This window comes from Corvus cornix, chromosome 4 (assembly GCF_000738735.6).
Source record: "Corvus cornix cornix isolate S_Up_H32 chromosome 4, ASM73873v5, whole genome shotgun sequence".
Taxonomy (NCBI): domain Eukaryota; kingdom Metazoa; phylum Chordata; class Aves; order Passeriformes; family Corvidae; genus Corvus; species Corvus cornix.
The window spans coordinates 64,337,213-64,398,160 of record NC_046334.1 but is presented as its reverse complement, the minus strand read 5'-3'; the positions used below and the strand labels follow the sequence as shown (position 1 = coordinate 64,398,160).

The 60,948-nt window shown below is 42.2% G+C and overlaps 1 protein-coding gene and 1 long non-coding RNA gene across 2 annotated transcripts; one reads left to right on the top strand and one right to left on the bottom strand.

Moving 5' to 3' along the window:
- Nucleotides 1-810: 810 nt before the first annotated feature.
- On the top strand, nt 811-24,463 carry LOC109144867. Its single transcript, XR_002045874.3, has 5 exons — nt 811-3,288; nt 5,387-5,541; nt 8,792-8,891; nt 17,678-18,698; nt 21,904-24,463. It is a non-coding gene; the product is annotated as an uncharacterized LOC109144867 (long non-coding RNA).
- Nucleotides 19,669-27,591, bottom strand: TNIP2 (TNFAIP3 interacting protein 2). The gene is given in 9 exon segments (XM_039551496.1): nt 19,669-20,784; nt 21,271-21,390; nt 21,763-22,044; nt 22,589-22,672; nt 24,459-24,764; nt 26,937-27,049; nt 27,052-27,159; nt 27,162-27,182; nt 27,185-27,591. Coding segments are annotated over 9 exon segments (1,515 nt in total). The 5' UTR covers nt 27,384-27,591; the 3' UTR covers nt 19,669-20,502.
- Nucleotides 27,592-60,948: the final 33,357 nt, after the last annotated feature.

The following is a 60,948-nucleotide window of genomic DNA, read 5'->3' as shown; positions in this document are numbered from 1 at the left end:
GAAACGATGTGAAAGTATGAGAATCCTGAGGCAGGAGAAAGAAGAGATTTGTGTGGAAGAAGGGCAGTTTGATGTAGTGAATGTAGCAGCCATGGTCTGTCATTTGTTCATGCTTCAGCACTGCCCTGCATCTCTAAAGCCTTCACACCTCTGCCTCTGAGGCTCAGAAAGATGGTCTGAATATGATCTCAGAGAGATGATCTGAAGCTCATTCATGGTTTGTACTTCTGCTGCATGTGGTCCTGCATTTTTCAATAAACATTCCCTGGTCACAGAGAGTGGACAAGCAGCACCAGAAATCTGTTCATGAGAGGTGACACAACCCACATGGCCGTGTGATGGGGAAGACCAGCCACATGACTGCAAGGCGATCTCTGGCACATGGCAGCTCTGACCGCAGGTACATAATTCAGTTTCTGGATGGGGAGACTGGGGGGAAAACCCAGAAGAATTTTAAAAGCTGCTTTTAAAAGGACAAAAAAACCTCTTGGCCCTCTGGCTGCACACTGAACCAGAAAGCTGTACATGTAAGAGTTCAAGTAGCAAGCCATAAAATGGGCCACTCTGTGAGATGAAAGATTTTTTTCTCTTTCTGATGTGAAGTACTAGTGATGAAAACTGCCAAAGGATGTCGTAGTCAATGACTTAAGGATGGAATTTCCGCATTGCTTGTGAGTCCCCGGGGTTATACAGGGTGACGCCAGTCCTTTGGGGTTACGTGAATGTTGATGGTTTTGTAACAGCCTTTAACATGCAGGGATTTTATTTTGTACATTAGCTATCCTACCTTGGGAACAAATTTGAGTGACATTCCGCATCCCTTTGCAGGAAATGTGGGAAATCCTCTCCTGTTCCTATATAATCAGAGGAGGGTGGTGAGAGGAGGAGGCTTGGTTAGCTCTCTGAATGAATGAAACTGCCCCTGCTGTGTTGTGTTGCCTTGGTGTGTTTAGCAGTGCTCTTTGGACCACTTCCAGATGTGCACTTTATCTTCCAGGGATGAAGAGCTGTATATGGCCCCTGTGTTCCCTTCAGTAATGCTGCTGAGATTTTGTTCCTGATTTCTCTGAGCAGACATGAGCAGAGCTACTCAGCAGTAGGTAGCAGGGTAGTAACAAGCAGATGGTATTTCTGCATGAGGTTCCTGTGGATCGTAGTTTGCTTTTTAAAGGTGAACACCTCAAGACTTCCTCCTGCTCTTCTGATTTGCTGTGCAGATGTGTTTCAAGTTTTTTAAATGGGACAACACCCCCCAACCCCCCAAGCAACAAAAAACCAACCAAACAAAAAAACCCCACCCCAACCCTTAGGTTTCCTCAGCCCTTGTTTCAGTATTTCAGTTCCTGATGTTATTGGTGCTTTCTCCAGGTCAGTACTGAAATACATCAATTGAAGCAATTCCTCTAATCTCTGGAAGGATTTTTTAACCTGTTTACTACAGATGTAATACGTGTCAGTTTAAGTAACATGGAGGCATTATGGTATTGAAGTGACTGATGGGATTCTAGTGCTGCACTTTCATTCCTGGGATTGTTTGAAAACCCATGGTCAAATAAAAGTTAAGCTGGATGGGGTGAGAGCTCCCTATTTCAGCAAGTTTTTGTGATGTGGAAAGTTTAAAAACACAATGTTCTAGGAAAAGGTTGTAGCTGTGGCAGTAAACACTTCTTCTATCTGTCCCCTCCAGGTTTCATAATAAATATGTGTGTTCTATGTGCACGCACGTGCATGGCTGCTTGCAAATCTTGTTTGAATAAATTAAAGTGTTTCTTGTTATTTCCCAGGCAGCTGGTTGTCCTCAGGCTGTCGTTAACAAGGGAGCTTCTTGGCTTCCTGTGCCATGTCCTGGCTGTCACAGCGGGCTGCGCATGATGAAATCAGGGAATTTCAGTGAGCCGAAGAAGGAAGTGAACGTTCTGTGCGCCTGCATGTCACGGTCAAAAGTACTTGGGCAAAACTGGTGGGGTAAAGTGAGGGCATGTTTAGAGAACTGCAAAAAGCAGCTCCTTTTTAAAAAAAATAGATGCAAAATGCCTGGATTTTCAACAGTAAAAATCTCCAGTAGTGGAGTTGTGTGAACCCAACAGCTGTGCTGTCTGTGTGCCTTTTGGTTAAGCTTCACTGTGAAGCAAATGCCATGTTATACAGCTAGCAGGTGGTTAACCAAGGGGAATTTCACTTTGCTGCAGAGGTGGAAAACCACAATACATGTGTCTTCCTCCAGGTTATTCAGTGGGCATTCACAGAAAAAATCCTGAGGGTGAAGGATGTGGAAACATACTAAAAATTTTAGGTTTAGATTCCTTTAGTCCATTCAGCGACTCTGTAACAGCTCTGTTAAATGGGTGGAGAGGGATGTGTTGTGCCACGGATATCTTTGAGCTCTTCTGTCTTTTTTTAGAGATATCAAGATATGTAATTGGCCAGAGAAGTGGTGGGTGCCCCCTCCCTGAGAGTGTTCAAGGCTGGATGAGGCTTTGAGCAAGCTGGTCTAGTGGAAGGTATCCCTGCCTGTGGCAGGGGTTTTGGAACTGTGTAGTCTTTAAGATCTCTTGCAACCTAAACCACTCTATGATAACCAGACTGTAGTCAAAGTATACTTGTTGTAAAGGGTACTACTTCCAAGCACCAAAAGATGTGTTTAGAGTAAAGCTATTACAGTTAATTCCTCAAAAAGGTCCCTTTAAAAAGCAGTGGTACAAAACTGGAGGTTTTGGACTCCTTGCTTTGTGCTGATAGTGCCAGGAACCACTCTGCTGAATGGCAAACACTATCCAAAATGTTTCTTCTGCTGAACAAGCTAGCTGAAGGTGGTCTGCAATAAAGAAAATCTAACTGGTAATTTTTCAGGTCTTGGGTTGTTTCTAATAAATATCAGAATTCTTTGAGGGATTTTAAAGGAAGGAGGAAAAGTAGATGAATGGCCAGAAACCAACAACTTCTTGCTTTGTACCATAGGGATGTCCATTCTTTTAGTTGGCGTGGACCTTTTGGTGTGTTTTACAGAAATAAGTTGGGTAGAGAGACCTCTGGATCCAGAAGAGCATTACACTATTTTGGACACATAATTTCAGTGTGTCCTTCAGGTAGCTGGGCTGTAGTGGTATTACATGAGTACCAGCAGATAATTTACAGTCATCAAAATGAATTGTGTTATCTACTAATCTGATCTCTTACCTCTCATATATCAGTTTCCCAGATAGAGCTAGAGTGAACAGGACTAAAATCAACTATACAAACCCTGAGGCCAAGATGGAATTTCTGAGGAATCTTCCAGAACAAGAAGAGGTACAGAGCTTTGTTCCCTTTCTGTGTGTGTGCCAGAATATGAAAACTGATAAAGAATCTGGGAGCAGCCTCTGACAGAGGGCAGTAATGAACAGTATACTGATGAGTGTATTTGTTCTTTTTCTAATTTTATTTCCCTGAGGATTCCCTGTTGGCTTTTGTCACTTAGTGATTTAAGGACTTCCTGAGCCAGATGTTGTCATCCACATTTGTGCTTAAAAGCAAATAGACCTTTCTTCCTTCAATTCATCTGATCATTTTTGAACCCATTTTTCCTTTTGCCATCCAAAATATCCTATGGCAGTGAGTTCCCAAGTCTGATTATACCTTTTGATATGAAATGACCTTTTGGTTTGGGTTTGTTTGGGGATTTCTTTTCACTTGACACTGAATCCCTGCATTATGAAAAGCAGCACATACTAATCATCCATTCACCACATTGCTCACTCCTGGTTTGATAAACTTCACCCATCAGTCCTTTTTCTTCCTTCTACTTAAGTTTCTTAACTTCTTCCTGCTTCCTTCTACTTAGATTTGAGCTTATTTAATCTTTCTTTAGGTGAAAGCCTTTCTGTATCTCTCTACTTGGTTCCCTTCCTATGTATTTTGTATGTTGTCTTTATGTAATTTATTGGAAGGCAGCCCAAGCTGTACAGTGGTGATGAGATATGGATTTATAAGATAGCACAGAGTCTTTGGTTTCTCTCTCTAATTCCCAGCTTCTTTTTGTCTTTGTCGTGGCACCTGATCCCTGCCCTGGTTTGTTCAGGGAGCTTAAAACTAACCTGGATACAGACAAGGACTTAAGGTTCCCCAATGACTCACAAGACATCCTCTGCCTAAAAGCACCAACTCAGACTGTGTTTGGAGTGGTGTGCCAATCCATATCAGTTAAGGACCTGTGATTTTTAGAGAAGCTGACTAGCTGGAGAGGGAGAGGACGGGTTTATATTGTTGTAAGTTACAGTTACTGGTCCTCTCCAAGTTCCATGCCTGTTTTTCTTCCTTCTCTCTCTCCCCTCCCAAATGAGACAACTCTAAGAAACGGAAAGGAAAATCTTCTCAAAAATTGTTTTTTGTTCTGATTCCAAAGGAAAACAACCTGAGCTCTCCTTCAGAGTATCAGTAATTCCCAGTATTACAAAAGCAAATCACTTTCTTCTTCTGATTATAAGAAGAGGAGCTGAAACAAAACAGGCAACTGATCCTGGCAGTCCAATCTGTGTTGCATGCATCGAATTCGATTTCAAAAGCCTTCCCAAAATTACACTTAAGGAATGGAAAGAGCTGGGAGTTTTGCAGCAACTGAGGAGTTTCACCATTGGCTTTACTAGTTTGAACTACTTTTTGGGGTTTGGGGAATGCAGAAGCAAAAAGAAACTTTAAAGGTCAATGATAAGTGCTGATATAATTGATCCTGTGAAAACTTTAGATGCCAGGTTTCTTTTCAGGTCTACTGGAAAGTCCACATGTATGCTAAGGAAGGTAGCTGTTCAGGAAGGCTCTGGAAGGTGATATAAGAAAATAACTTCAGTACTATTGTTGAAGCTTTTAATGAGTTTTTTAAAGTAAACTTAAGATGTTTTGAAGCACTAGTCTTACTCCGAACAGTTGTTCTTTTTCTTTTTGGAAAAAATGGAAGGAAAATTTAAGTAATTTTTCAGCCTTGCCACAAGTAAAGCAAATTCTGCTGTCCCAGAAAGATGGCACAGGCTGCATTTATTATGTGGAAAATAATAAAATACTATTTCAGACCAAGCTGAAGTGGAGGGATAGCTGTTTTCACAGAATCACAGTCAAGTAGGTTGGAAAAGACCTCTTAGATAAGAGTCCAACCTATGACCAAGCACCACCATGTCAACCAGACCATGGCACTGAGTGCCACGTCCAGTCTTAACTTAAACACCTCCAGGGATGGAGACTCCGCCACCTCCCTGGGCTGCCCATTCCAATGTCTAGTCACCCTTTCTGTGAAGAAATTCCTCCTAATGCCTAACCTAAACCTCCCCTGGTGTGGCTTAAGGCTGTGTCCTCTTGTCCTGTCACTGTTTATCTGGGAGAACAGGCTGACCTGCACGTGGCTACAATCTCCTTTCAGGCAGTTGTAAGAGAGTGATAAGGCCCCCATGAGCCTCCTTTTCTCCAGGCTGAACACACCCAGCTCCCTCAGCTGCTCCTCATCAGATTTGTGCTCCAGACCCTTCACCAGCTCCACTGCCCTTCTATGGACTCAAGTCTGGACTTCTATCCAAGGTATTAGTTCGTCTAGTGAAAGATAGCATTTACTATAACCCTTGTCCTGAAATAATATCAAAGATAACATCAGACTTTAGTCTGGTGTTTAACTTCCATTTCTGCTGGACTCTATTCCCCTCCAGCCCCTCTGCTGTATCTCTGTGTGGAATTGCATTGTATTTGGGCTGTGATGCAAAGCCAGTGTTAAGTATTCATCATGTTTTCTTCTGTTACACTTGATTTTTATTCTTTTCCTAGGAAATTTTGCCTGGCATTCCTCTCATTGTTATCAGACAAAATCCCCTTGGTTTTCTGCCTTTTATGTTGACCCCCAGCCCTTTTTATTTACTTTTCTCAGCCCTTGCAAGTGTTCTCTTTTCTATCAGAAGAGACAGCCCTGTGGCAAATGTCTTCTGGTTTCGGGTACGTGATACCTCTGCCTTTGAAGCCAGAGCACCCGGCTGCAGCCAGAGGCACCTCCCCTTAGCTGGGAAGTGGCTGTAGCAGTGTGTCTGCAGCACCCTGGCTGTTCCCTGCTCTCACAGCCGCCTCCACCTTGCAGGGACACATTGCAGGGAAGCAGGAGGTGAAGCCAGATGTGCAGTTCTCACCAGCGCTGCCAAAGACAGTATTGCTTTCTCGGCCTTTCTTCCACATCAACCCTTCCACTCATCTTTTTGCTTATAAATTCAGTACCTTTCTATGCTGTCTTTTTTTGCAGCAATGCTTGGCACTCTTAGCAACACCAAATTGGACGAGCTGGTTACTGGGAAGCTCCAAAGCTGGCCCATATTCTGCTGCTGTAGGCTTGCCTGCATCCTGCTGCACGCTGACCCATTCCACCCACACTGTGGGCAGTGAAACCCCATCACTGCTCTGCTGGAGCTGCCGAGCAGTCCCTGGCAGTGGAGATTTCTTGGATGTTACTTGAGTCTCAGCTGTGTTTTAATGCAGCAGAAGGAGCTTTAAGCACTATGAGACTCTTATTAAAGCCTGCTGCTGTGAGGCTGACATCTAGAAAAAGGAGCCTGAGAAATTGGATCCAGGCATTAAAAATCCAAGAACTTTGTTCACTGGGATCAGAGATTTTTTTATTACACATAGAGGGGTGGCACAGGGAGTGTACTTTTTTTTTTTTTTTCCCTTTCTAGTTTCCAATTGTTTTGCATTACTCACTGGTGCTGATTAAAGCCCAGCCCAGATTAAATACATTGAGGTGACTCCATTACCACTGTGTCAAGGAGCAGGAAAGTGTAAACTGATCAAATGACACAATCACTGAGTCCAACAATGGGAGACCGTATTTCAGTCATCCCTAAGGTGGTGGTGCTTAGTGGAAAGGCTTGTGCAGGAGCCAAGAAAAAAGGAACAAAAGGTTAAGCCTGGAAGGGTAGAGAAGGGAGAAGGTGGGCACAAAGAGGAACTGAAGAGCTGGCAAAGGGGTTTCAGCTTCTTCTAAACATGCAGTTTCATGAGAGCACAACTTGGATCTGTGTAGCTGAAGGCTTTAGGAAGCTGGAAGAATCATGGCTTTTATAATTTCTCTGGTCCTGACTAGTGTAATGGGGATGCAGAATTTTTTGTCTGTCTTTTGTGTCCTTGGCTTAGAGGATGCGTGCAAGTGATGCAGCTCCCAGACATGCACTTCACAGGACCAAGTAATTTCCATGGAACCAAGTAATTTCCAAATAAAGATATTTGAGGAATCAATGAAAGCAGGATGAGATGTTTGAAAGAATTGAAAATTCCTGGCCTGGAGATAGCTGGGAGTTTTGAAAGGCTGGTGTTTTTGGAGCAAGCTAACTTAGCAGAACCAACAAGCTTTTATTGAAATTCAACCTCAGTTGAACTTCTGATTCTACCAGGGGAGATAAAACAGAGAAAGAAAGAGCCTGTGTGAACCAGAAGGTTAAGCTTAAGAGTGGGCCCATCTGGAGGTCAGGTGAGTGAGTTTCAGGTCTCCTTCCAGACAGTCAGCTGAGCCCGTGTCAGGATTTCTCTATGTAGTGGAAAAACTTCACCAGGACAGAATGGAAGAGGTATCCCTGAACAGCCTGTCTCTTAGAGCATTGCCCTGCAGCAGGAAGGGTTCCTGTCCTACCACCAGATGTACATGCACACATGCTCATATGTACACTCTCCTGCTGCATATACATACATGGATTTTGGAGATTCTTTGCAGGCAATGTAGTGAGCAGCTGTGGCAGGGGGGGCACGGCGCTGTTTCTCTTTGGTTTGTTGCAAAGGTACTGCATGATGCACCTTGTGTCTGAGGAGGGTAGGTTGGCAGGAGGCAGCTGCTAGTGCCTATGTTCCTGAGTGCATGGAGATGCTCCCACAGAGCAGGGCAGGGCTGCCAGCTGACAGAGAGCTGCAGCAGGCTCCACAGGCTGCAAAGGCTCCTTGTGGGAGGGCAGTACACAGCACAGTGACAGGAAAACAGGGTAACGTTTTTTTTAGGGACCAACTGGACACTGCATGGAGTTTTCTAATCAGGGTAGTCAGGGAAACAAATGAAATTTGCTGTACTGAAAAGACTGGAGGCAGGCTGCATGGTTTCCTTGCCTCCTGCAATGATGTAGCCAGTGATGTTCCCTCAATCTTCTGCTCTGCTGTCATATTTTATACTGTTTTGTTGAAGTCCTGTGGCTCTTAGTCCCATTTTGTTATTATTATTATTTTTCCCCATGTTTTTCTTGATGTATAATTTTCAAAGCACAGTGCACTATTTCAGCTGCGCTTCGTTAACCCCAAGCAGAGCAGAGGGATTTCTTCACATCCAACTGACAGCTCTTCTCTATCCTCTGCACTTCCATGTCTGGCTTATTCACAGAAGCCTGTGGCTCTGATCCTTTTTGAGGAACTAGCCCATTAGTGATTCCTTGTCACATATTTGTGCATTTTGTTGTCCTCAAACAATGTAAATTTGCATCTGTACGTGCTGAATTGCCAGCTTTTTTTCAAACCATCTATTTGCTAAACTATTTTGATTCCTTTTACCTATGCATTGGCACCTTATTTACATTTGGGATCTGCCTGTGTATTTAATACATCTTCTCTGTCCCATCCCCAAGCAGTAGTGCAAATATCTCATTGTTATATCCAGGACCAATATTTAAGGAGCCTTGCTGGTATATTCTCCCACATCAGTTTTTGCATCCCTGAAGATAATGTTTTTCAGAGTTTATTTTCTGAAATGTCATGTGAAAAAGGCATTGAAACTCCCATTATCTTTCACAATATCTACTGTTTTTCTTCTGTTCACCAGGGCTGTTGTTATGCTGAAAAAGGAGGAAACAGTTAGCAGTTTAACCATGAGTAGCAGCCACCATGAATTTGTCAAGAATAAATCATCTCTTTATTGTCAGGTAGGCACTTAAAAATCATCTGCTTGTTCCTTTGAGGGGAGATTGAAGTTAGTTTGTTTTCTTTTTTAAGATGAAATTGAGTTCTTTCTGGGCTCTTGGAGTTTTATCCATTACTTCCCAAACAAGATTGAGTCTCTTTGGGAATTTAAAAAATTCAACCAGTTTTTTTATTATAAACTTTTTGATCATTAGCAGCAGCCTAGTTACTTTGAAAAACCTAGTGTATCCGATGAATCCCTAGTTTAAATTCATGGTCCCTTGCTATCACTTGTGCTTGTTGTGTTTTCTGCTCTGTTACAGCTGGCTTTGGTAAGAACAGCAGGAATTCTGCACTTGTATCAGATTTCAGTCCTTTTCTCTCAGTCAGAGTCCAAGTCCTTCCTTTTCTTTTCCTCTTTCAGTTTAATATCAGGGTCCTAAATGCCATAGGGACCCATGCGAGTTTCAGAAGGACATGCTGAAGTTTGATGTCATTATATGCAGATTCACTGTCATATTGAGATCAGAAATGCAGTCATGTCAGCAGTGAATCAATGCCCTTTTCTTCACTTCAAGTACTAGCAATTCAGGTCCTGGCTTAGAAACTTAGAAATTTAGTGTTTTATGCTTGGTCATACTCTAGTTCTTCAGTAGACATAGATCAGCATCTCAGGACAGCCCTCGTGCAGGTCACTTTTGTGATGCACTCACAAGCTCATGGGAGAGTTTCCAAAACGGTTGCTTGGTTTTAGTCAGTGCCACTGTTGCCTCACCTTTGTGAACATTGGAGCAGCATCAGTGCTGTAAGACAGAGGAGGGAATGCTCCGAGCACTGACAATGAGTGTGGGGGATTTCCGTGGTATCGCGCCATAGTTTTGTGCATGGTCTGATGAGATTCACAGTCTTCACAAAACGGGAGAGCAGCTACAAAGAAAGAGGTTTAGAAATCTCATCCAGTTGAGCCATTAGGAAATCAGATGTGATAAAAGAATAGAAACAATTGCTGTACCCCAGGCTTACCATAAAACCTGCACAAGCTGCAAAAAAAACTACAGATGTCATGGACCATGAAGTCAGGAAAGAAGGGATAGCTCTGATCAACATTCAGCCAGGCAAGAGAGACAGTCTAATGTATGTATAGTGAAACTGTTCTATCAGGATTTTAACTTGCTGTGATTTAGGGAACCGTAGCTGTAAAATGGGTTCCTGCATTAGACCTCCCAGGTTTTCAAGTTTCTCTCTCTTTCTACCAGTCTGTTAGCTGATTTTTCAAAACAAGCCTGTGCATTTGAATTGAGGAATTTCTATAGTCTGCCAAAATTAAGTGGAAGATTTCTTTCCTTCCTCTTCACCCTCCATCCCTGCCAACAATGGACTGTGTCATCTTTCTTACAAACACTTGCAGAAGTGCTTGTTCTAAAAGCCGTGCTAAATGTGCCATTTTTCTGATTATTCAGCACTGATTCTGAGATAAGGGTCTTTGTCTGGTGTTTTAGCTGAGGTTTTAGGTGTCTCCCCTGTACCTTCATGGGGTATTTATTTACTTGTAGATCTTGAATACTTTGAATGTGATAGTTAATAAATAAAGTACATCAAATCCCTTTCAGGATTTGGGTCAGAGAGGAGGGGCAGGACAAAAAACAGACTCCTTTCTCCTTTCCTTGACCAGTGCCAAATAGCTCAAGCTCAAGTTAACCCAGGGGTCTTGGCAGGCAAGTTGAACATGAGCCAGTGGTGTGTGCCATGTACTAAAGGTGGCAGCTGTTGGGCAGAGCACTGCCACCAGGTCAAGGGAGGGGATCCTTCCCCTCTGCTCAGCTTCAGTGACGCACATCTGGACCAGTCTGGTTCTGGACTCCCCAGTATGATGAGACAGACATGGAGAGAGTCCAGCGAAGGACCACCAGGATGGTTCAGGCCTTGGAGCATCCATCAAACAAGGAGAGGTGAGAGCTGGGACTGCCCAACCTGTAGAAGAGAAGACTCAGGGGGATCTTCCAAATGCGTATAAATACCTGATGTGGGGGTAGTATAGAAGATGGATCCAGACTTTTCTCAGTGGTATCCAATGACAAAACAAGAGAGCAAGGGGGCACAAGTTGAAATACAAAATTCCATTTAAATGTAAGGAAAACCTTTTCTACTGTGAGGGTGATGGAACCAGGAGTAGGTTGCATAGAGAGGTTGTGGACCCTTCATCCTTGAGATGGTCAGAACCAAACTGGTCACAGCCCCAGGCAGCCTGCTCTAGCTGACCCTGCTTTGAGTAGGGGATGTTGGACTACATGATCTTCAAACCTTCCTCTTCCCAAGTTCAGTTATTCTGTGGATTTGAAAACTTTCCATTGACTGTGGCAGTCATAAATTTGGCTTAGGCAAATAATTCATGCCTAGACCTGTTGTCTTCGTTCAGAAGTTCCAGTAAGTTTCTTTGTGTTTCCTTTAGTACTGGCTCCATGCCCTTGTCCTTTTCTCTGAAGTACTCTTGCATGCATGCAGAATTTTCCATTATTGATTTAATGGATGATTAAAAGCTATTCTACTTTTATTTATTTCCTAAAAGTCCCTTCCTTTATGGTCAGTCTTGGCTTCCAAATCCATAAGCTGTTATAGCCTTTTGCTGTGTTTATATTATGCTTTTCCCTCTTTGACCTCTCACTTGCAAAGAGCTGGAGTGGAAATCCCAAACTTCAGGACACACAAAGTGGTATTTTCCAAACCTGTAGTCCACAAATGTTACTTGGAAGAGATTCGGCTTTCCAAATGTGAAGGATCTGCTTACCCTGGGGTCTGAATTTGTTACCTGCCTTGACTGTCAGCCCCTTGTGTAGATCAGACTCATCTTGACTCATGAGCCATTGCATCAGGAATTGGAGTAATTGCACCAATATGAACAACTGTGTAGCTACAGGTTGTACTGGTTTGGTGCATTGAAGCCCTCAAGATCTTGTTGGTGACTTGCAGGTTGTGTTGCCACTACAAGTGCTCCCAAAACTCTTTGGAGCTGAACTTTCACTGTTCAAACCATGCCTACTTGGAAATAGGTGTTAATGATGTGTTGATATATATTGAGTAAGGCATATTTTGAACCACATCCTGTTAGTGGACAAGTAATGGGATGGGGCTGGGTGTACTGGAGACTTGCTCTGTATTCTATAGCTGGGATTTTTTAGTCAATAAAGCTTTCAAAGGTGGTGGGGATTTGTGTTTTATTTATATAGTGCACTTAAAAAGTTGCATGGTCATTGTAATTATTTGTTATCTCTGAATGTGGGCACAGCCTTAAACTACAGCAGTGCATCAAGCCCCAGAGTAGCCTCTTCAGCCTGGGAACATCAAATCTGTGGCTGCCAAAAAATGCCAGTGGAGGTAATTTGCTGGTCCCGGCAAAAACTGGCTAAGAGAACTTGGGTACACAACCAGGGGAGGATAACAGTTCAATAATATGGAAAACTATGGAAAGGAGAGCCTCAATGGAGTCTGTAGCCTGTGACAATACAAAGTTTGTACAGGTGATCTGAGGCAAGATTTTTAGTGTATCCAGCTCAGGGCTTTTTCCATAACATCACAGGGTTGTCTCATTGGAATGACATCAAAACAGTTGCACTCTTTGCACAAAGCTTGTTCTGGTTTGTGTTAGCACCATCTCTAGAAACACTTCAGGGTTGCCCCTGTGTTGTCACTTAGCAAGTGACAAGGAGAGCTTAAACGAGTCAGCAGCCCTCTGCCTTCCTTAAGTAGAAAGCTGCATAGAGGAGACTGGAACTTTGAAAGTCAGTCAAACATGAGCCATTTTGTTACTAAGCCTTATAACAATACGAACCCCTGCTTGTTGAAGGCTGCTCAAAGATTCAGAACTGCTGAAGAGTTACACAAACCCAGCTTCTTATTATAGGCATTGGGGTCCTTTTCTGTGGGTGCTGGGAACGTTATGTGTCCCTCTGGTTACAGAAGCAACCTAAGAGATCAGTTTTGTGAACACCTGTTGCAAGTTATTGTCTGTTCTTGCTATTTGTTTTTGCATTATTGCAGCAAAACAGAAATACTTGCAAGTACATATAGTGCAGGCATCCTTTTGGGGCTTGGCTCAAAATCTCTCAATTGCCCAGGCTATGAAAGAGGTCCAGGTATAGATTTTGGTGACTGCCTGATAGAGGTTGTTTGCAGCTGCTGGGGACACAAAGGCATAAGCTGACTGCAGGGAAGAGTAAAAGGTATCACTTGCCCGCCTTTTCAGGCTGTCAGAGTGGCTTTTACTGCTCAAGTGTTTCCCAACCTTGTTACTGCCCAGTGTGTGTAACAAGTGACATTAGTGCACGCAGGAGAGTACGGCAGAGGCAGGAGGGGAGAGTGTCCTCACACCCTTTTGCAACAACTCCACATTTCAAGTTCTTCAGCAGTGCTAAGAGGAAGTGGTTATTCAGTCTTGCTGCCATTTCAGGAAGATTAAAGCTCCAGTAAACTTTCCCTGAGAGAGTCACCTGGAAACCACAGAGGTAAAAATTAATATTTGCCCACTGTCTATCAAAGGAGATACCACCAGCAAGAAACTTAGGACAAGGTGGGTGCAACCTGAGTTGAGGAGAAAGGCCAGACCAGTGCAGTCCCCACTGCACAGGAGTTACCCTGGCCAGCACACACTATTTTCCCCCTCAGTGGTTATTGTTAGGAGTTGAAGACTGACATTTTGAAGGAGGGGGCGTGGTGCCATGCAACCGGTGTGTGTAGGTGCAACAAAACAAAACCTCAAAACAGTTCACAAAATAAGTTGTCGCCCATTCTTTGGGTGATGAGGTGGTTCTGCTCATCAGTTTTTTCCACTGTCCCCAGGACCTGTCACCATGCTGAGAGTTTAGGGGATTCCGTACCTGGTTATCAAAGGATGGATCTTGTGTGGGAGGGGAAGGCCTGCCTGCACCCCACACTGGTTCCTAGTCTCAGCCACAGACTTGATTCTCTCGAACACCCTGGTCTAGTCCATAAATTTGCCTTGGTGTTTCTTTAAAACAAATTCTACCTTATTCCCCTTTCCAGATCCTCTCTGCTCAGTGGCAAGTGCTCCAGAGCCATCCTCTCCATTCCTGGCTTGCACATGGCATAAACCTCCTGGGCTGTCAGAGACCCGTCCCCCTTGTGCTAAGCAGACCACCAGGCACCACCTGTGACCTGTTTATTTTGGAGTGTCTCTCTTGCAAGAAGACTGGCCCTGAAAAAGTGTAAAACCTCCCAGGTGCCACAGGGGAAAGTGATGATGTTATTGCTGGAGCTGAAATGCCTTTCAATGACCAGTCTTTAATAGAAGAGATTCTTGAAGAAGCAAGAAGGGCAGTTGCATGGTGCTTTTGGGGCCAAGCTTGGTGATTAGAGGCACTCAGCTGGTCTGGCCTGTGTCACAGGCTCTGAGTGACATTGAACTGATGGTTCAAGAACCATTTTTGTGTTTGACTGTGATTGGAATAGGGGAAAAGTGGGCTCTGATAATCGGTAAATGGACTGCTCAGGAGAGAGAGACTGGAGGATAGAGACGCCCCTTATGACAGCAGCCAGGATCAAAGGAAGATCCCTTTTCCTCCAGAGATGCCTGCTTCCCATCTGCCTGCTGCCATTGGGAGTGATACAAGCCCTGTCCTTCCACCTGGGGAGGTAAGAACAAGCCTTGCAGAAGGTGGAGCAGGTGCTCAATGCTGAGGTCAGAAGAGGAGCTGAGAATCACTGAATTAGATCTGCGCCACTGAGGGCAAGCTCAGGTGGTGGGAAAGAGGAGTAGGATGCTCTGTTAGAGTGTGCTCAGCTGTGTGTGCATGAGTCACTTCACATCCCACCGGGTCCCACTTTCTCTTGGTAGGTGATATTTTTTCCTTGACTGTCTGTGGACCTTTGCATGCCTCTCTGGAGGTCTGAATTTCCCTGAGATGTAGTGATAGAGGGCTGATTGTTCTGTGGGTGTCTGAGCTCCTTTCTTTGCTTGTTTTCCCTGTTGTATGAGCTGGGATCAACTGGTCCAAGATTTGAGCATCTCTCACCTCCCCACTTGTGAGTCCTAAGAGAGATGGAGACCCTACCCTGTTGCAGCATGGTCTGAGACCTCCTTCCTGCTTTGCACTGGGCAGGAAAGAAACAGGGCTTTGTGAGTGGGACCAGTGACCCCAGTCACAGTGGGGCTGCTCCCAGAGCTGGTCTGGGTGCCTGTGGCTCTCTTCCCAGCCCGGGGCCCAGATGGTGGGTGCAGGTGGTTGGCTCCTTTAAATTGCAGCTGGCACAACCCAGGGAGGGCTGTGGGGGCACAGCTGGAGGGAGATGACATCACCTTGCCCTCACTGCCATCAAGGCACTGTTCCCATGGTGTAGCATCTTGTCTCGGCAGAGAAGGTAACTGGGTATTGCCCAAGTCCAGACTACTGTGGAGCTGAGAAAGTGACAACTGTTCTGTTCAGGTGTGCCATTTTGGGCTGTGCAGGGGAATTTGGGGATGGGGCTGAAGGAAGTCTGGCTGCAGCAGGAACCAAGAAGCTAAGCAGGCATGGGGTTGTGCCAGTGCTGGCCAAAGAGCTGATGGGGCACACACCAGGCTGCCTGGTGCCCCTCCTGTATAAATGACCTGTGATATTTGTGTGTAACTAAGGTGTCTACCTGTGATTTTAAAAAAAATGCAATTGAAATGCTTTCTATATGAAGATAGATTTGACAAAGATTTGATGAGTGCAGGATGGTGGAGTAGGGTCCCACTGCTCTTTCCTCCCTCCCACTCCTTCAGAAATGAGAGGGTGAAAGCCTCAAGCAAGGTGAGCTCCTGTGACCCTGAGGAGGTGGGGGTCAGCATGAGCAGCCAGCTGCCCTGCTTGGCCCAGCTATCAGCAGAAGATGTGTTGGAATGTTGGTCTGGGGAAGGGTGGTGAGGCAATGAGTGTGGTTAAGTACATGCTTCTAGAAGGCACCAAAAACGCCCATTTGAAATCAGCTGTCTTTTAACCCCATCTGATTTGGTGCTCTCCACACCAGAGCCCCATGTGACATGGAAATACCTCAAGGTCCTGAGGGAGGCTGTTGGCCTGTATCGACACCTTACATCCTTCACATAGTGTGAAGTGTTCCTGCACCAGCAGCTTCTCACCAGCAAGTGTAAAAAGAGAGGTAAAAAGTGGACTAATGAGAAAGGGTGAATAATGCACTGAGCAGCAGTGGGAGTGGAGACACAAGTGCTGTGCCCCTTGGGGTGGTTAGTGCTTCCAGGAGCTCCTGTTTAAGCAGTTCCTGCAGCACCCTGTAAATCCCCACCTGACCTTGCTGGAGCCCTGACCCCCAGGACAGGCTGCTTCAGGGAATGCTTCAGTGAGGGTGCTGGGCTGTGCTCTGCCCTCAGAGAGGAATTTGAGGCATCAGGTTAGAAGGCAGGAGTGCTTAACCTTATATCCCGTTGCTCTGCTGAGATCCTGCTGAACTGACCTAGTGCTTCATAAGCATTTCTTACGCTTTAGGTTTTGAGCTGAAACACCCTCTGTGCCCCAGTTTATAGGTACTGGAGCATGGTACTATGAAATATTACTACAGCATACTTTGAATTCACATAGATTTTGTAGAAAAAGCATTTGAGACTTCCCTTTTTTTAGAATGAGAAGCACTGCTGTTCTGAGTATAATGGTGTGGCATCTTGTTTGGAATTTCCCTTGCTTTCTATATATACACATGCAGCAAAGCCACAGGAAATGGAAGTTTTAAAAAAAAAGCAAAGAGCATAGGTATCTGCTTCTTGAACGAATTTTATTCTTGTAGTTGGTTTTATTATTAGTGAGCACCTAATCTTGAGGCATCATTTAAGGCTTATTTTAAAAGATATGATATCCTAAATCATCGAAGGGGGAAGCAGACCTTGTCTTAGAAGTTGCATGTTATTTGATAGACCTTTTAGGCTCTGTACTGCCCATGCTAAAGGAAAGAGCATTATTGTTCATCTTTTCTCCCTTGGGGCTTTAAGGGTAGGGACTGACTTCTGAGGCTTCTTGCATTTGTATTTTCTAAGATGCAGTGAGTCAGTGTTGCCTACAGCTGCTGTTGTGATTGTGTGCTAAGGGCCCACTTCTGCATGGCAACCAACATGGTTGTTAGTAAACAGCCTTTACTTTAAAATCCCGAACAAGGTACATTATAATTAGGTCCAGGAGAAATGAGAGCCAGCTGGAGATTATACAGTCTGAAAATCTCATTGCTGGTGAGGTGAGACTGCTCCTCAGGAGCTGAGTTGCCGTGGGCCTGGACTCAGGTTGGTTTGGAGAGCAAAACTGGGGGACAGTTATTTGGTGAAGGAGAAATTTTAGGAGAAGGGACTAATCATGAAGGTAATTGGACAAATCCATCTTGGCAGCTGTTAATATGTTAAGACACATTCCTGCAAGTCCCAGAAGAGGCAGTTATCCTGCTCTCAGCCTCTGTGGAACTGCAGTGATACCTCTGTCTGCCTTCTATCTGGTATTGGCATGCCACGGCAGTACAGGCAGTGTTCACCTGAATGAGAGATCTACAGAAGCCTAAACAGGCATTAACTTTGCCTGAAAACAGGGTTCATTTCTCTTGGATGCCTTTTGTTAACAATACAGCAAATAAGGAACCAAGCCACATACACAGTTTTTCTGTATGATTTCAAGAATCTCTTGTGTGAGGATGTGTTTCTGCAGTGTTACAGATGACGTGTTTCAGTGAACGAGTGTAGTACAAATGGATAATGAAAGTTCACAAAGTTTATGCTATTGAAGTTCCTTTCACTGTATGCAGTTACTTTCTTACTCATTATGCCTTTATTGCTTTGTTTTAGGAAAGGAGCTGGGTTGATGTTAACATTTAACCAAGTAAGATACTCCATTTGGACAACCATCCAACAAGAAGAGAGTACCAGTGTGAGACCAGAAGGAGCTTTCCTTAATTTAGAGGGTTCAGAATTGCTGGAAACTCACAACCCCTTTCACTTCAGTGTTGGATAGTGGAGCTGACAGGTTTTATGCATTCTGGTCTATAAGTTGAAGAATGTGACTTGTGCAGGTAGGGGGTGGTGGCAGTTGTTGGGGATGCCTTGGTGTGTATGCTTTGCCTGGTGAGGAGAGGGCAGGTAAAGGTTTTGTAGTGTTTTATCAAGAGATCTACCAGTGAATTTGGTGTAAAAGTCAAAGCACTGCATAACAGACAGCTTTTCTTAGGAGCAATAGTTTATGGCCCATCATCTGAAATAAACATTTGCCTGTAAGACACTGGTAGTTCTTCATAGTGTAATGTTTCTTGATTAAGCCAGAACAAGAAAGAGTTATACTTTTTACCAGCTGGGGAAAAAAACCCAAAAATCTCAGTAAAGTCAAAGAGCTCTGAAGAGAGGTATTTTTGTACAGAGAACCAGCAGATTTGTCCTAGATTTATGCCACAGATAGTCAAATGCCAGTCCTCAATTATTGCTCTTACTGCATTATGTGGTAGCTTTAATCTGTGCTTGATCGGTAACTTCACCTGTTTGTTGGTCCAGTGTTGTCCTTGCTGTAGGTATATCCAGTTTCCCAGCACTGAAGTGCTCTCCTTCCTCAGGATTAGTGTGAAACTAACCACTGCTTTGACTGGGGACTAATTCACAGAACTTAAATCCACAAGGATAAGCACTATTAATTTTTGTGTACTGCAGATTCACCTATCTAATTCCTGCATCTATTTCTTATTAGAAATTATTATTTCTTATTGTAGGTCAGTCTATCCAACTCTATACCCACAGGGATTAGCATCAGTGGAAACCTGCAGCGGACTTCAGCTTCTGATATATATTAAAGCAGTCATCATCTCAATGCAATTAAAAAAAGGTACTGCCAAGATCTAACTTACTTTACTGTTGTGTTTTCTTAAGTGTCTTCTAGTGTGAGTCAATACAAAAGTCAAGTCCCTATTTTGCTGTATCAATCATTGGCACTACAGTTTACATCTTGATGTACATTGAAGCTGTAAACCAGGCTTGTCTAATGAGAACAGTCAAAAAAAGTAAGATTAGCTTATGCCACAGGAAGTTTAATCATGTTTCTCAGCTTATATTCTCTGGGCTGCCTCTGATCTCTAAGACCTTAAAAGGCAATGTAAAAAATGGTCACTAAAAAAAAGAGAAAGAAATAAAACTTTCTGCATGTTTTTGCATGTTGTGTTGGGAAGAACAAGCTAGTAGTGAATCACAGGACTGCAATCAGTTGTAGATTAGGTTAATAGCAACCATTGCTGCATGCAAAGGCCTAGGCATTGCTTTTGGTAATATCCCACAACAGTGGCATAAACCATCATCTTCTTTTGGGGCTGCAACAGGATCCTGAAAAGGAAATATCCAGAAAAATATCCACATTCCTCCTGAAGTGTAGAATAGGGAATGAAGCAAAGCAGAGGACAGGAGTGTTGTTACACTAAGCAAGTTTTCTTTAATTATGAAGTGTGATGGTTGCACTAGACCTTTACTTTCTATCCCCTCCTTAACCCCTGCTCTGACACAGTGAGAAACACGTGGAGCCAAGGCTGCAAAAACCTCTTATATTTGTACACTTTAATTGCTGATACTCTTCTCAAAGCAGTCCCCTGCTAGATGTTAAGGTTCTCTCCAGTGCAGACAAGAAGAAATTCAAGGTAGCACTGGCATAGTCACATGTGTGTGGCAGGGTAGGGGGTTAAATGTCTTCCTGTGCCTCTGAAAGGTCAATCTTCTGCTCAGAGATGAGGAATGATTTTTTTTTTTCAACATATTTGAAAATAGTCTGAGAAGCTGGTTATCACTAAAGTAATGAAATAACTCATATCTGAAACCATGACATTTAATTAGCCCTTAGTGTAGTTACTGGGACTATTTCACATTTAAATACTTACACCAAAAGAGATGTTTTGACCCCTTTACTAACGTAGTAAAGCAAATGCACAATCATTTTTATTATAAAAATAATCCTTACGTCAAATAGGAATACAATCAATAATTACACAAATATACATTTACAAATCTGGCACAGAAAATATAAATATCCCTGTACCTTGTTTCTGTGCAAAAAATGCAGACTGGTTTTAAGTCAATAACCAGCCCTTTTATGTTTTCTTCACTTCTTCTGATTTCAATTAAACAGAAGGATTTTCAGATTAGATGTCTGAAAGTTCAGCCTCAAGAGTCAAGAAAATACTTTCACTTTTAATCCAGATACAGCACAGTAAGCTTTTTCTTATCTTCTGCCAAAATGTTCTTCAGCCTACATTTTTTGGAAGAGGAGGAAAATTTCAAGTTCAGTAATTTTTTTCACAAGCCATCAGACTGCGGTAGAGAATTAGATCCAAATAAAGTCAAGCTGTGCTCTGAAGCCGAACTACCACCGTAGGTTTCAGTTTAGTTTGTAGTAGAATCTGCATTACACTTGCCTTCCTTGTAGCTGTCAAAAATAATTCTTCAGAAAAATACTTTGCTTTCTCTTGAAGCCTTTCACACAGTCCAAGAGAAGGCAAAATCAAGCAAGAGGTAGGTATTGTTCATCCTCCTAATTTCCCAGAGCTCTCCATTTGAATTATTCTCTTTTAGGACTGTAGGAGATATGTATAGAGCAAGTTTTATGTCTATAAAAGTAGTGATTAACTTACACCCCTCACATCCTGTGGTCACTGACAACATTCAGCAACATGTTTGAGGAATTCATCACTGAGTTCATCACTGAAAAACCTCATGCAATGAGGGCATCTGAGTTCACCCTGTGCCCTGCCTTCAGATCCCAAGTTTCCATTATCCCCAGGAGGAGAAGCTTGTTCAGACTGTGAGTTTGTTCTTCTCGTGCCTGTCTGGCCCGGGCTGTTGCCTCGTAGATGTTCGACATTCGTCTGGACGTACAAATTATTTTGGTTACCAGCGTGAACTCTGAAATGACTACTTGTGTCTCTTGAGTCCTAGAAAGAGAAAGGAGAGCTCTTGAAAAAGATGCAGTAAAAATATATTCTTTAACAGGTGATATTTTATCACCTTTATCTGAAACACCACTCAAATATTTATCAGAGGACTTGTAAATAAATTATTGACCAGTTTTTTCAGTGTTAATATAGTTGTAAAGAAGGTTTGTAGAAAACACAGAATACAGCCAATGTGCTACTTTAAAGATGCCAAGAGTTACGGCTGTCCTCTGCCTTCTAAGAATTCACCCTTACTATGTTGATCCAAAAGTAGAAGGAAAATGGACTAGAAAGGGGTATTACATCTGAACTGGGAAGCATCTCCACCAGAACTGACTATGAAATAATCTAAGTTTTTGATAGCTGCACTGAGCTGAAACTCTTTTAGAAATACTAAGATATTTTTAAAATATATTTAAAAGTATATTTTAGTCCTCAGTCCTGTTGACATGCTTAAATTAAAAAAGGAGCATGCTGCTTTCTTACCTGTCTTCTTGCTAGCTGGTGTTGCAGACATGCAACTTCTGCCTGAAGTTCTTGTATTTTACTCTGTGCTCGTTCTCTGTCTGATCTCTCAGATGTGAAATCATCTTTATAAACCAGGACCTGAAATTGAATTATTACGTTAATATTTTATAAATTAGAGCATTGGCAGGTTAGATTGAAAAGCTGAGGCTATGATTCCTTGGTTACCTATTCCCAGAATCTCAGTATTATCTTCTCTATCCTATCTGTACTTCAATGCTGTTTGTATTTCTTTTACAGATCTTTCATATTCTGTATTAAGGCCAGCAGAACTGCATGGGGTTTTTTAAGTAGTAAGATTTCCTTTAAATCTGTGTTGTTAAGTATCTGTATGGCCAAATGTCCAAAAACAGGCAAATGTCAAAAAAAAAAAATCCATTTCTCCCCCTTGGACTTCAGTGGTCTGGGAAGACACTAAGAATTCCCATCTCTAGGAAAAAGAAACTTAATGACCTGTTGCTCCAGCATTTGTATGCGCTCATGATCTCCTTCACTAGCCTTCTTCATGTCTTCTAGTTCTTTCTTGGTTTTTATGCACTCGTTCATTTTTTCTTCCAGTAGCTTGTTTAACCGGAATATCTCCTTGTGCATCAGGTCAGAATTCCTTTGTGCTGAAGTTCCACCATGGTGCTGCTCCAGCTGTGACTTCATCTCCTTCAGCTGCAAGTGGAGCCGCTTCACATACTCATCCCTACTCGCATCGTACTTCTGCCATTTTGCATTTAAATCTTCCACCTGAAAGTTTATCCAGGAGAGGCATGAAGAACAGGAGGACACAAATTTCCAAGGTTTTATAGGCTGTCTATTTGTGCAGGACCAAAATTCTCTAGGGGATAATGCAACATGCTGACTCGACCCCTGAGGGTGGGTAAGTCACTGTACAGGAGAGCAGGAGATGGTTGTGCAGACTCTTCATGGGCAGCCTTCCCATCTCCCAGTCCAAAGGGACAGTATTAAATAATATGGAAAGGGAGGGGTTGGTGGTCACTCTGGGCCTAGTGCTGTTCTTCTGGGTTGGAATACTGATCCATGGAAGGAACATGAAAATTTTCTTCTGCACTGTGCTTTTAACAACAAAAACCCACTATGTTAAAAACTATGTAGCAAATTGTTCTTAGCTAAGGGAACAAAAACTATGTGCCATGTTGAAATGACTAAGAAAAACTGTCTTGCATTAAACTGCCATTTAATTAGATTAACCAGACCTTATCTATTCCAAATTTACTCTAATTTAAAATACTTAACAAATATTAATCTGTAACAAAATGAAAGTACTCACGTGAGCTACTTTTTGTTTTAACATCCTGTTTTCCTCTTGTAGGTTGCAGATAAGAGCTCGAAGTGAAGTTTCATTGTCTAAAAGCTGTAATTTTCAGATAAAGTTAGATGTTACTTTAACTTAAAAATCTCAGATGCTGTTTGGCTATACTGTGAAACTGGAAGTAATGGGGTTTTTTTAAGTTATGTGTAATGACATACATCTAGGTCTATTTATTCCTATACGGTTTATTTCTAAATATTAATAGTATACCCTACAACTTTTATTATTAAGAAAAGCAAAAATGTACTCTGTTTCTTGTGACCTTGGTACTGCTTTTAAATAGACCTGATGACAACAGAGTTTAACAGTTTAGACAAACTCCTTGGAAAACTACTACTTGTCTGGAGTGGGAGAATGTATGACAAAGGCACAGATATGCCTTCATCTTGCTTTGTTATTACTGTCAATTTTGGCCAGTACTAGGAAGAAATTACTGAGGGGAAAAAACCCTGCTTGCTATATAATTGACTAAAATGATACCTCTTTTTTACAGTTGTGACATCTGCTTAAAAAAACCCCAGTGTACATGAGTAATATAGAACACTTTTGTGTAAAATTCCCTAGAATCAGCTAGTAATGGCATCTGAAATTTCTCCTCTTCAACAGGGAAGTCCCCACTGTACAAGGTTAGCTTCTTATTACATATATCAAAGTCAATCAAGTTTCCTGTCTATCAATTACATGTTAAATATGATAATGCCAAATGCTTCAAGTCCCTTAAAAAGTCCTTTTCTCATCTATCTGCTCAACCCCTATTTCTAACAAGTAACTTTAATGTGAATAAATTTTCTTTGGAAACACTGCTGGAATGTTTGACAAAGCAGACATGAGCATGTGTAGAGTTCATCACAACAGCACAGATGAGTGGTCATGTGAAAAACAGCATTACCGCCATGTAGCAGTAAGAGAATAAGTCAGAATTACTCTTTTTCGTGAGAACTGTCTGTAGCACCCTACTCAATACTCTGATCTGTTACTAGAGGCAGCACTGCTAATGTTGTTTCCTTATGGTATTTTAATGAATTACCTAATGACTCTCAGCCATCAGGACTTCAGGAACAACAGAACAATGATCTACCTCTGCCCTATGCTGAGAACTTCAACTGAAGCCTCAACAGCCATTAGCAAAGTACACCAAAAGCCAGGTGTTTCTTTGTGCCCTGCAGTAGCATTTCTGGCACTGTCCTATTATAAAGCATTTTTTTTAAACATCCCTCCCGAAGAGAAACATTGCCCTGCACTCAGAGGCTGGGGGAATCCCAGAGCCAAAAAAAAAAAAGGTAAGACACCTAGAGTCATATTCCCCAAACCAGCTTTCTGTAGGTCTGTACTACGTGTGCAAAGCCAAATCCTGATCTGAGAAGACCACATGTTACAGAGTTCTTAATATAAATACTACTTTGAAATATCTCTACTTTGTTTTGTGATTTTGATGCTTAAAGAAGTAATCAGGAGAGATCGGCTTCAAAATCACAGCACCACCTAGTGCTGCACAGAAGCAGGGGTACTACAAGGTAGGTACTGTCCCTGTGTATAGAGGAAAGAACTGTAATTGTGGCATTGCTGAGGTTGGATGGAACCTCTCTAGCTCTCCTCTCCAAAAAAAGCCTCTGATGATGAGACGGCCAGAGTTGAAGTGGTAGACAAGTGGTTCCATCCCAAATTTCAGATGCGCTGAACTGTTTACCATTGCCATGGCTGTCTTAACACCCTACATGACATTATTTAAAGGCTGTTTCTCACCATTCCCCAGTTACAGCTATCATATTATAATTAACACCTCAGAAGCTAATAAGACTTTAAAGACACATAGTAGCTGTAAGAATACCTGATTAGATCTTTCTGTAGGTATCTGGTCATCTGAATTCCCCTTCTCTTTTCTTTGCTTCTCTTCTAGACATTTTGCCAGATGTTGACACATTTCTGCTGTGGATGCTAATTTGCGTTGAAGTTGGTGAGTTTCATCAGTGAGTGAACGGCACAAAACATCACTGGTGGCCTGAGCCTTTTCCCTCTCTGCCAAGGTCTTCTGCAGTCGTAAGATTTCTCTCTCCTTTTCATATGGAGGCTGATTTATCATCTGCTGTATCTCTCCATTTTTCTCCTCTAGCTGCTGATTCAACTTCTGCACTTCCTAAACAGAGGGGGAAGGGAAGTTATTTAAAAGCAAGAGCCAAAATATGTCTGACTTCCATATTGCAGTAATTCCTTATTGCTCCTGTACTCATTGCAAAGTACTGAAAAAGTAGAATAAATCCATTTCATTTCTGTATGATCACAAGACCTTGAAACTGATGGATCAATCAATCAAAACTGCTCAGGCAGCCATGGAAACACTTTCTAATCAGTAGAATGGAGGAACAAGCAGCAAAAATTCAGGAAGATTTTATGACTATACAGCAGCAACAAAAACAAGCAACAGAGTAGTTTAAAATTAATAACTGTGGAGACTGAAAAATATTTATTGGTCCCGCACACTAAATTATCAGATAATAGAGATTTTTGTCAAAAAAAAAAGAACTGAAAAGTCATCAAATCCAGTGAATCCAGTGAAGTGTATTCACTGCCTGGCACTGTCACAAGGACAAAGCAGAGGTAGTACACAGAGCAACTTTCCCACCTAGGAAAGGATGGGAATGGTAAGGTAAGGACAAACAAGCAGAAAATAAAATCCATGTGGCAGCAGAGGCTTTAGTTTGGCCACAACTGACTCCCAGGTACATGAGGGGGTCTGATACACCCCGAGGAAGCAACTTGTTTCTACATCTCCTTGTCCTGTTGGAAGCTCTGTGGGATCATCCACACTGCATTAACATCTCTGTAGGTGTTTTGAGAAGGAAGAGGTTTGCTTGGTGACTGGAGCAAACCGCCTGTGGTTCCAATGCACCTGAAAGGCACTGGTCCTGACTTTGTGAAAAACAAGCTGTACTCCACACCCTCAAGAAGGAGAAGATGCTGGTACTAGATACCTCTGCAGCACTGCTCCTCCAGAATCCGGGATCTCCGGATGCCAGTGGCAGACCATGAGACAGCTACAATCTCAGCTCTACCATTCCAGTTCTCAGGAGTGCTAATAGAGCTGTAAACCACTGGGATCACCCATCTTTGCCAGCACACTAGTCTCTGACTTAACAAAAATGTCTTTTTTATTTGGTTGTTATTTAGTGCCAATTCTTTTGGTGTTCTGATTGGGCATAACATTTTATTCTTTCAATAAATAAATATTAATGTTTAATATAGATAAACAGCACTTGTTCTTATTACTGACATTTAAATTCTTTAGCATCATGCTAAATGCTAAACTTCCCCTTTAAAGATATTCAGCATCAGCCTTTCAAATATGTTCAGATACCACAGGTTTGTCATCTGTCTGCAAAGTGTCAGTGAGATCATCTCTTATAATAAATTTTCAAACATTAACTTTTTAAAATGTATTTTAGGTGAGTGTCATATATTGAAAATGTTTTGTATAAGCATTAGGTCAAGAAATTACTTATGACAAAAACACTTGTTTCAGTTTTAAGTACTGCTGCTCGGTTTGGAAATTACTTTATACAGCTTCATCTAGAAATAAATGCTTTAAAAATCTTTGAGTATTTCAGACTGAACCTGGGAAAGTCTTAATGACAGTAACCAAAGCAGCACTTGTGCTGGATGGGGAGGGATACCGTTTTGAGACTTCTTCTGTCAAGAAAGATACTGATTTCCCTAATCTCTCTCCTCACAATCCAGTCTTGTCAGTTACTTCTTCAAATATGAATGTGCTACCTTAGTGTCAATACAAAAATCCATTTCTAAGAGCACTTTAAACAAACCACTTCTATAGAAAAATTGGTGGCATCAGCTGATTATCTTTGAGAATGAAGTTGTTGCATCTGCTAAATTCAGGGAGTTTTTTACTATTTTTCTTTCTCCTTATGAAAATGGTTGCATGAAGATCTATAGTGTCATGCTAAGCTTTTGGTTTAGGATTTTATAGTTTGCCTTTTTGATCTTAACGCAGGGGGAGCTACCATTGGATACAGACGGGCGAGTTGCTTTGGGCACCTGGGGATGGAGCAAGTCTTGTCAAAGGCAGCGGCATCGCTCGGCGGGGCTCAAACCCTCGCTCAGCCCCCGCTGTCAGCGCTGGTTCCTGCGCGCCCCCAGCTCTTCCCAGCACCCAGCGAGCGCTCTGGGGCAGAACGCCCGCACCCTCCGTTCCGCACCACCACTGGCCCTACTGCGCTCAAGTCCCTCGCTTCTAGGGAGCAGCGCGGAAAGGCGCGGTGATGCTGCGCCGCTCCCTGCGCACCCTCGGCTTTACCTGGCTCAGCGCCTCCACTCTCCGCGCCGAGAGCCGCTCGCTGTCCCTCAGCTGCTCGCGGGGCCTGCCCCAGCTGCTCCACAGGCTCTCCACCAGCGAGCGGGCCGGCTCGCGCCCGCCGCCCCATCCCCGCCCGGCGCCGGGGCAAGCCGCTGCTGGGCCAGGCTGCCCCGCAGCTCCCGGATCGTCGCCTCCTTGGCCGCCAGCTGCAGCTGGAGGTGCTCAGCTGCTGCGCGGACTCGTGTACAAGGTGCAGAGCGCGTTGTACCGAGGCACTTTATTCTTCAAGCTCCTGTTTTCCCGGTGCAGCTTCTCCAGCGTCTCCTCCACCTGCCTGAACCGGGTCACCAAGGGGTCTGTGCTGCCGGCCTCGCTTACCGAGCACATGGCCGGGGCAGGTTCCTTCTCTTCCTTCTCCAGGGCGAGCAGGAGCCCGGACAAGTGCATAAAACCCCGGAGCCGAGCAGGGCCGAAGCAGAAGTTTCACTCTTCCGCCTTCACCGCGCGCGGAGGAGGCGGGCCGCTCCCTTTAAGGGCTCGCAGGACCCGCCTGTGCGGCGGCTTTTTTCTACAGCTGGGGCCGGGCCGCGCCGAGCTCCGCCCCCGGGGAGAGCCCCGGACGAGCAGGGAGCGCTTTCCCCCGCGGCCAGCGCGGGATGCGACCCCGGGGAACCCCGGCAGGGGCGAGCGGGAGGACCGCGCTTGGGGGCGGGGAGGAGAAACCTGGGGGCGAGGAGAGGCGTGGGCCGAGCGGGAGGCTCCGAGGGCACGGGGAAGTCCCGGCTGAACGGGGGGAATGCGGCAGGCGGCTGAAGCGGGGGCTCTGAGGGGGAGAAGGGGGTCCCGGCGGAGCGAGGGTCCCTCGGGGGGCTGGCGGGCGGCGCTGGCCCCGCATTGCGAAAGCCCCGGAGCGCGGCATCCTTCCTCCGGCGCCGCTGCGGGAATTCCCGCTCGGAGCGGGACTTTCCCCGCTGGCGGCGACCCCGGGGCTCTCCCGCTCTACCCGCGCCGCGCCTGCCCGAGCGGCCCCGGGGCGGCCCGGGATGGAGCTCTCGCCTCTCCGACCGATCCCGGCCCCGATGCTCGGGGCAGCAGCAGGAGAAGAAACACCCAGGAATCATCTGTTGGTGTGTCTGCATCGGTTGTGAGGGAATGGCTCCAGACACAGGCAGAGAAGAACATCCCTCTTCACAAGCCGGGTACCTGTGCAGGTATAGAGGAGGAACTTCCTTAGCAAGGACCTCGAAGAGAACAAAATCTTCGGTCGTCGAAATCAGTATCACCAGCCAGTGTTTATACTCTCAGGATGAATCGATGAGGGCAAAACTAAGTGGCTGACACTGAACAAACTAGTGCCTGCTGGGCGCCCTTGCAGTGGAGAACTTTTTTATTGGCGACGTAGAGACAGAACTTGTTAATCAAGAATATCCCTGTCAGAGAGTAATGCTGCTGTAGTATTTCTCATAGGAAGAGGAGAGTATGATAAGCTGGACTGAGAGAAAGCATGGTTTGGATTGGTTTCGTTATGTCCATGCTACCATTCTGGTGGAACCAGCTGAGAGGAAAAAGCCTTAAACCAGTACAAAATTAAGACCCAGGTTGCATTTGTTACTATTTGCAATAGTGTTTATTGTGTGTACGTGTATGCATGTGCATCATAACATGTGCAACGTGGAGCTCCATATGTGCACACAGCCTTAGTACACAAGGTTCAGCACAATCACAGGAGATGTTTCTGGGCCAAGTACCCAAAATACAGCAAGTGAAAATCACCGCATGCTACTGGTGGAGGCAGCAAAAAGAGAAGACTTTAGATAATGTGATAGAAAGCAGCCTCCCGTGTTAGCAGGTCTCAGGGTAAAAAGACAGCAATGAATAATTTGTGTGGAAGAATTTACAGGAACAGGAACATGATGAAAGGAAAAGATAGTGAATTTCAAAGCTGAGACTGTCAGTTGCACTGGTGATGGATCAGAAGCCTCATGATGCATATGAAACACAAGATAGAATATTTCAGCCTTTCATGAAGACAATGGGTGCAAATTCAAGCAACCTAAGTTGCAATCAAGTACAGGGAAAACTATTTTTCTGTAAGGATAATCAAACATAGGGTGCTGGAGTAAGGGCTAAAGACCTCCTGAGATTCCTCCCAACATGAATTATCCTGTGATTCAATTAAGCTTTTTCGAGGTGGAAAGTCATTATTTTGTCACCTTAATTATGCTAGAAAGAATTATCCCAAGTATTAGGAATAATAAATTCAAACCAGCTCGTTAGCTGATTCTAAAAATATAACTGAATTTTATAGAATTTTATTGCATAGAAGACCTGTGTGACAGAAAATGGTAAAGTACTTGTTTATGGTACAGGTCTCTGGCATATTTGCTATTGCATCTAATACTGTAAATATCAAATGATTAAGGACAATGAAAAATCTGTGTGGAAGTTGAGGGAATACAAATTTTGACTTTTTACTTGTACAGAGTTATATTCTAGAACCTTAAGATGCTAATTTTGCTGTGAAGAAAGCTCCTGCTTTGAAATACTTGTACCTTATCACTTTCATATACATTAGAAAAGCAAAAAAACCAGATAGACTTCATGTTGTATTTTCATTATTGTGTTACAATCAGAGCTAAATGACAAATTTGGAGTGAGATTGCTTTTGCTGACTGTCAAAATATTTTGTAGAAACATATGATGAAGCCCTGGTAATGGAGAAATGTTTCGTTTCCTGCCAATTTAAGTAGCAAACTACAAGGAAACTCAGCGATCCCATGTTTGCAGATGGGGCAGTGATATCCTTAGATCAACCACCAGGGAATTTAGTTAGCTACCAAATAGAATCCTTTATAATACAGTTGTATTTGTAGTATGTATTAGTATATTAAAATGAAGCATTACCGAAAACTTGGTATTAGTAGTGCCTTGGATGAAGCCAGCATTCCCCCAGGAAAACACCACTGACTTAAGGGAAATTTGACCTGCGTAAGTGCTGAGTAAGAAACTGGTCCCATGTGTTCTTGGGAATGTCCTTAGATGACTGTTTCCTTTTGTCAGTTCTGAAATGCAGAGGAATTCCTGGGAATTCAGTCAAAGAAACTGTGCCAAAGAATGAGTCACATCTTAAGCCGTGTTTCGTAGTACCTGGCTTTTCCTGGATTGCCTCTTGTATGCTGTTTTCCTGTTTGTTGATAAAGCTGCTGGTTTGTGCTGTGGCACACTTGTCCTTTTTTGGCTTTGCACAATCATGAGGGCTTATGAAGTACTGTATGAACAGCAAATATGCTCTGCACGACTCAATATAAAGAAAAACTTCATTTTCCATACTGTACTGGTTTCAACATTAAACACAAGGTGAAATTCACTTTAACTCTTTCTCAGTATAGGGTGTAACAGGATATTAAACCCATGTGGGAAAAATTTAACCTCGGATTTTGTTAAACAGCTCTTTACAAATTGGTTTTGAATAAGTAATTCTGTGCACATGAGAACTTACTATAATGTGTGAGATGCACCATACAGTGCATGAACAGAAGTGATCAGATACTGCCTAGAAACAAAAAGGAAGTGAAGCTGCTCCTAGGAAAGCAGGAAGAAAGAAAGGTGAATGATATGGTTAGATTAATTAAGGGTTCATAGATGTAGATATATTTAAAATTTCATTTTTAAGCATAAGTTTTTTGTAGAGGTGGTAAGAATAATTCCTCTGAATGTAGTAGTTCTAGTTCTGTAATATTAGTGAAAATCTTATGAGTTTTTGTATTTAAAAGAGTAATTCTTTGTGGACATGACTATACAACATATGGGGGGGTTCTGTCATTTTCTAAATAGTGGCATCTGCTCAATTTGTAAGAAATTGTATTTTTCATTGTGAACTCCAGATGTCGTTCAGCCAATCAAGCTGTGGTTTACCCCATGGTCTTAAGTCACCACTAATTGTCCTGGAGGGTAAGTTCTGATACAATGACACTTATATAAAGTGTTAGAATTGCCTTGAGCTGATTTACCTAAACAGAACTGATTAGAAATTAGTAAGTGATCCTCTGGCTGCTGTAGGCTGAAAAAAAAAAGGGTAAATTTGCGTTTCCTTTGCTGTAGATTTTGCAGTGCAAAAGGGGAAAAATAACCTGTAAAGAAATAATCTGATATACTCCTTGCTACATAAGATGCCTGCCTGAGAGCTCTATGTGGGTCCAAAAATCTGATTGTCATGCTGAGCAACTGAAGTGTTGATGCTTTTGTGACTCATAGATTAACAATGATTATGAACTGCAGGCATGTTTACACTTCTTCCATGGGCAGGACTAAACATCCTTTATATACATCACTCTGTGGGATGTTCTGATGATGTAATGTTCGACATATTTTACGGCTGGAACGACAAACTTATTGAAAGGTTGGCCCAAGGGCTTCCAGGATTCCCGAAACTGGATGAACTCATTGCTATGAAGTATGTATGTGGCCATCTCTCTGCATCAAGGCTCTGACTTGGAGCACAACATTCCTTTTTCAATCTTGTTTTCTGTTTACACACATGAAAATATTTAGTTTAGCTAGGGGAAATAGAATAAGGTTTATTTAATTCTAATGTAAGATTTTCCCTGCATTTTTTGCACGGTTTGCACTTAGGAGGATGTAAAAACCAAAAGTGTTTTGATGCAGAGGGCAGAGTCCCAGGGCTCATGTTCTTAAATCACAGTAAGGCTGAAATAACCAGGATGAACCATAAAAAGCCATGACATTGGTCAGATCCATAGCAGTCACATCTCTGTTCCCTAAGAAGTGTTTCTTTCACATTTACATGGACTAGGGTGGTTCAGTCTCATGGGTGTTAGTAGATGAGCTGCATAAGTACGTGTATGGGTCTCTCACTAGGCCCTTGATCTGTGTGTGTCCATATCCAGGCAACAGGTTTCTGTTACGCCTTGTTATTGTTACATGAGTATATCAGATTATTGTTATTGTTATTCCTCAGTGCTTTGGATCTTGCTGCAGTTCACCTTCCTGTGCTTACTGGTACTGTCTATATCCCCCCAGAAGTCCAGCTATTTCAGCCCTGCTTTAGTTTCCCCTGGATATTCTCACTTTTAGCAGTTTCTCTTTTGTCTGCCCATGGCGCAATAGTACCACTTGGCTGAGTCTGACCTTGCAGACTGGAATTTATTGTAGTGCTGATGCTGTCTCTGGATCCGAGAAGGTCAGTTTGCTTGGTTCTTTAGAAAACCCTATCATGATGTCACTGATTCTATTTACAGGAATGTAAAAATCTCTCTGGTGAATGTAAGTTATCAACAAGTGGAGGCTGTTTCCTTACTCACAGGCTTAGATCACTTCAGCTACTGCTCCTACTTAGAGGCAAGTTACTTTTTTGAGCTTGAACCGGATAAAACCTTGGGATTTGCGCACATCCCTTTATTCCTGCTGAGCAGTGCAGGATATGTTGGCTTGTAGTTGTCATAGGACATTTTTTCCGAATCTGATAATTTGAAATACTGCAGACAAACTTTTTTTGTGTTGCAGGAAACACTCTCCTAACTTGTAATATGAAATCCATATTACAGACTCTTGGGGGATTTTATATATACTAATTGGATTTTCTGCTTTGGTTAATATAGAATGCTGTGAGTTTTCTGGTTTCTGTTATTCACCTTTCCTCAAAGGCCAGACAGTTGTAAAGCTAACTTGAGGGGGAAAAAATAAAATTATTAAGTATCACTAAGTACTTGGCATTCACTTGCAAGACTGGAAACCAAAGGTTCGCTGGTGAAAACCTAATTGTTTGCAGATTTATTTGATATATTAATGTTGTGTAATGAAACTTCTTAAAGCAGTGTACATGATGTCTCTGATCCAGACCACTCATTCTAACTAGAACAAAAACCTGTTCAAATATTTTTAATATTTAGCTTTTCTGACCTAGAGAGCAAACAGACCTCTAGAGTTTGGTTAGATAATTTTCTGATTTAAATATCTTATTTTAAACGTGTGTTTTAGAGGATGGTGGGGAAAGTCTAAGTCTATCGGGAACCTCAAAAGAAGTAATAGTTGAGTAGAAATTCAATTCTACTAGAATTCTAAATCAGGAAAAGAAATATTGGATGCTTCTTAGGATGTCCTTGGTACTAGATGGTGAAATAGTTTTCAGAACTATAATATTGAAGAAGTGTCTGGAGGAATTAAGTAACTAGAACAAGAAAGTGGAAGTGTCCTTACCACACCATTCACTCTTTTTCCACAGAAGTAGCAACATTTCCCAAAATTCAGACTAGTGTCCAGTTCAGAGGCAAGAAACAGCACAGTACAGTAATGTTCCTCTGGAGCTCCATCTCTAAAGCAGAAAATCCATCAATTGTCCTGGCAGGAAAGGGAAAAGCAGTTCTCAGCAGAGTTTTAAATTCAAGTCATTAATGTAGTCCTTTGCAGGCTGAAGTGAAGGACTAATGCCATGTAGATACCAGCTGCTGAAAACTTCAGCTCTTGTTCAAGTGTATTTTTATTATAAGCCAGAGTAAGCATGTTCTCAGTCATAGGTCATGCTTGAAGCAGACAAGCATTTTGACACTTTCTGCTCTCAAACAGAATTAATGGAACAAGGAAAAATAGTATTTCTGAGGAGCCTTCATGCCAGTACCTGCTCAGGCTTAGCACAATAAATGAGTCTAATGTGGGCATGCAGGTAGGTATGGGTTGTAGAAGATTAAATCAGACCATAAGAAAAAATAATGTATTTCTTGGAAGTGATAATCCCTGAAAAAAAGCCACTGCAGCTTTTTCATGGCTGAATGTGTCTGAGCCACCCAGTGGCCCAGGAACTTACACTTGTGGTACAGTGAAATATGCCTCTGTCTACAGGAATAAATATTTTCAGCTCTAAATTAAATGCTTTTTCCAATTAATTACATTAAATTTATGCAATATGTTATGATGACTGCTGGGTTAATGTACATTTTAGGGTAGGTGGCTGTTTGGCAAAGTCTTTACTACCTTAGTGCCCTAAGCTGTAGAGGGAATACTGCAGAGAATTCTAGATGTAAGGTTTTCATTGAAGTTTCTGATGAGAGCTACTAATATATTTAACTGAACAAATAGAGAGGCCACCACCTAATGGAGTGAGTTTAAGAATTGATTGACACTGATCTCTGCTCTCTCTTCCCTTGAATTTGCTGCTAGATTTTGAGTAAGTTTTGTAACAGCTTAGTTTGCTTTGCCATTTGAATTTTCCACTACTGACAACAGTGACATTGCTGTAGATGGCGTAAAGGCAAAAAAACTGCAGAATATTAAGTGTTTGGTCCGTGGAATGAAGATCATATCAGTCTGTGCTTATCCTTACCTAATTTTTAGACAAAATATCAAAGTTTTGACTTCAAACTGGTTTAACGGAATGACCCATTATGACCATTTAATTGACACACTTACCTGGTTTTGACTGAAATGCTTAGAAGTCAGCTGTGAGAAAGTTAACTGTGTTAGGCCTTGCATAAACAAAATAAAAAAGGTTCTCTACACTGGAATACTCTACATACTGGCTCATTTGGGGGCTAGTAAGTCAGATTTAGTATAATTGTGATGTTCCAGTTTCAGGGCATGCAGATATATAGACATCTTTAAAAGGACTGGTTTCAGAAACGGTGGGTTTGAACTTCGAGGATTTCCACCAGTCACAATTTTCTTGTAACCCACTTTGGAAATACTCCCTTTTCTCTGAGAGCAGATTATAATATTGCCTTTATCTTGTGTTTACTGAAATTACACCTTTAAAAAAACCTTAGAGATATTGTTACAAGAGTGGATTTGGAGGGAGAGTGTTTTTGTTGGACCCTCTGCTGTATCTGGAAAAAGAGCAAAGACGTTTTGAAATCATCTCTACTTCCTCAGATTACTTGGTTTCTCTCTCCCTACAAACTTTGCTTCTATTATATCTGTATATCACATTTGCATGATCACTACTGTGACTTAGAGATAAAACAACTCCTTGTAATATTTTTTTAAATCAGATTTTTGACATGATGGTGGCCATTAGCTCACCCAACAGCTTTAAAAAAAATTAAACAGAATTGCCCCCATCTCTTATTTCCTGTGAGCTATGCAGGAAGTGTCTCAGAATGAAAGAAAAGCTATGAATTTGCCAGATAATGAATCTGAATCTTGGTTCTTTCCTGTAGGCAAAATTATAGGTTTCTTGTAAACTTAAAGGAAGTGGAGTGAAGGAGTTCACTTGTGTGATAATGAGAGTAGCCAAATGATTGATTAGCTGTTGAGAAGAAAGCTCTGCTTCAGGCATTATTTATTTCCAGAGGTACTAGAGGAGTGTGATGGGTGGTTCCCAGCTGGCAGGTAAAATCCCCCAGCCACTCAGTCCCCTCCCCAGCAGGATGGGGGAGAGAATCAGAGGGGCAAATGCAAGAAAAACTTGTGGGCTGAGGTAAGGACAGTTTAATAACAGAGAAAAGAAAAGGAAACCAAACAACTGATGCAAAGGCATCACTCACCACCTCCCACCAGCAGCCCGATGGCCAGACAACCTCTGAGTAATGGCTTGTTTTGACACACCATCCCCACCCCCAGTTCTATTGCTGAGCAATGTGCAATAGCACAGAAAATTGTTTTGGTCATTTGGGGGCAGCTGTCCTGGCCGTGGCCTCTCCCTCCTGCCCACCCCAGCCTTCTCGTGGGGGCAGAGAGAGAAGCAGGGAAGGCCTTGAGGCTGTGCAAGCACTGTTCAGCAATAGCTGAAGCACTGCTCTGTTACCAGCACTGCTTTGTTCTCAGATCTAAAACACAGCATTGCTCGGGCTGCTGTTATTAAAATTAGCTCCATCCCAACCACACCCAGTGCCACAAGTGTTACTCCAAACAGAGGTGGGGAAAATCACTGATATTTTGTAGCACTTACACGGCTCTTTCAAGTTTCTTTTGACAGAATGAAAGCAGGCAAGGATTTTTTTTTTTCTCTATTTTGGAATGAGGAGACCTGAAGCAATGAGATACCAAGAGGTTTGCTCGAAGTTGCATATAATATCAAAAGATTATGAGCTGAAGAAGCAAAAAATCCTTGAGCTAAAAACACTGAAAACACATTGGAAAAGAATAGGCAGTTTTCAAGATGTAATATCTGATAATAATAGGATCAAGAATTCATTAATGACTCCTGCTAATAGAAAAAATTATAGTTAGAATGGTCAGAAGACAAAAATTGTCTCTTTCCCAGGTTTACCCATGGATTAATGTCAATTTATACTGGAAGATTACACTTGAAAGACATTTTCCAGCCTCTCCTTTTCCCATCTTTATTAAGAATGTCTCCAACCTCAGCAAAATTCTCAGAAGTACATTTCCTGCAGAGCAATATAAGCCAAATGGAACTAGTCTCTGCCAGAGCAGCATATCTCCATAACAGCTTTAAAATTTCCCAGCATATCTCCATAACAGCTACAGGATGGCTTTGCCACAAGTGAACTGTGATCCCTGTCATGCCAATGGCTTTTCTGCAGCTCTGACTGAGCACATGACATTCAAAGTGCTGTTATCCCCACGGTGATCACTGTGTATTTATTCCTGCAGCAGCCGCTACAGGGGTTTGCTACCCGAGATCTAATTCCCTCGGCCAGAGGCAAATGGAATTGAGAAGCTGACCTTCCTGTGCATTGAGAGAGAACCACGGTGATAAAAGGGCTTTCCTGGCTGCTCTGTGTGGGAAGCAGCTTGAGAGTCTTGTGCCCTGTTGGAAAGAGGAGATGCTTTTTCATGGAGCAGAGGAGTGCTGTCCCTGCATGCTTGTGAACCCTGTGCTGCTGTTTCAGTCTGGAGCGGGTCAGTGCTCCAGGGAAGTTCAGGGCTGTTCCTCACTAATGCACAGATGCTCAAAGCCTTGTCAGAGGAGTTAGCCTGGTGATTTGGTCCATATCTGTCATGCTGTGGCTTTAGTCTTACAAAGAAACTTGGAGTCTTTGGGATCCATGAGGGCAGACAATGAGGGAGAAGGGCCCTCCTCTCTGCTCCTATCCTTGTTTACACAGGTTTTTCCGTGTGTGGAAATGGATAATGTCCATAATTCTCCCCAGCCCTCTGAGAGTGTCAGCCTTGCAGTGACTATGGCCCATATGGCTTGTCCACAGACTGGATAGGTTTAGCTAAATACAACATGAGATGTGATAGAATGGGGAAGTGATACCTTTCTTTAAGTGTAGCATGCTCAGTATGATGTCGAGTGGCAAAAGTGTATTATTACTGTTACTTCTGAAGGGTGATGCTGACTAATTTGAATAAATGTCTGCCATTTATGGTTCTTGATTTCAAATTTGTGTGAGATGTGTCCTTCATTTTCCCGGCAGGTGCCTCACCACTTTTAAAGTAAAATGATGTTATTTGATTCTTGCAGAAGATGGAAAGACATGTACGTGTAGCAACTGGTATGGAAACAAACAGGGAAATACCTGCATCATGTGTATCTGTTGCAAGTTGTGCCAGGAAAAGCTTAGGCTGGATACTAGGAAAAAGTTTTCACCAGAAGTTTTATCAAGCACTGGAGCAGGCTGCCCAGAGCAGCGGTGAAATCAGCATCTGGAGGTATTTAAAAGATCTGTAGCTGTGGCACTTGGGATCATGATTTAGTGGTGGACTTGGCAATGCTGGGTTAACATTTGGGCTCAATGATCTTAAAGTTCTTTTCCAACCTAAACAATTCCATGGTTCTATGAAATATGTACTCTTGCCCGATGACGATTCAAAGTGTGATGTAGTTGGTTAACATGCAGAAGTCATCCTGCTGCTTACATGAAGCAAACTGTTCAAAAAGATTGTTTTTCCATATTTTTACTCCTTCACTGAAGCAGAGAAAAACACCCAGCAACACTGTGGGGGCTTGTAGTGATGGGGGACATAAAAAAAGTGGTTGAGAATAGGCCCCCTTCACACATCTTTTGCCTGAGGAATCAGGCTGGCAGATCATCCTGCTTCCCAGACCGTGTGATGCAGCATCCAGCTTAAAAACCATGTATGCACAGCCAGTAGTCTTTGGTTCACATCCTAGTTTCTATGCAAGGAGCTTTTAACTTTCTGTATTTCAAGCAGCATTGCACATGTAACCTGCACTGGGTGGACAAGCAGCTCTGCAGCTGCCTTTAGCTCAGGTCAACAGCCTTGGTCCATGCCCGAGCACCACTGGGATCCTGGGACAGTGGCCATGGACCTTGTTGACCCCGACCCTCCCTCACTGCTCCTCACCTCCCTCCGTAGGGACTCATCTAGGAAATATGCAGCTGTTGGCTGTCCCTGGTTCCTGCCCAAGGAGCTGCTCTGCGCTTCTGGAATGACTCCTGTGGGACCGTGGCTTTCATGGTGAGGATGCTGCCCCTGCCTGCATTGCTGTCTCCTTGTTTTGTTAAGGTGTCCAAAATTACGGAAGTACTGCTTTGTATCCTCCTGATTCTCATGTTAATAGTCTCAGGCACATAGCACATGCTCTAGCACATGGGTTTGGGCATGTAACTCCTCCTTGCATTGCTCTCCTCCTTCATCTGAGTGAGGCTACTGGAAGAGGAAAAAGCTCAGCTGAGTCCTGTGCATATTGTCTGACCATCGAGACCAAATAGTCCCCTTACTGTGCTCTTAATGATGTAGTTGTTTTATCCCGAAAAGAACACCCAGGAGCTCACTAACACACTGGGTAGCAGGGATCAGAATGCAGGAGGAAATTAACTTCAAAATGGAATAAATCCTTAAATCTCTATGGGGAGCTGGCTTATCACAGGGTCTGAGCTGCTGCTAAAAGCACAGAAAGGACCTTACGGCATTAGCTCTGTTTTATTTTCCCCAAGAAAAGCTTGGGTTATTTTACTTGCCACATGCCTGCTGTTGTTTTTTGTTTAAAGTCTGTGTGCTGCATTGTACTTGGATGAAGTGAAAGTTGAAATTTTGCCATATGCTTGAAAATGGTTAGCCTGCACATACTGAAAGGTTCAGCAACATTTATCACTGTCACTCTGGAGGTGTTTCCATTTAAAATTCTAAAAGGTGATGTTAAACTTCAACAAGGTTATGTCAGGAGGTCAGAATATTTGCAGTGACATCCTGCTGTGTGCAGATCCTGGCATAAATGATGCCAGGCCCCCTTAGCACACCTCTGTGAAGAACATCTCCACTTGGATACACTCGGCTTATATATTCATCCCTGGGCCGTGTTAATGTTTAGCTGAGTATCTCTTCTTGTATGATGCTGATTGACCTACAACAATCAGGCCAATTTAATGTCACAACACTTCCTAGACACCTCCTGGGAAAATGTGTGATTTCTTCCAATGTGCATAGTTCTGAACTTTGTTTCTGGTTGTATCTATTTAATGAGCTGCAGCGAGTACTCAAGCCTGTGTGCCAAACAAGCAAAAGCAGAAGTTGTAGCACTGCAGTTTGCGTTATCAGGGTTAAGTGCTCAGGACTGTCACGTTTCTTGTTCTGGAGGTCCCCAGTGCATTCCTTGATGTGTCAGCCAGGAAAGTGGCTGTCACGGCTGTACTCGGGACTTTCTGAAATTTTCTTGCCACCAAAAGAAATCTGACTGAATCTGGACTTAACCATGTTAGTGCAACTAGAGGAAAATTTCTGAGAACATTTTGTTATGGGTAAGGGCAGAGTCTGAAACTGAGACTTTGTCACTGACTCGTGAAAATCTACAGGATGCACTTTGTGTGCCTTTCCCTGTGTATGACGCTGCAAACCAAGAGGAGTGATTCCCCTGTGTGCTGTGCATGACTCTGCACTTAATGTGATTACTTTACTGTGTTGAGACGGCCGGGGATGTAAAAATAGCTCTGCTTACTCAGATGCACCTGATGCCTGCAGAAAAATACCAATGGATGGTAAAACATCTTGTGCTTCTTTCCCATAACCAGCAGCAAACAGAAAGCAAGATTAAAAAGAATGGGGAGATAATTTACAGTTAGTTTTCAGCATTCTGGGGGTTTTTTCAGCATTTTTTTCAGCATTTTCTTTTTTCTTATTCCTTTTCATGGGTTCAGTTATTTTTTAGGGCATGGATCATTCATTTCTTATTCCTTTGCCAGGGTGATGCCGGTCCTGTGTTTCTTTAACTTGGGATCTTTGTGAAAACAAGTTCTTAATTTGTATTCCCCTTTATCTGTCCATCTGGGACATCTTTCATAGGCACTAACATGCTCACTGGGGTTGTTGCAAGGTACAGAAGATCCCATTGCCTCAGTGTGTTATTTCCATGTAAATACAGATTTTCCCTGAAGGCTAATTACAAGGCTTTTAAAAGAAAAAAACTTTTCATAGAAGAACTCTGGAGTAAGAACTTTTCTTATCTGCTATTATAAAATGTTGTATAGAAATAGAAATGATATTGCATATCATAGGAGCTGTTTATATATTGTAAGTTCACACTTGTGTGCATGTGTAGACACACACACATAGAGCCAGTGCTCTACAGTCTTGGCAAATATAGTTCATAAGTGATGCAACATACTGGAGAAATCTAGATTATAAAGTGACAGATTATGTTCAGTTGAGTGCCTCACTCTGTTTAGAGCAGTAATGAGTGTTTCTGGTTACGCTGGATCCTTGATTGTTGAGCTTGGGCTGTGGGTTTATTTTGTGTGTCTCAGAATTCGACCTAAGGCAGTGTATTTCAATGTGCTGATAATTAACTACTCTTGTTTGATACAGTCTTCTTACCAAAAGATTATGGATTGCACCCATTTACTTCAGAAATCCTGTGAGTCACAGCATCGCAGAGAAACTGAAACTGAAATCACTCCTCTACTTAATATATTTTTTATCAATTTTTACTCTAGTAGTACCCAGTTTACTAACAGGTCAGAGTTCCTGATGCTCTTGACATGTTACTCAGGCACCATAGCTCAAAGTTCTAACACCACATGGCCAAGATAAAAAAGTAACACTATGATCAGTTCCATTTTCTGGTTATGTTTCTCCATTAAAAAAAAAAAACAAACAAAACAAAGCAAGCAAACAAACAAACAAGAACCCCACCCAATATAAACAAACCAAGAAGTACAGGAAGGTTACTATAGGGGTCAGCAGGAAAATCACAAGTGAAAAATTTTCAAAGTAAATTAGTCACAAGTAAGCAACCCTGTGAGGTCTATTTAGTTTCAGTCAACAGGATTTTAATATTTACAGGTGCATTTCTGTAGTGCTTCTTAATGGAGAAAAGTTCTCATTTGGCTTCAAGAAATTGAACCAGCAGATTCTGGTAATGTATAGATTTGTGCTGAACTGACATCTTTCTCAAAACATAAGTTATTTCCATCATCATTGCATCATAATACAGCTGTGTGAAAGCTGTAATACAAAGAGGTCCAAATAATACTTTACAGTAAGATTTGTAAACATTTTCCCATTACCAATTGTTCCTTTTCTCTGTTCTTTTGTGATCTAAATAGGGGACTGTGACATGTTTGGTTTTCAGTAAAGTAAAAGGAAGTGCACGCTGTGAGTTTACCAAGTTTGTCACCCTGGGCTAATAAATTGATTTGCCTCATCTTCGTAGAAGCCACAGTCTCACAAGAATTTTCTAATTCAATACAAAAAGAGAAGAAAAATCCCTGTAGCCTAATTAATAAATGTATTCAGTTGAGCCCTTTCTAAAATGTTGAATAAAGCAAAACATTCATCAGAATGGATGCAATTACTAGGAAACTGTTACAGATTTCATTTAACATTTATTAAACATTAATGTTTCCTCGAATTATTGATTTACATCTAATAAAAAATATAGAATGTTTATCTGGCTCAGATAAAATACACTGCAAATTGCAATTTCTTAGCAGCAATAATGTTACCTAGAGTCTTCATCTGCTTTTTTAACAGTTTACAGAGATAAGTCAGTATTCTTATTCCCCTTTTAGTGATAGGAAACTTTGGATGAAGAGGAACTAAGCGACAATTTAAAAATACAAGCAGAGAAAAAACAGGTGTATTTATTAATATATAAAGGAGCCCAAATAAAGAAATTTAATGGGGAGGGTGAGGTGTCAGAAAGAGCATGAGACAAAGTGAAATCTGTTCTAATACCTGTTCACTGTAAAGACACACCGTTCTGTTTCATAAGCCAGTTCTGACGTCATCACTCATTTTTCCACATTACTGCCACATGTTTTTTTCTAGAAAGAAGAAAAAGGTGAATCAAAAATGCAAAGCCAAAAAGCGCTTTTACACCAACAGGAGAATGTGCTGTTTCACAAGTTTCGTCTGTGTCATCGTTTTCCCATCATGTACAGTGCAGTTTACACGGTGCTTCTCAGTTTCCTTCTGTGCTACCAGTAAAGCTGCTGTGGTTTTAGTAATGCTGTTTACTGTGGCCAGTGGAGGGAAAAAACTCCAGCTTTTGTTCTAGAGAAGGAGGCAAATTCGATACCAGAGATTCAGTTCTTCCTGTCACAGATTTTTTTCTCATCTCACTTCAAATAAGCCTGACCCCTTCTTCAGAGCCAGCTGACTTAAACTTACCATGGCAAGGCCATTGAAACTAAATTTATTATTCATCTGAGTTTACACTGACAGTATGAGTCTGATGTCCTTTCCCACAAATGTTCAGGTTTCAGGTTTCTGTCCTGAACTCTTTCATTTTTAGCTCTCAGCCACTTCCCTTCTATTATTATGATAGTACCAAACATGTTGATGTACATTCAGGCTTAGTATTGATTTATTTTAAAAAAGAATGGAGAAAAAAATGTCCATCTGACTGCTGTGAAGTCAAACAGATTATGGAAGAAGCTGAGAAATGATGCTGTTAAAAAAGAATTCAGCTGCTGTTCCTCACTTCCAACACGATACTTGACACTTGGTGGAGCAGTGCCTTGAAATTGGCAGTCACTGGGCGTCTTCATTTCTAAGTGGCATCTGTCATATCTTTAATAAAATATCCTGTACAGTAATAGACTGACACTGGAGAGCTATATCAGATCTTTTCCATATTTTTAGTAGTTTTGTTGCTTTCCTTGTTTGGTGTCATGGAAATGGATGGTAGCAGAGGGAAACAGTGGAAAATTTGGCTCTTCTACTCCCTTTTTACAGCATTTTCCCATCCTTCAGTGTTGGAAACTTGGACGTTATATCACTCATTTCCTTCCTGACCTGTAGAGAAGTTTTAGTCTGTGTCCAAGTTGTCAGGTATCTATATTCAGTGGACTCAGTTTTTTGACTCCTGCTTTTTGGGGGAAGCTGCCATCCCCAACAGCTATTTTGGATCTTCTGCTCAACAATAAAAACTTGATCTCATCACCTTTACACATGCAGTGGTTCCTCTATGGTTCAAAGTGATCCTGAGCAGCATCCTCATATACAAATACCACCTCATCAACATAACTCAGTAAGTGAAAGGCAGAAATTCCTTCAAAAATAAACTGACAAAATGTGGAGAATGAAAGCATAAAATACTGAGCAGATCACGCCTTCTTTTAGACCAGTTTTTGCTTGTTAGTGGCTGAATGCTGATTAGGCTTTCCATGGATTATACTCTCACAATTTAATTCTCCCAGGAGAACCACATCACCAAGCCAACACTCTCTCTCAGCTGGTATTGAGGATCCACCCTGCTGTGTTTTGCTCTGCTGAAGGACCTGTGGATCCATCAGCCCTGCTAGCAGACAAACCTCCTGGATAATTCTGCTTCTTCCCACATGCTGGGAGTGCCAGTGGTTCCTGTTGGCACCTCTGCAGTCCATCTGCCATGCTCAGTCATTCCTAACTGCTCCATGCCTCAGCAGGACATCCAGGACAGCCTGCTGGGCTACGTGCCTGTCACAAGCAGGGCTCCTTCATATATCCAAATCAGTTCTGCTGTTTGCAGCATAAAATTAATGTTTCCTGTAGCAAAAGTTACAAGATAATAAGGCCCAGGGTATTTGTGCCACTGTTGTTTAGGCAGATTAAATTATATTTCAGTTACCCTGAATAAAGAAAAGGGGAAGTAAAAGCAGAGGAGGATTAAATGTACATTTACAGATTTTTTTCTTGTGCACTTTCTTTTCTACTTAAACTGCCTATATATTAAATTTACCTCTTTAGACTGCTCTAGAATAATCCTGTTCTTGACAAGTTCTCCAATGTTTTTCCACTCTTGTGCAGAAGATTACTGGGGAAAAATGCCAAGTTTGTGAACTAGAATTTCATGTAAACGCATACTTCATCATATATGCATACATATGTATGTATAGACAACAAATATGTGTATATATTTGCATACATACATTTTGTGTATACATGTGTGTACACAACGTATATATGTGTGTTTATATATATTTTTATATATATATATAGACACACAACATAGTAGTGATTGGACCACATACTTTTCCCATTTTTACTTTCCAGTAGGAGACTTTGGGAAAAGTAACAAATGTAGCATTTGGAAAAATAGAAAGCATGTGAAAATCAACTCAGAAAAACTGGCAAGACCAGTGTTTTCCTATGCTTCTAATCTAATCTGCTCTAATTATTATTGGAAGTCTTATTTCATAGCCAACCAATGATCTTTTCTTTCCTTCCTGCCAGTCCCACGCTCTCCTGCAGCCTGACTGCAGTATAAAAAAATTATAATAACTCCATAATAAATAAATACCACTTGCTTATCTGTCTTGGAAAGAGCAGTGGCTGCACCTGGAGGGGAGGGGAGGTCACCCAGCAGGTCCTGTGCTGAGAGCTGAGGGTGACAGCAGGCTCCACCAAACCTCACAGTTATTATGAGCTTGCCTAAGTCCATAACTGACCTTTCAGTCTTCTGGCTTGTGATCCTTTGCTGGGGGTTGTAATCACTAGAATTTTGCTGTTTCCATGGGTTTTTTCACTGGCAAAATGCAGGGGTGAGACCTACAGGCCAAGAAATGGGGGGAAGGAAGGAAGGCGGGAAGGAAGGAAGGAAAGAAGTTTCTCCACAGCACAGTGGCAGGGAAAGAGGAGGGGAAGCAAGAGGTGCACCTGCAGCCTTGTGTTTTGTGTGTTGCAGGCTGAGATGCAGCCCTGAGCTGCATCTGGGGGGTGTGAAGCTGCCGGAGTGTTTTGATTCAGGATGGAAACCCACCCCCACATCCCCCTGCCACTCCAGGCGAGCAGCTGCGCTGTGTCTGTGCACGGGGGCTGTAAAGAAAGGGACATCTGATTCGTGCCATTTTCCCTGGTCTTACAAAGCACAGCTGCTCCTTCCCAGCCGTGTATCACATCCCAGCAGCAGAGGCCTTTACCAGAGGGATATCCCAGGTAAAGGATAAGGGAACTTCCCTGTTGTCTTCCAGCAAAATGCAGCCTAACCAGCATTTTAACACTGCTTAGCAGAGGCATTGCAAGAGCTGCTGGGGAGGGCTAAGGCCGCGCACCCGAGGGCTGAAGAGGGTGTAGCTGGAGATGGAGGGGATGCTGCGCTCCCAGAGCTTCCCGCTGCCAAAGCGCCGCTTCCTCGCGGGCTCTGGCCGAGCCCATTTCGCAATGTCAGGATTTAAGGGTGGAACCATTCTCTGACCGTCCTGGCTGACTCACACTAGAAGAGAAAAGAAGTCGTTCCGGGGAAGCCGAGGCTTTGCAGGGAACCTCTGCCCTGGTCTGGGAGCCTTCGTTGCCCTCTAGTGACAAGCGGAGAGCAAGGGAGAGAGCCCAGCGGTGCTCCTGTGTCGGCAGGGCAGCGAGCAATATGAAAGTAAAACTCATTAAACAAACACGTACCCTTAACCCTCTGGGCTTTTTTAGTGTTCATCCCCAATAATATTTTGTAATGAGCTTTTTTATTAGTGTCATTAATTTATTAGCTCTTTAGGACGGATACCTTTTTTGCTTGGATGACAGCCTGCTCTGTTATGTCTAAATATTTACAATATTCTCTCTGAAATAATGAATAATGGAACAGTAATGGCTTCACTGTTAAGAATTCTGTTGTGCTGTTTGATACAGGTGAGTAGCTGAGATCAGCTGTGTTTGAAATCCCCGTTATCCTCTTACCTCCCTTACAAATGCTTCACAAATACAGCTTTCCCAGAGCCCGGGTAGAAGCAAGTGATAGTCACAAACGGAGGCAAAATTGCTGCTGCTGATACAATGTTTTCCGAATTTCTGAAATATCACCACATTTACCACTGGTTTAGGGGGTAGTTTTGCACCTTTATACCTATGCCAGCCCCTGGGCTGACTTCTGTGTCTTACAAATCGCAGGTCCCAGTTTAGGCAAACTTTTTTTTATTGTTTATTTGCAGGTTTTATTTTGTATGATGAAGGAATAGGCTCATGTTCACTGGACTTTCCTGTGTCATCCGTAGCTTCTGATTTCAAGTCACATGTATCCATGGTAGATGCCTGTGCCACGTGTTCTGTCAGAGACAGGAGCTCAGTCCCTTGTTATGTTTCTTGGCCGTGGAGCTCTCAGGATAAAATACTCCTAACTCTGTATTGTTGCTGAGGAGTGATGACCTGCTATACTCTACTGGTGGATGATACTGATGACCTGCTAAATTAGGCAGAGTCAAATTTTTGGCAAGAGTAAGGTGTACAGCACCACGTGTTTCTGTCCCACCAGTACGTGTGCCACCCAAAAGCTGCTTGTGTCTTTTGTCCTAGAAGGGGAATGCAACTGCATTTAGAGGCTCTTTCAAAAAAGGCTCTTAGAAAATTAGCCCACAAATATTGGAAGGCCCTCAATCCTTACATTTTCTTTGTAGATTACCTACAGGGCAGGAAAAAAACTTACAAGAAGATATTTAGTGCTTTATTCTAATAAGAATTCCTTGTCTGTAATACCTTGAATTCCTCCTTAAAATGCTGATCACAGTCAGAGGTTCACACCTTACGTCAAAAATCTTTTTGTTGCCTTTCTCACTCTTCAGAATATTTACTTTTACATTATCATTAAGCCAACTCACATAAAAAATTTTCAGTTCCTGATGAGTCATAATCATCAGTACAGTGCTTCCCACCCTGACTGTGGCCATAGGAGTCATTACCACAAACCCTGCAGTCATTTATGGTGTCTACTTCTTAGAACACAGTGTCCCTTTACCCTTGTCTTGGTGTTTGACTGGTGAGAAGTAATCAGCCAAGTACATAGTTCCTCACAGGTCATCCTGTGTGTCTTTGTGGATGTTTTGAAATGCCACAGTGCCCCAGAAGTTCACGGGCACACAGGCCTATGTTAGCCAATATTTACTTCTATAGTAGTCATTTGCCAATGCTGTAAAATCCTGGGACTCACCTCAGCATCTGCAATGTGATTTTGCAAGCCCACATGCTGTGCTTATCCCAGCCACACGCCATAGCAAGTTTCACCTTGCCTCTGATGATGCACAGTGCTTCCTAGGCCTGCCTGAGGAATGCTTTTCCTTTCTCCAATCTTCCCCAGGCTGACAGTGATGTAAGTGCACAGAGCCTGGAGTTTCTGGACAAGTTCTCAGGTCACAGGATGCATGAACGTACTTGAGCTCTAGACCATGAAAAGCATGAGCATACAGTTTTCACTGCATCAAAAGATAAAATGTACAGGTGCTGATAGACTTCATCAACCTGATTAATTGCATGGTGGATAAAAAAAAAAATGGGCTAGTACAGTATTCCTGTCTGTCTGTGAAGAAGCTGTTGATCTTTGGATCATGAATTCAGAATTAGAGCCATCTGACAGCAATTTATCTCACAGCTGTCCTGAATATGCTGGCTCAAAATTCATTTTGCTCTTCTAATAAAGATGAAAAAACAAATTACAAAAGAGCAGATATTTTTATGGTCTTACTGGAGACAGCAATACTAAGCTTTATAGAGAACAAAAGAGAACAAAAATTCCATATTATCATATGAGTGTAATGGGGTTAGAGCAGCATAAATCTTTTCCCCCACATGTAGTAACCAAAACTCTTGCTGTTCATAGACCAGAATGTTCAGTGATGTTGCTTCAAATCCTATAGTGCAGTAGGTGTAGGGAGTAGGATGTGCTTTGTTTCCAGGCAAAATCAGAAATGCATCTCCCACATTTACCATATCTCAATAGAGTGAGAAACCCTGTAAAGTCCCTTGCCCATTTCCTTCTGCTTTGTCACTCCTGAGTAAACTTCCCAATTCTTGGTGCACATACTTCTGTATAAATACAAAAGTATATATAATGGCAGTGATAAATGCTGTCAAATATTTTCATTGTAGGCATCAGAAAGCCTCCTAGTCATCAGCAGATTAAAGGCTGCAAGTGTGAAACAGGTGTGGCTTGGTTTACGTATGCCTTTTGCATTTTGTTAAATAGACGAATGACAGAACCAGAAGGGAAATTTAGAAGTCAAGACTCATTCTAAACCTTCTTTTAAAGTAATCCAATTTACATAATATATAAACATAAATTAATTCAGCAGCTTGACCCCAAAGGTAGGAGCTCTGATCTCTTAATTATAACATGGAGCATTTTGCATATGTCAGTTAAAGTTTCCAGATCTCATTTTCCTGGTTTGTCAAGTAGAGAAAATAGTAATTACCCTCCTCGTAGGGTTGTTAATCCCTTTTAAGGATCTTTAAGCACTATAAAAAGAAAAAATACCCTGTGATGGCACTCCTAGTAGCTACGTGGTTTGGCTGTCTGCAGCCTCGAGGGCTTGACTGGCTACCAGGGCCTGTAATAACAAGGGTTTCAGCCACATCTTGATGAGCTGTTATTACTCAGGGCACATCTTTTGCCTGTTGCTGTGTTAGAGAACTGCTGCCTTCACCACTGAGAGTTGTGCAACTTCCTTCTGGCTTCTAAAGTTGTTGTTTCCAAGGAATTCCTTTCTTCTGGTAACTGGTAATGGTTTCTCAGGCAACAAGTCCAGATGCTGGTGACTGTTTCATCTCATCCTGTTTTGTTTTAACGTTAATGACACAATAGAAATAGTCAGACCACATCTTCCTTTTTCCTTCCAGAACTTTTATATATAAAGATCTTTCACCTTAAAATGTGGGTGCTTTTTGGAATCAACTTGGAAAACCAAGATGTGTCCTTCATTGCTCAGTTCAACGGAAAGATGGAAGGAATATTTGTGGGCTGGAGGAAGAAGAGGGAGCTAAGGCCAGCCCTGCTCTGGCCAGGACAAGAGCAAATAGGGCAGCAACTAGGGTGTATAGGGAAGATATCACATCAATTTTTTGGGAAAAGTTTTACTCCCTACATCAAAAAACCTCAAAGGCTGATCTTCCCAAAAAAAGGAGAAAAATTTCACTCATGTTCATGTGTTCCTCTTAGCTCACCCCTCTCAGATACTCAAACACAACGTATAATCCTTATAAAGCTTGTGGTGGACACCTTTTCAAAGGAAAGAAAGACTAGCATTTACATTCCTTAAAAGCAGTAATGGTAAATAAATACTGTAGGCAAAGGTGGCTTGGGAACATGGGAGCCAGTTGGTTAAAGCAAGGCTTGATCTCCTCTTGCAGTGTCCTAGAGTGGAAAATTGATTTTTCATGTTGTACTTGAAAGGCTTTATCCTGAGTGTGGGCATGCCCAGCCTGATGGGTTGAGAGTATTTAATGTAATTATTTAATCTAACATCTAATTATCAGTACCAGTTTACAGCTGTTAATCAATCATCAATCTGCTATTTACTGTTTCAGCAAACGATACTAATTTTTTAATTAGCTAAACTGGTAAGTAGCGTTTCCCTGAATGGGCTGTTCTGACCCTTTTGGTGCCTTGAGAAGTACAAAGTGCAAGAAAGCACAGAGAGAACAATATGCTTGTACCCTATGGTTTCCCCCACCTGCAGCTGCCTGGTGGGATGGTGCAGGGGGCAACTGGGGCAGGAGGAAGGAAATAGTATCCCAAGGTGGATGAACGGGATGGAGAGGGGCGGGGAAACAACTGAGTGAGAAGAGCAAAAGCATGGGGGGAGTATTATCCAGGAAGGAATAGAAACGGGGAGAGCTGTGTCCGGCGCGGCTAAATGGACAGTGGAGGAAAGGAACAGCCCCAAGGGCGCTGGCGGGTTCGGGCCGCCCTTCTCGCACGCCCGGGCGCCGGAGAGCAGGAGCGGCTCCGTCCCTGCCCCGCCGCTGCTCCCAGCACGGTCTGCAGGGGGTGCAGCTGCCCCGAGAAACGCGTCTCGGCTCTGGGGAGCGAGTCCTCGGCGAGCTTCAGTCACAGCCACGGAAACCGTCCCCTCTAAGCGCCGCTTTGGTGGCAGAACAGGTAAGAGGGTTACCCTAATCTTGATTTCATCCTAAGTGCTCCCTAACCCTTTGATAAGCATAGTAAATCCCCGCGTCATAGCACTGAGAACTAAGCCTTCGTTCCTGGAGACGGTGATGTAATTGCTGGTGTTTTCCTTTATCTCATCTATATTTTAATTAACAATTTCAGACCCTGCAGTCAGACTTAACAATCTGTACAGACGTCTCTCTTGTAGATAATGATCAAGTTAATTTAGCCTGCGGGATGAACATATTCATGCAATATGTTACACAAGCTGCAGAAAGAGACAAAAATAGCTAAAGAAATAAAAGAATTCATGTTAGACAGTGTTCTTTCCAAATCTTTTAGTCCTTTTTTTTTTTTTTTAATGTGCTACTATGAAATAAATTGAGAGATAAAATTATTTCATTGCTTTGGCATTTTGTTGTTCCTTCTGCAGATTGCCAGGGCCTTTTGGACCTCCTGTTGTGTTCCACCACGTATGGCTCCATGGCCAAAGCAGCTATAGGCTTGCAGTAAAATTACATTATAAGCAGTCTGTGTTCTTAACAACTGTGGCAGAGGTGTCTTTCGGTGGGTGAGCTCTTGTCTGGATATCTAATGGGACATTGCTAAACATCCTGGAGTAAGAGCCTCCTCCCTGGCACTTTGAAGTCAATGGGACTTTTGATGTTGACTTCATTAGCAGTAGGATGAAGCCTTTATGTTGCCTATGTATGGTATAAAGCTGACCTTTTACTGAATCACTGTTGTTATGTGAGTCAATCATCTATTTGATGCATCATCTCCTCACTCTCTTTAAGGCAATTTGAGTAAATGTCACCCGAGGTGCAAGGTGAGGAAATTCCTGAGACAGAAAAGCAACAAGTTCCTGGAGCACAGTTCACTATCTTTCAACTCTTCTTGCCCCTTTGTACCAATCTTTTCCTACAAGCACTGCTCATTGTGAAAATGCATTCCCCAATGCTTGTAAAAAGATTACAATCTGTGTCAGTGAAGTGTGCAAGTGTTTACTGAAATAAAAATGCATGTTTTATAAATATTGTAAAATTTTTTAGGAAAATACCATGTGAAGTTCAACAAGGTGAAACAATTCTTCCAACCCCAAGAGTTGCTTCATCTTGTAATGCAAGGCACTGAGTCATGTGACAGGGGACATGGAGGGCAGCAATAACCTCTTTTATGTAATGAGATCACAGAATCCTACAATGGTTTGGGTTGGAACAGATTTTAAGGATCATGCAGTTCCAAACCCCTGCCATGGGCAGGGACAATTTCCCCTAGACCAGGTTGCTTAAAGTCCCATCCCACCTGGCCTTGAACACTTCCAGGGAAGGATCAGCCACAACTTCTCTGAGCAACATGTTCCAGTGCCTCGTCATCCTCACAGTGAAGAATTTCTTCCCTAAATTTGTATTTAATCTAGATCTACCCTATTTCAATGTACAGCCATTCCCCCTTGTCGTATCACTATGTCCTTTTGATGTCCTTGTCAAAAGTCCCTCTCCAGCTCTCTTATAGGTCCCCTTTAGGTCCTGGAAGGTGCTGCAAGGTTTTCCCAGAGCCTTCCCCAGGCTGAACAACCCCAGCCCTCAGCCTATCTCCATAGGGGAGGTGCTCTAGCCCTCAGAGCATCTTTGTAGCCCTCCTCTGGATGTGCTCCACCACACGGAGCTCCGTGGCCAAAATGTCAGCAGCTGTAAGCTCCATGTCCTTATTCTGGGGGTCCCAGAGCTGAACACATTCCTCCAGGTGGGGTGTCATGAGGGTAAGGGGTGCTCCATTGTTGGACTTTGTAAGCAGAAGAAATTATGGAATTGTTCTGAGTCATAGTCATTAATAAAATAGACTTTGTAATTTAGCTTCGATTGCTTTGGTAATGTTGTGAATTTGTACGATTAGTTCTTTATTACTCATATGAGAAACATAATTAATGTGCAGAAATCTTCTCTAGTATTTAATTTAAAAGCAGGATGGAGAAATAGCATAGAAGGAAGTTTCTTTGATATTCAGTGGCACTGACTCCCTAGAATAGAGCCATTTATAAAACATGAATCTTCTCTCACCTGTATTGGTATCCTGATGTGACTGGAAAATTGCAGTTCTATTCTTTTCTGATTCCCTGGAAAATAATATGTTTTACTTTATGGAATAAACAGATGCAAAATCTCAAATACAGCTGGAAAATTTAATACATGTAATTTTTTGGCTCACTTTTTTTGTCCTTAATATTCTAGTTGCCATTGCCCATATTTGCCTCTATATATGTATGTTGTGCAGGCTTACCTTATATCGCTTACCTTTCCCAGTGCAACTGTTCAGAGGTGTACAGTAGCCTTTTGCAATCAGTGGTTAATACACGTTTATAATTGTTCACTTTTTGGTATCCTTTCATCCATCACACATACATTCAGTCACTAGTGAGACAATCAGCTCAGGGAAGTGTTTTCATTTCCTTTGAAGGGATGAGGATATGGAGGTGTTGTATAAGCCAAGAATATCAGAAGTGACTTGACTTTTTGGGGTGACTAGCTGAGTTTGTTGGTGTCCAACATAAGCCACAAAGCTGATTCTCCAAAGCAGGTGAGATATGTGCTCTCTGAAAGTCAGGTGCTTCTAGAGGAGCTCGGACTGGACATCTAAAGAATGAGTTACTGAAGCTACTTCTGAAAATCCTGACCAGTGTGCTTGGTCTGAAGTCACACAAGTTCAAGGCAGGGAAAAATTAGTAACTGACTCTTGCTTTCAAGTGACCTGTGATGCTTCCTTTGCTCATTAGATTTCTGAATGGCTTTTGTCTGGTCTACCTCTTTTCCATCTTGTAATTACTTACCAAGATTCATCATCATCTTGCTGCTGGTTTGTCATTTACATTCCTTTCCTGTGCTACCTCCCCCCAGAAGCAGTCCGGTCTCTATGCTGGCCTGCTGATGCTGTCACACCAATTCCCTATTTATTTTCTCATATTTCTTGTCTTTATCCTTCTGTGTTCCACGTTGCACTTGCCCATGAAACTCTTTGACGCAGGAACCAATATTTCTCATTGTACAACATCTAGAATAATTATGTCTCAGTTTAAAAATGAGGTTCTTTGAGGTTCATTATACTTACTACTTTACTCTTACTACTGAAGAATTACAGGATTTGCTAGTCATCCACGTTGGTTTTTCAACTAAAGGTCAGCCAACTGTATTGAGTTCAAGGACCCGATGCTTGACATATTACGGTGGGATTGCTGCTGAAAGTTATTTCCAGTTTTTTGAGTCAGAGCTACCAAATCTGTGTAATAGGGTGACAACTCACCCTTAAGGGGAAGGAAGCACCCAAGATTCTGAGCATTTCTCAGATCACAGGCTGGCCTGAGGGCAGGGGGGAGGCACCACCTCCATCCATCCCATGGCTAAAGTCAGCTTCTCTGGGCCTTTATGCTTAGGTAGGACTCAAGAAACTCCACTTAGTCTAGAGGACAAGATTTACCAAATATTTCCTTATCCTAAACTACTATTGCTTTCAAATGTCAGAATTGCCAGAGCATTTTGTGTATGAGGCTCACTACCTCTGTGAGTAAATTTATAGTAAAGAATTTTCCGTGGACTGTGCACAACCCTCATCCTTACAGTCAGCTGGAAGGACAAAGAAGCTGCCTATGTCTAGAACATTTTTTATCACAATAACTAAACATATAAATTTTTTTTTCTTATTGATGCATTTAATATTTATGGACATATCAATTTGTTTTTCATTGTAATAGACAGAAAGTAAAAATTCCTAATACACTCATGGCTGCTTCAGTTTCTGGGTGCAGCTGGAAAGCTGTGCCTCTACATTTTCCACAAACGCTGTCCATGTTCAATGCTGTACTTCGCAGATGCTGTCCTTCCTCAAAGCCTGATTTAATATCCAACACATTCTGTAGCTTTTTGTTATTATTTAATGAAAGTCCTGAGAAATTCATAGTCATAAACCACTCAGTAATTCAGTTTTATTAAGCAATTTTCTCAGTCTTAGCAGAATTATATAGCACATATTGATTAGTCCTTACAACAACCACTTACAAGAGTAGGGACCATGAATGTCTCGATGTCCTCACAATGAGGCAGAAAAGTTAAATCTTATTTAGACCAGACATAGTTGCTTCTCATAGGTATTACTGATACAGCGTGGTCATATGAATGACTGTTTGATCTTTTTGCAAAGAAAATTACTTTGGAAAGAACTGTGACAAGAGATCTCATGGTTTCATGAGTGTGTTGGCCTGGGCCCACGGGTGAAGTGAGGCACAACAAGCTACGAGTGCTGGGCACTGAAGCATCTCATGTGCAAAGGTGCTGATGTCACTATGGTGTAAAAAATGTGACACAGATTGTTATTTCCATTGAGTCCTTATTCAGGTCCAAATTCAGTACAGAAAATGAGCCTGTCTTATTTTAAGCGCACAGATAGTCTCAATGCTGTATTTTTAGTTTTGATTTTGTTTTCCTGGTTGAGCTTGAGTGACTGGTTACTAACTTTGACATCTATACTTCTTTTAATATTCTTTTCATGTTTCCTGGAATAGTCTTACGTCTTCTTTTTTAAAAAAATAATGTGTCAAAATACCTGCACAAAGGCATGTAGGTGGGGGTTTTAAATTATTTTCTTATGTGCTACTTCCCCCCATCAGATGAAAGAGTGTACTTTGTCAGTATTTCTTTCAATATTCCTCTAGAAAACGTTTTTTTTATATAACCAGCTCAGTATTGATGTATTTCTTTGCAGGCAGTCTTCTGCTTGTGTCTTCATAATATCTGAATTAATCTGCATTCACCAGTTGAAAAGAATTATCTTCACAATACTCTTGTGATTTTGGGTCATGCTGTTATCTTTGACTTATGGGTATTGTCTCTGATCTGGACATATTAAGTGCCAGATGACCATAATTTTAATGATTTGATGACTTAAGTGAGTAAAGTGTTTTGCATGTTCAAATTCTCCATTTTCTTTTATTGTGATGGGGTTTTTTCTTTCCTTTCTGGAATAATTTTCCCCATTTATCAGATACGTTACATTTTTTTCAGCTTCTAATGTAGGAGCCCTACTAATCATATCATTATTAACTACCTGTCCCTGATACATTTCCCTTATGCTGAGGAGGAATATTCACCAAATGCATTCAATAACACAAGCAAAACCACTATGCTGTCATGCAATTGAAGTCTAAACTGTAATGGACTTGCATGTGTACACTTAACAAATTTAATTAATTACATTTATTTATGTTTACTACTTTTTGAGGCTTGGACTTCATCACCTTTGTAATTTTCCTTTTTTAAAGTAATTTTAAAAGTAATATTGTAATTATTAAAAAGAGTAGATGTATTCTGTCACCTAGATTTTATTCCTAGGTGTTTCATGGGGAAGTTTATTCAGAGTGTTGTGCATACCAAACACCATAAAAGAAGCCTTTAATGATTATGGCCAGAAACATATAGGCTCATGATTTCTGGGTTTGTTGCCTGATTTTGGTAGAGATGCTCCAGCAGTTGTAGACTCTCCCCCTTATTGGAATCTCTTGACTTTTCTAGTCCCCAGATCTGAAATTAGTGATGTGGCCCGGGTTGATGTCAGACAGACTTCTGCTGGAGACAGACGCAGACTGAAATCCTTGGTCCTTGCTGCCCAAAACTGTGATCTTGACACCAATCCTAAGCTAGTTTATCAACTCCTTTCAGATACCATGCTAAGCCTTTCGTATCAACCCCACTCAACATTGGGATCTGGGGCAGGCAAGAACCAGTAAGTTTAAATTTAGTATTAACTTAAATTGGGTTTTGGGTCACAAGACTGCTATGATTTAGGGATAGGATAAAAACATGGAGTCTTGGAGTTAAATTTGCCACCCAGACTGAATTAGGTTTGGATCTGGGAATAACTGAAGGTGTCTGGGTCTACTGGAAGAGAGCTGGGCTTAAGGTTTAAGTGATGGAAGAGGGCGCAGGAAAACGAAGTCAGTGAGTTTTAGTTAGTTCGGAATCTGGCAGGGGCTGCAAGGTTTGATCACAGGTGATGGCTCTTTGGTTTTTATGAGGCTGGAAGGCCTCACTGTTTAAAGCTAAGCAAGGGTTTGCACTGGTGTTGGATTCATGCTTCTCTTGGCACCAGCCCTAAATTTAGCAAGGGCTTCTTTTCAATCCGGTACTGATCTTTCTTTGTCAGCCCCTGCTGGCCTAAGCTTTTTCCCAACAAAAGTCTTGATTAATCTTGATATCGAAGCTTCTGTAAGGTGAAGTCCTAAAATTAGATAGGGATTTCATATTGGCACAAGCCCCACCTTAGTAAAGCCTTCCACATCCACCCTTAACCCTACATCATAGCCCTTGTCAACCTGAACCTTAAACCCCTGTAATTTCCTGTGATTCTTGCCAACCCAGCTCTTGAAACTCCAGCTGAGAGCCTTTACATCTCAAAAATTCAAAACAAACAGCTTTAGAAAAAAGTGGGTCTTATTTCCACTGCCAGAAAAAGTGCTGTTTAATGTGCAAGTGCAGTGTTTGTGTATGACAACTGTGGGCGTTTTGATATACGACTCACATGCTCTTTTTCAAAATAGCACTTATTTTGAGCTGACAATGGAAGCTCTCATTAGAAAATTAGTAAAGCTGCATCATTTTTCTCAAGAGTAAAATGTTTCAGTTCTGTCCCTTCTGGTAATCCATATCCTTCATCAACAAGAGACATGCCTAAAAATTTAAAACTAATATTAAAAAAATTAGCTGTTTCTGAAACATCTCCTTACATCCTCTCTGCTGGATCAGAAGGACTATCCTGAGACTCCCCTTTCATGGAGAAACTTTCTGAGGTGCTTAGCTAATGTGTCTTGTCAGTTAGGAGATGCTTCCCCTGCGGATACAGCAAAACACTCCTACATTTCATGTGTGCTGGGAGATCATTAAAGAGAGCAGGCAAGGTCCTCTTGGTGCCTCCAGGTGCAATGCTGGACTAAGCAAAGTTCAGATTGATCAGGATCTTTAACCGTCTTTTTTTCTGACAGCTTAGGAAAAGACATTAGGTAAAATGGCAAAAGTATATAGTCCATGTTTAACAGGATTTTGAGTGTTGGGAAGAACTGTGGAGGAATCCAGCTCTTTGGGATGAATGGGCTCTGCAATTGGCAAAGAAATACTCAGGTTGTAAGAGGGAAAGAAATAATTTAAACCATTAATTTATCCCATTAGTTCCTGTACTCCTTGTCATCACTCACTTACTAACTCCAAATATTTCCCTAAGTTGACTACAGAAAATGCTGTCTCAGTGTGGAGCACCAGCCAGAAAAACTACCTAAGTTCTCGGCTGCATAAAGAACTGGAAGATACAGTGTCACAGACAAAGGAATGGCATGTTCTTTGTAGCTATGCTCATGACTAAAGAATCCAAGCTATAAAGAGAGCTCTAAAGCAGACAATGGAAACTATTAGTCATGGGGATGGTGTGCACGGGGACACGGTGTGGAGCAGGTGTGTTCTCAGACTCCTGTGCTCCTACATGCCTTGGGGTTTCACTGAGGCCAAAAGTGCAGCAGGAGTCAGTGCTCAGAGTCCACAAAGCTGAAAACAAATCCCAGGATATTAGAGGGGATAAGGGTTTTTTTCAGAGATACACAAATATTTCAGGGTGTGAAAGAAGTATCTAACAAAGGAAATCTCACTTCTGGGGAAGTTATTTTTTAATTTTCCATCTGATGTTCTGTTGTGCCTTCCTCAAAATTCTTTTAACACTGAGCACTGCTAGGCAACTCAGTGGAAAATTCATATGCTCTAGTCAGGACATTCCCATATAACTATATGTATGACTCCTTTGATTTAGATAATATTATTGAAATGAATAAACTGTTCCCTTGCACACCTATTTCTAGGACAGGACCTGACTGCTGTGAAGCACCGTCCTGTTGTTTGCAGTGCGAAACGAGGAGTCACAAGCTAACACACTTGACTGAACTTCCTCATATTTACACGGCTAACCAAGAGCTGGGCTTCTGCTTTATATGCCTCACTGATCTTCACAGAAAACTGACTCGGAGGATGAGAGGTGTAGGCGGAGTGAGTGATAGGAGGAAGGGTCATAGACAGTTTTGTGTACTAAACATTCCCCCTACGCAAATGGTACTCTGGGGGTGGCTGCCATTCTTAGTTTCAAATTTAAAAGCCACAGTCCAAAAATAAAAAGAGTGTCACTACAAATAGTAGAAGTGAAGCCAACAAGTCAAATCTGGGCTGGTGTTTTTTTTTTTTTTTTTTGAAAGGTGGATGTGTGTGGGCTGTGAAGATTGTTTGAGCAAGTCACTTTTGAGAAGGAAGAACAATATGGGAAAAAAATGAAAAGTATTTTAGCTGTTGATAATTTCCTTTTTCATAATAACAATTGAATGGAACATATTAGTAAAACCCACTTACTGTACGCCCACATTTTATAATTTTAGAGAGTACGTTGAGTGCTTAATCCAAGATGCCAGAGAAGGATCTAGTCCTTTTGACTTAATCACTTGTTTAAAATGTGGTTTAGCATGGCATGTATTTTTAGACAGCAAGAAGGACTATTTATGATGGTCAGTTAGTACATGGTAAATTGAGGAGTGAAATTGCAATCTGCTCTTTACCTGCATTCATTCTGCATGAGGACACTCTATCCTTACATGGAGAGTGGAGAAGCCAGTGCTAACTCCCAGGTCCAGCAAAGCTGCTGTGTCACTGCATCTTCCTCCCTTCTGTCTCCTCTTTCTCTCCCTGTATGATTTGCCCCATTTGCAGCAGTTCCTGTCCCTGCACCATGACACCACACTGCTCCACAGCCCCTTGGCAGGGATCTTTCTGGCATGGGTTTTTTTGCACTTGCGTGAAGTGAGCTCTAGCTGTTCTGGCAGGAAGAGGCTAAGGCTCCTGTTGTGGGGGTGAATGGCTGACAGCTACTTCCAGCACTGTCCCTAAAGCCTGTCAGAGCCTTCAGTCTCAGTTTCCCCCCATCCATCCCACTGCATATCCCTGTATGCATAATCCTGTATGGCTACGGGATTATTTTTGTGGTCTTTCACCAGCGTCTGTGTGTGTGCTCTTCTGTTGTTATTTGTCTGCCTGCAGACAACTAGTGCGGCCTCACCTTGAATATTGTGTTCAGTTTTGGTGACTGCAGTATAAGAAAGACAATAAACTATTAGAGAGTGTCCAAAGGAGGACAACAAAGATGGTGAAAGGCCTTGAGGGGAAGCCGTGTGATGAGTGGCTGAGGGCACTTGGTCTGCTCAGCCTGGAGAAGACTGAGGGGAGACCTCAGTGCAGTTACAGCTTCCTCGTGAGGGGAAGAGGAGGGACAGGTACTGATCTCTGCTCTGTGGTAGAGTGATGGGACCTGAGGGAATGGCCTGAAGTTGCATCAGGGAAGGCTTAGGTTGGATAGTAGAAAAAGGTTCTTCAACCAGGACTTTCAATTTTTAAGGCTTGTGTGTTTTTCTGGGAAGAAGTTCAAGACCACCAAATAATTAGGGATTATTACTGGCCTTAACTGGAACTGAAACAGAAGTAAGAATAAAAGGTGCTGGTCAGACTCTCTGGTAACAAGCAGTTTTGTCTAGGAAAAAGTCAGGAGAAAAGACAGTTAAAATAAACATGAATTAATAAGGGAAGGATATAATGTAGTTTCTGCTGACTCTCAAGAACTTTTCCAATGTTTGTTTGGTTTGGCCTATCTATCTGCATCAACATATGAAATCCTACAGCTTGAGTTTCTGTAATTTCCCTTTAAAACAAGATAGTGTTTCAATTCTCCAAAGACTGAAGGCTGAACTCCTATCACAGCTGTGATGGTAGAAGGGTGGAATAACTTCCTTGATCTCAGTCTCAGTTACTGTAAATAATTTTATTAGGTGTGGTTTTAGCTAGGCTTTCCTGTCATTCTTATATATGAGGGGGTTTTACTGAAGGTGGGTTTTTTTCCCCTTAACATATTTTTTGTAGTGATAGCAGTGCCTTCTGAAAAGCCTTGGATTGACACTCTGGACATCAAAGACTCTGCCCACAAAGCACATACTGACATAGTGCCCAGATGATGTTGTTGAAGCATGACTTGAAGGGTTCATTTGTTAAGAGCTGAGGACAATTCTGTCTCTAAAGCTACTCAGGCTCTGGCCCTAAGCAGCTGAAACAAAGATCAGTTTGTCCCCAGACTCCTTCACCTTTTTTTTTTCTCCACTCTAACTCTGTTTAAAGCATTTCCCAGTATATTTTTCATTTAGATAATTTGACAGTAGACTGAGTGAGTTTCCCCTATCTCGTGGTTGTAATTCTGGTCATTTCAGGTAAAGTTGCTTTTTGTATAATCTGGTTAATTTAGACATCCAACTTTAGTGGTCAATATATGGCTCTTAACATCCTGTAAATATGTCTCATACCTGGTCACCAGGTGGATTAGTCATGCCTGGTCACCAAAATTTAGTTCTGAATTCTCTCCTACAACTTTTCTTCACACCTTTACTCAGATTTTCTGTCTTTTCATTTCCAAGAGGTCTTGGTTACAGCTGGGTTCCAGCTCTGCAGGATGTGAGCCGGATGTGTCACACCTCAGCACGCCACTGGTGTCACTGGACAGCACACATGGGTCAGGGTGGCAGCACTGGCAGTTGCAGTGGACAGGAAAGGTAGTGCTGAGAGAAAGATTAATGGTTTCTGTCGAGGCAGATGCTTCAATGCAGGAGACATGCACTTTCTTGGTATCTCCCATCCTATAAGAAAACACAGATTTACAATTGCTTATCTCAGAAGAGAGTGTGTGTCCTGACCTCCATGTCCTGCATCTTCTTTTCTGCTGTTTTCAACAGATAGAAAA